Source organism: Muscardinus avellanarius (assembly GCF_963383645.1).
Source record: "Muscardinus avellanarius genome assembly, chromosome: 4".
Lineage (NCBI taxonomy): Eukaryota > Metazoa > Chordata > Mammalia > Rodentia > Gliridae > Muscardinus > Muscardinus avellanarius.
In genome coordinates, this window is record NC_137789.1 from 46,563,419 (window position 1) to 46,635,507 (window position 72,089).

Sequence of the window (72,089 nt, forward strand, 5' to 3'; positions counted from 1 at the left end):
AATTATACTACAGAGCTATAGTAATTAAAATAGCATGGTATTGAAACAAAAACAGGCACACAGGCCAATGGTACAGAAAAGAAGATACAGAAACAAGCCCACACACTTAAGAGTTCATTGATCTTTGACAAAGTGACCAAATTCATACACTGGAGAAAAGATAGCCTTTTCAACATTTGGTCCTGGGAGAACTGGTTATCCATTTGTAGAAAAATGGTACTAAATTCTTACCTCTCATTCTACACAGGAGTCAACTTGAGATGGATCAAAGACCTGAAAATTAGACCAGAAGCTATTAGAGGAAGGCATAGGTTCAACACTACAACATATAGGCACAGGTAGTAATTTCCTGAATAAGACCTCCAAAGTTCAGAAAATTAAAACAAGTTGGATGGCATCAAACTAAAAAGTTTCTTCTCATCAAAGAAAATCATCAAAAATCTGAAGAGAAAGCCAGCAAAATGGGACAAGATCTTTACCAGCTGCCACTCTGATAAAGGGCTAATATCCAGAATATACAAAGAGCTTAAAAGACTTTACACTAGCAAAACAAGAAATGGGCAACTGAATTGAATAGACACTTCACAAAAGAAGAGATCAAATGGCTAATAGATTCATTAAAAAAGTTCAACATTATTAGCCAACAGGGAGATGCAAATCAAAACTACACTGAGATTCCATCCAACCCCAATCAAAGAGGCAAGCATAAAGAAGTCAAATAACAATAAATACTGGTGAGGATGTGGGGAAATAGGAACTCTTTTCCACTGTTGGTGGGAGTGCAAACTAGTTCAGCTGCTATGGAGATCAGTGTGGAGATTCCTTGGAAAATTGGGAATGGATCCATCATATGATCGGTTATACCACTCCTCAATTTCTTTCCAAAGGAGTTGAAATAAGAGAACTACAGTAACATATGCATACCTATGTTCATAGGAGTACAATTCACAATAGCCAAAATATGGAACCAACCTAGGTCTCCATCAACAGATGAATGGATTGCCAAATTATGGGAAATACACACAATGGAATTCTACTCAGCAATAAAGAAGAACAAAATCATGTCATTCACAAGAAGATGGAAAGACTTGAAGAACATATGTTAAGTGAGATCAGCCAAGCACAGAAAGAGAAGGGACATATGTTTTCTATAAGATACGAGCTAGGGAGTATTTGGGATACTAGGGGAACTCCAGATAATGGAAGAGAACCTCAATGGAGCCAGGGAAGAAGGTAGGGGAGGAAGAAGGCTGAAGTTCATTAATGGAAAAGCTACATGCGACCATGTGTATACATGTGAAAATAACACTGTCAATCTGGACACTCGGTATTGGGAGGGAGGGAAATGCTAAGGGGGAGGGTACTGTGTGAATATATGCCATTGTCAATATGATCTACATCGTGATATGAGACTACAGTGCACCAATAATACATATTTATATATCAAAATGTACAATTTTATGTTTTTCTATATCTGTTAAAAATAAATTTTAAATAAAAAATAGAATGGGAAATAAATGGACTTTTTTCCACATTATCTCTAAAGAATATCTGACTTCAGCAGAATAAACTGCATAGTATATAAATTGTCTATTTATTAGAAAATCAATAAAATATACCTATTTATAGTTTTACAATATATTTAACATTTCAAATACAACAGTGTTAGTTATTTTTACTAATAAATAACTAAAAATGTACATTTTATAATTAGTTATTCTAAAAAAATATTCTATGCATTGGAATTAAATTAGACTAGAACATTGAACTCTGAAGAAAGAATGTTCAGTTTTAAGAGTTCCTCTGCCAGTCATTATTCCCTTCAAATTACTAGAGTTAGATAAAGCCTAGATAGTTGCTGCTCTGAAAACTTACTTTTTTCTCTAACAGCTTGCACACATAATATTAGATGGTAAATATTTCACTGAGGGCACAGTTTTCTTATCCAAGTCCAAGCAAGTGGCTCTTGCTTTAATAGTTTACCTAAAAGACACATTATGAGAAATCTCTTCCTTATACAGGAATTTTTCTGTATTGTTTACATAGGTATCACAGAGCGATGTGCTTGATACAAATTGTTTCAGTGGAAAGAGCTCTGCCAAAGAAAACAGACAGGCAGCTGTTTGCATAATGCATAAAATTTTTTTGTTAAATATGGCTGCACCTGTGTAAACACAAACTTTATTTCCAAGAAGTACCCCTGCAGCTGCAAATACTTTCAGATGTAGCCAGAGCAGTCATTTTTATTATAACATGTAATGTATGTAATAGCTTTTGGTCAGTTGTCAACCTCAAAAATCATATAAGAAGGTTCATTTATTTTAATATAGGCATTTTATTGTATTTTAAAGCTTTACTATGAGGTTGACTTTATTTCCTATTTATGCTTCATAATAACTTAATTATACAAGTTGGAATTAATCAAGGAATAGTGCTTCAATTATGCAAAGTACATGAAAAAAAACTGCCTTCTCTCTCATTTGAAACCAGGTCTCACTGAGTTGCAAAGGGCCTCCCGAAGTAGCTGAGGCTGTTCCTGAACCACGGTCCTCCAGTCTCAGCCTCTCAAATGTTGGGATTACAAAAGTGCGCTACCATGCCCGGCTTCATTATTTCAATTTTTAAAAAATTTATATTGCTAGAAGTAACCCTAATTATATGACGAAATTATAATCATGAGATTGTCCAACAAAAGAGAGACTGTTGCCTTTCCCACAGCACTCCTAAAAAATTCTGTCAACTTTATTTATATGCCTATGAGTTGTGCATCAGTAATACAATATTAGAAACTTGAAACTGTAATTTCAAGTTTAACATATTATTTAAGCTAGTTTATATTCTACCTTTACAATGTGTTGCTTGTGCTGTTAGGGTCATAAACAAAATACTCTTGCCCAGACCAGGGTAAAGAAGCTTTCTCCCTATGTTTTCTTTTAGTAGTTTTACAGTTGCGGGTCTTATAAATATAAGTCTTCAAGTAGATTTTTACCTATGGGTTGAGTGAAGAGCCCAATTTCATTGTTCTGCTGTGGATACTCCTATTTACTGAACATCATTTAGTGAAGAAATTTTTTTCCATTATTGACACTGCTGTTGAATTTCACTTGACTGGAAGTGCATGAAAATGTCTTTGGCACTTTATTGCCTTTTATTGGCATGTGTGTTTTGTATTAAAATAGTGCCATATTTCTTTGCTACTAAAGGCCCATTTGTGGTTCCATATAAAGTTTAGAATTGCTTTTCCTGTTTCTATAAAAATAACACTATTAAATTGCATTATCGGGCAGTATGAACACTAATAATATTAATTCTTTTAGTTTGTGGATATGGAATCTGTTTTTGTCTGCTTGTTTAGAAAAATAAAGTGTTTGCTAGTGCTCACTTTGTGGCCCAGGATGTGATCTATTTTGGAGAAGGTTCCATGAGCAGCTGAAAAAAATGTGAACTCTGCTGTAATTGGGTGAAATGTTCTATATGTGTCTAACAGGTCCATTTGATTAATGGTGTTCTTTAGTTCTGAGGCATCTTTACTGACCTTTTGTCTAGAAGACTGATCTAATGGTGTGACTATGGAACCAGACAAGATGTCCATCAGCAGATGAATGGATTACAAAACTGCGATATGTACACAATGGAATTTTACTCAGCCATAAAGAAAAACACAATTACATCATTTACAGGGAAATGGATGGAATTGGGGGGCATTATGCTAAGTGAGATTAGTCAGTCTCAAAAATGAAGAAATTGGATGCTTTCCCTAATATGCAAAAGCTAGGGAGAAATGGGTAACAGGAGGAACTCTAGATGAAGGAGATCCTATAGAGGAGCAAATAAGGCGACCTAACTGAGGGGATGGGGGAGGGAAAGGGAAACTGTAAAGCACATGATGTACTTAAACAAACATATCAAAGTCAATCCCTAAGACAAGCAGGGGAAGGAGGGATGGGGAGGGAATGGGATGGGGATTGGGTAAGAACTAATTGGGTGATGTGTGCATGTATGTCTACACAAACCTTTTATCCCATTAAGATGTATGACTACAATGCACCAATAAAAAATTTTAAAAAAGAAAAATAAAGTGAATTTTATATACCTCTTAAAATAAATTAGTAAGTAAACATTTTAAGAATTTAACAATAATTAGCAATAGGTACATTCACATAGGAAGAATTATTGCCATCCACGATAACTTTTTTTTTTTTCAGTACTGGGGATGGAAGCCAGGGGCATTTTACCTCCGAGCTACACCCCCAGCCCTATTTTCTTATTCTTTATTTTGAAACAGGGTCTCACTGAGTTGCAAAGGACATCACCAAGTAGCTGAGGCTGTGCACGAACCATGACACGATCCTCCTTTCTCAGACTCCCAAATGCTGGGATTACAAGCGTGCGCCACCACAATTGGCTCATCCATGATAACTTTTAAGAGTGAAATGATTCTTGAGACCAAACAGAGAATAGCTGTCCCAGATCATGTCTTTGTGCTCCAAAGAAATATGAAATAAATCTTTGAAAGGATAAAATACTAATTGACTTTTTCTCATGAAAAATAAATACAGAATCCATGGATACATATTAAAAATTTAGTTGGAAAAAATTGAGTTGTACAGTATGGTATCATTTGTATACACACAGCCATGTTCACATTTAAGGTAGGTTTTCTCTTATAAAATCATATAAGAGTATGGTCACGTATCATATTATACTGTTTTCAATAGAGCTTGACTAAGTGACAATAAGAGGTATCTATCCTCATGAAACAAGAATGACTATTTCTAATGTTACCAAAAAATTATCATAGTGAACACCTAATTCAAATTAATTTTTACTTATCTTAAAATTTCAGTACGACATTTGTAGATTCAAGTACTGTGTTATACTCAGGGATCACATTGCGAGATAATAGCCCATGTTTAGAGAGATTATTTCCTTTTTACCACTTAAGTAACAGAAAATCTTTGCCATAAACACTTAGATGATCTTTAGCTACACATACCAACACAAAGTGCTTTGATATATCTAGAAGTTATTATGGAAACTTTAACATGTCTTACATATTTCCTATATATTTCTTGGTAAGCACAATTAACAAGCTTATTCTCAGGCACATAGCATGACAAGCAAACTCCTGAGAGGACAATCCATGGTCATTCATAAATGATTACTGGTGGAAATGTGCTTTTGGCTCTCATGGATGGGAAGATCATTTCTGGCTCTGGCGTATGAATTCTCTGTAAATCGTTGGCTTCGCTAGTACACTCTAAAATCAGATTTCCCAATAGGGAAGCCGCCTCAGCCTGTGTGGGGGTCAAGCACAGCCTCCCTATGATGAGAGCATGCTCCATATGCTCAAGTGTTACACTCAACATCTTGCCTTGTGATGCTCACACGATTCCTCTGTTAGCCTTTTCCACACTGGTTACAGTTTCCCAGTTATTCATACCCAGTAGTTTTTCATGTTTTCATTATTCCCTCTGTGATCAGCCTTCCTCTTTATTTCCAGATGTTCTTCTGTTTCCTCGGTGTCTTCTGTTCTCATTTTTGTGCACTTTGATTTCATTCTGGCAGAATATTTTAGGGACATCTAAAATGGAGTGATTGTGTTCCAGGAGAGTGTGCACGATAACTCATTAAGACACAGAAAGACAATATCACTGCTATTATTTTTCAGATTTATTTTTGCTTTATTCTTAAAAATTTATTTTCATATGTATTAGAGTGGTCACAGCACCTTAGGTCAGAGGTAAATATGTATAGTTGTAAACAAGTGCTTACATACTGTGAATTCTTTTCTATGGTGTATACAGTCAAAATGTATTTATATCACTGATATTTCATGTGCCTTTCTCAAAACCCCATAGTTTCTTGAAATCTTCACATAAACTTTTGATTTTAATCTTTCCACAAGCTTAAAATCTTTGATTGATTTAAAATACTCTAAGTACTTATTATTTCTAAGTATTTTAATCTTTTTAAACACATTGATGCATTTTTCACATTCAAAATAAGTGGCAGTATTTAGCAGTAATGTTAGTTGGAATTTTAAGGTGAATTTCAAAAATATTAAGTCTGAAAATGATCACAAACCCCAAAATTCTGAAATGTGAGTAGTCACCTTTTGTTTGCCACCTGTATTATCACTGGTAATTTTTTTATGTGTTTTTTTGGTTGGTGTGTGTGTGTGTGTGTGTGTGTGTGTGTGTGTGTGTAGCTTCCAATGACTTTCCATACTTTGCCTCAGCAATTACATAGAAATCATTTACTACTAATCCTCACCTCAAATATAACTAATTACCTATCTAATACTATATTTTCTTCGTTCTGAGGATCAACAAATGCTTTGAAATCTATGCCTTTCTGGAGGGGATAGAAATCTTCAGGATCTTTGTGTGGATTTTATTATATATAGTACCAAAGCATTCACAACTCAGTCCTGATTTTTTATAAATAAAATGCTAGAGTAAAATACCATCTCAAAAGTGAACTAATTCCAACTCCTCAACTCCTGTGTGTTAGTAATGGAGAAAATATTCTTCAAAACATTAAAAAATTTATTGGAGATTAAATAGCTATTAGTAGCAGTGATAGAACTTAAACCTACACCCCCCCCCAATTCCTAATATAGTACACTAAACCAGGGCAGGAACCCACAACATTTGAGGATAATCTTTGAATATTGCTTAGATAATATAATTGTGTTTATAGTTTATTGATTTATTCTCTCAATTTCTCTGAAAAAAAAATATATATATATATATTGTGTGTGGGGGGGCTTACTGGGGATTGAACTCAGGAGCATTCTATATTGAGCTACAACCCTAACCCTGTTTTATTTTTTTATTTGAAAACAGGGTCATGCTTGGTTCCCGAGAGCCTTGCTAAGTTGTAGAGCCTGGCTTTGAACCTGTGTTCCTCTTGTCTCAGCCTCTCAAATACTGGTGTGCCACCATGCCCGGCTCCTAGATGAGGTTTATCTATTTATTTATCTTTAATCATCCCTTTATTGCTAGAGGTAGAAAGCCTCTATTTATCTTCCATTATAACAGACACTTAAAGTTCCATAATCAAATTGGACCTCATATTTTTGAAGAGATGAGATATAATCATGATTTTTTCAAATCTAAAATATACTCACATGTTTACTATATTTTTGTGCAAGTGACTACTTCTGATCATTGCAACAAATGTGATAAATCTAGATCCCTTCAATACCAAGGTCATTAGTCTCTCCAGTCTAACATACCATGTTCTCTTCTAAAAGAAAAGAACACCAGAGTGGGACAGAGATGTATGTGTTCTTCTCCCCAAAGAGTATTTACAAACATCCCCAATCCTGAAAGAAGGATATGGATTATTATTTATTGGATATCACATTTTCTATAATACCAAGCTCTATAATCATATTAGGTATAATAATAGTCTCATTGCTTATGTAATAAAATTGCTTTTAATGGATTCTCAGTGTGCTTCTTTTTTTAAAACATAAATTTACCAGAAATTCAACTTATAGTAAATACAGTTTCATTTCTTTTTATAGTTTTAAAGAAATACAAAGGTAGGTCCCTGAGCTCACATTTTAGAAGTTTGAAATGAGTTTGTGTCTGATTTTTATTGCAATGTGAACGTTACAGCAATTTTGGTTCCAATATATAAACTGAAGCCTGTTTTATGCATAAAATCATGTAGCTCAATCTCCAAATACATTGCCCACTCATGCATGATAATTAATTTTTTATTGAACAAAGTCCTAAAATATAAAGCATTAGTTGATTATGTGTAACCAAATGATGTTAGATGTCCAAGGGCAATTATGATAAAATATTAAAGCAATTTTATATCAAGAAAAAGATAAAAATATACAGCCACATATTTTTAATTCAGTTACTTCAATTTTATTCACATTAAAAATGTATATAAGAGCTGCCAACTCAATTGTTTCAACTATGAAGTTACTTTATTCTTGAGAAACACCAAGTTTTCTGAAGTGCATTTGAGACACTGGGAGTCACAAAAAGTTGCTACCATTAAGCCTCCTCTAAGCCAAGGCAAGCTCATGATCCTTTCTTTAATAATAAATTTAGAATCTTTATTAGAAAATGTGCCACAGTGTAGCACTCAGAGATAAACTATGTTGCAGTAGTCTCTTGAAAAAAGATAGAAATAAGTCGCTTAATAAAGTCTAAATCATTCCTTAGGTTAGCTAATAGAAGCACCCGTGGTTATAAAATTAATCAGTCCCTGCTATTACAGCAAATTGGTGAAGATTGTATTGACACATCTTCATCTGCATGTCTCATCAGAGGTGTCCGTGCCATTTAGCTACGAAACCCTGGAGGCTTCTTCTGCACAGAATCTTATAACACTTCAATTAAGGGACACCAAGCTGCCAACCAGACAGCGGCGCATTTATTTCTTGATGACTCCTTAAGTTGTGCCACAGGCCTATCATTAAGAGAATATTTTTCACAGCAGGTTGCAAAGATCCTCATGCCATTAAAAGGAATTGAAAAAGCATCAATTTGTTGTTTCCACCTAACACAGATATTTTTCATTGCTGGAACAGCCATTAAAAACAATCTGTTTTATTGCATTCTGAAAAGATCACATGAAGTACACATAATGATTTATTTTAAGGGTGACATTAGGATTAAAACCACTGTGAAAATGTAGTATTTGAAATAAATATTTAGGAAAACAAAGTCTCAAATATGCTTTTCCTTCTTACACCAAATTACCCGTAGACATTTATTGATACCTTGAATCAGAGTTTGAAAATGCTCCAAAAGAATGGCTTTTAGCAGGGGATGGAGAAGAGCTTCTCTGGAGAGGCACATATCAGAAGGATGGCATTCCTTGAAATTTTAGGTTGGAAAATCAGTAGAACAGAAACAGAATTCTTTGAAAATACAAGGATCAAAATGTTTCTTCAGGAAGAAGTTTGGAGAGGGAAGTTTAATGCTTTTTCTACAGCTTGTATTTAAACTTGTATTTGACTTAAAATACTAGTTTTTACTGGAGTGGCAGACAACACCCAATTCTAGTGATTTATTTTTAAGGCAGTTTTTAATTACAGGTGCCTATATGACATGGACATATACAGTGATTAATTTTGAAACTTGTTTTTATAATACCAGAGTCAATCAGTAGCTGATAGTCTCCATTAACATTAAGTTAAAACAAGGGGATTTTCTTTCTTTCTTTCTTTCTTTTTTTGTCAAAGATCCTTCTTAATGTTCCTACTTAGAAATTATGGAAGGTTATCAAGCCGGGCGTGGTGGTGCATGCTTGTAATCCCTGCTCTTGGGAGGCGGAGACAGGAGGATCGTGCAGGTTCGAAGCCAGCCTTGCTGGCTTAACAGACCCTGTTTCCAAATAAAAAAAAATTATAAAAGTAGGTGTGGGAGTGTAGCCCGGAGGTGGAAGGGTTTCTGGGAGCCCGGAGGTATAAGGGTTTCCGGGAATGCCAGTACCACCCCCCAAAAAAAAAAAGAAATTATGGAAGGTTATTATGTTATGTTTTGCCAAAATCTTTAAAGAAAAAAATAATATAATTCATATATCCTAGTAACGGTTAGAACAGCAACAAAACAACTTCATGAGGATGACTTTATTTTTTCTTTTTACTTTACAATGTTGATAACATTTTGTGGTACCCAACGTGGGATTTCCTATAGTGAACCCGGTATGTGGAAATCTATCAGGACCCCTCAACATTATAAAAGGAAAGGGTGCATATACGAGTTGCAGTGAACTCTACAACTCTACAGTTGTTCACTACAACTGATCCCCACTCAGGACTCAGACACTCACTCCTACGTATGGTAAGGTTATCAGTGTTGGTGGCTGAAGTGCTCAGCTGGGTTTCTTTTTGAATATTGCCTTCAGCAGGCAATATCCCATGACCAAGGTAATTTCTCCCCCTAGAGACAGCCCACATCCAGTGACTGATCTATGGAGAAGGGATGTTCCTTTATTGCAGAGAAGAAAAATTCTGAAAGACTATCTCAGCTCTGGAGCCTCAACCATGAAGTTGGCTGAGGCTTTGTAGTGAGTGCATGCAATTCAAATAACTCAAATCTTCTCTCTGCCCAGTCTGCCCTCCCTCACTATACCATGGGCATTGATCTCAGTGGCACGCCCCAGTAGATGCCTACATGCAGACCTCCATCTCAAATCTGGTTCCAAAGATTTGGCCTAAGACAATCATGCAACCTGTTTGATGTATAGGCTTTGACTAGTTAGTCTGAGTATGAGAGAAAGAGGGAAACAAACAAACAAAGAAACAAAAAATCCATTGTAGGTGACATGTCCATGTCATGAACACAACTTTTCCTTCCTTTCTCTGGGACTGGGTGAGACCCTGAGCTTTGGAAGAAACCCTTGAAGGGAAACTTAAGAGAGGAGACCGACAGTCTACATAGAACCATTTACCATCACTGCAGCTGAAGTCACAGGTAGGCCTTTGCAGGTGTGATCCAAAGCACAGAAGCATTGCAATAGATTACTGAACTGGGCCTGGGGTTTTTGTTTTGAGAAAGTAGTGTTTGATCTAATCAGGGGCTCTGATTTAAAATAAAAAAATGTAACTAAATGCATTTTCTGTGCAAATTTTTTCCTTTTTTTCCCCCAAAGCCTATTTTATATTTCATTTTGAAAAAGGATTTCACTAAGTTGCTGAGGGCTTGATTACATTGTTGAGGCTGGCCTCTAACTTATAATTCTTCTGTCTCAGCCTCTCAAGTACTGGGATTACAAGCATGTGCCACCATGCCCAGCTGGATTTATTTTTTAAATAGGAGTTTTCTTTTGCCCCCCCCCTTTGTTGTCTTCTGTGGTATTGCTTCCATAAATAATGGACAAGGTAGTAATTTGGCAATTTAAATTCTCTGGGCCTCAATTTTCTCATGGGTAATGTGGGGATAAGAATCTATTTCAAAGGATAATTTTTCACCTATCCATTAATCCATTCACTCACAAAACAAATATCTTTTTAACACCTACTATGTATCAGCCACCACTATACTAAGGGCTCTGCATAGAATAAAAAATAAAAAGAAATAAAATGCAAACTAAAGATAAAAATTAACAAAAACTAATTACCAGTACTTGACACAACAGATCTGGTAAAAGTGAGACACTGCTCAAATAATTATACAAGTAAATATAAATTATTTGGTCAATGCAAGAAAGGAGAACTACAATTTACAGTTTTCACAGGGATATATAAGAGGAGTGTATAATTCAGACTGGTGCTTCTGGCTTCTGAAAATTCCTCATGGAACTGCTGGTCATCAAACTAAGAACTGAGAAATGGACTGTAGTTGGCAAAATGAGGATTTGGAGCGATAATATTGGTTTATTAAAGTAGAAAATCTTCATATACATATCATATTAATATAATTATTATGAAGAATTATACTGAAGATGAATTAAAAATATTTTGAAAATTTTTGTTTGAAATATTTCAACCAAAACCAATACTAATAAATTTATTTTTTGGGAGAAATAGCATAGAATAAAAGAAATTCTTAGACACATTTTATGTAGCAGTCAGTTTGTTTCTTTATGGAAAAAATTTGGATATTAGATATTATGTATTAATAACATCACTTAATGTATGTTTTATTTACTTCAACTTTATTGGGGTACATTTACTAGCACATAGGTGCCCCTGTGAAATATTCACTATAATCAAGATAATAATATATACTTCCATCATTCTCAAAGGTTGCTTCTGTCCACTTTGTAATTGTTTCTTTTTTCCACTCCCATTCCCAGGCAAGCACTAAAGTGCTTTATTTCACTATACATGAGTTCACACTTCCTAGAATTTTATATAAATGGAATCATACAATATGATTCTGGCTTCTTCCACTCAGCATAATTGTCTTGAAACTCATCGTGCTGTTGTTGCATGTATCATTAGTTAATTTCCTTTTATTCTTGAATAGTATTTCTCTGTATACCTCAAGTTCATCAATTTACCTAGTAAACTAGTAACAGACATTTGGATTGTTCCATGACCTATCTACCCCTAATAGAGCTGCCATGAACACAGATGTACTGATCTTAGTATGGGCATACATATGCTTTTATTTCTCTTGGGTAAATATTTAGGAAGGGAATAAACAGGTGACATAGTAGGCCTATATTCACCTTTAAATATATTTCTGAAATGGTTCCTAAAGTGATTTTGCCACTTTACATTTCCATGTTTTAAGTGGATTTTCATAGACTCACTTTGTACGCATGGACTTAAAACACCAATAAGCTAAGTATTCTTTTCTCTGTTTAGAAAAGTATACTAAATTTCAGGAATGTCAAGTAAACTCTTTGTAGTGGTCTCGGAGTAAGTGATGAAGAAATTCAAACCTGCGGTGTCTCAACACCAGAATCCTTTTCCATAATGCCTAAGAAAAGCTTTTACAGTGGAGAGACTAACTTCTGCTTTGAAGAGCTGTGATTCTCATTCACTGGCTTACTGCCCCCTGTTTGAATTGGATAAATGGACAGAACAGGAAATTATTTTAGTCCAAGTGACGGCTCATTGGCCATACAAGGTCAAGGTATAGTTTCATACTGTAAACAGAAATTCAAACTTGTGACTTGCTATCAGTTAAAGAAGAGATATATCTGACTCTCCAATAAGCCCACAATTTCCTTAATTTAAGAGAGTAGTTCCAATTCAGATGAAGTGCTACTTAAATCAGCAACCATAGCCATGCCTTCATTGGTTTAATGTCTTTTGCTTTTTATTGTTGATTTTGTTTCAAGGAACAGATAAAGACCCAAGGACTGGAAAGAAAAAAAAAAGAAATATAAAACTAGCTGGAGGAAGGAAAGAAGAGGCTAAAGCACCTGGAGAAGATTAATGGACAGAAGTGCTTTCTCTTTGTTTCCATTTTTAATAAGACAAACACATTATGTAAAATTTAAAATGTGAGAATTGCACATGGATGTATGAAAAGCAACCTACAAGAGGCTCTTGTGGTTTTTGATGCTGCTGTTGGCACCGTTTCTTCTAACTACTGACCGGCACTTTGATTTCTATAATGATTACTCCCATCACAAGCCTCTCCAGTAACCTAAGATAGAGGAGAGACCATGATGAAATAAATGCTTTTGCTGTGGGAACATGGCATTTTAGCATTGAAATTGAAACATGAAGAAGACTTTCTCTTCCCTTTAGAGAAGAATCAGGTAAAAGACATTCAGGTGTTCATGACTAATGGGCCAAAAAAGTCAGCCCCATAGACACGGTACATTTCTCAAAGCCTTTCATCTCTACTACCATCAACTGTAATAGCCTCTTAGGCAGATTTAACAAATAAAAATATGTGATCCAGTTAAATTTGATTTTCTGATGCAAATAAAAATTTGTAGTATAAGAATAGACTATGTACTGTTTGAGATGAACTTAAACTAAAAGTATTGTTTATATCACAGATTTAATTGTGTTTACTGTATTTTCATCTGGCAATCCTATTGCCAACAGATTTCTCCTCATCCACTTGGAACTCTCTCTATATATTCTAGAAATCAGTCCTCTATCAAAGGGGTAGGTGGCAAAAATCTTCTCCCATTCTGTCGGCTCTCTGTTGAGGTTCTTGATAGTTTCCTTTGCTTTATAGAAGCTTTTCATTTTAATGTAATCCCACATAGTGATTCTCCTCTTAATTTCTTGTGCCTTTGGGGTGTTGTTGAGAAAGTTTTTACCTTTGCCTGTGTGTGGCAGTGTTGAACCTATGCCCTCTTCAAAGAGCTGCAAAATCCCTGGTTTGATTTTCAAGTCTTTGATTCAACTTGATGGACTCTTGTGCAGAGTGAGAAAGTGGGGTTCATTTCCATTTTTCTGAAGATGGCTAGCCAGTTCTGCCAACACCATTTGTTGAAGAGGCTTTTTTTCCCCCAGTGTATGTTTTTGGCTCCTTTGTCAAAAATCAATGGGCTGTTAAGTTTGTGGATTTGTTTCTGAGTCTTCTATTTTTGCCCTTTGGTCTAGTGTCAATTTTTGTGCTGGTACCATGCTGTTTTTATTATTATGAGTTTGTACTGTAGTTTGAAGACAGGTATTATGATGCCTCCTGCATGGTTCTTATTGCTGAGAACTACTTTGACTATTCTGGGTTTTTTGTTGTTCCAAATGAATCTAAGAACTGATTTTTCTATTTATGTGAGAAAGGATCTTGGTAATTTAATGGGTATTGCTCTCATTATGGTGTTAGCAAAATGAAATGTTAATATTTATAGAAGTAGAAAAAAATTTATTTAAATAATAAATTTAAGAAATGTGTTTAAATATTAAACTTAAAAGTAGTCTTTGACAATAGAAAAACTTCAGTGAATTCTTTCATTCAAACATAGCCAGTTACAATGTCATCTACTCATACAAACAGAGCATTAGTAGAGTGGCAATTATAATAAATGTTGAAAAGTTATTTTGTAAAATGCAACTGTCTCTTTCTTAATAAATGCACTTATATAATACAAAAGAGGGACACTACTTAATATAATAAATTATCTAATAGTTCATAACTAATATTCTTGACCCCTTTCTATGCATCAGCTACATTAAGGGATTACTTTATTTTTTATTTTTATATTTATTTATTTGTTTTTATGTATTTACTTTTTTTTGCAGTACTGGGGATTGAACCCAGGGACCTTCTACTTCCAAGCTACACCCTAAGCCCTATTCTTTTAATTCTTTAGTGTGAAACAGGGTCTCACTAAGTCGTGGAGGTCCTCACTAAGAAGCTGAGGCTGGCTGTAGTCCTGTGATCCTCCTGTCTCAATCTCCGAAATATTGGAATTACAGGCCTGCGCCACCATGCCTGGCTCTAAGGGATTACCTTAGTCCTAAAGAAAATGAAATACAAAACCCATGAGGTGAGAATAATTATTTTTATCCTATTCCTGTTCTGCAGGTGAAGAAACTGAAGAGTAGAGAAGTGAAGTTCTTTTCATGAAGCACACACGAATAATATATGAAACCAGAAAGTTCAAGTTAGAAGGAATATTCTGAACCAGTGTGCAATACTGACATACAACTGTAATAGATGTTACGGTTCTGGACTGTTATGGTTTGGGAAACTGTCCCCAGGGACCTTTGTTAGACCCCTGGGAATAATTCCCCCCAAAACACAAAAACCGCTGGTTCTTGTCCTGAGCTAATAATAGATATGCAATAGCCCGGACTCTTGCTGAAGATTTAAAAGAATTTATTAAAACGATAGAAATACAGAAGATAGTTACATGAGGGGTTCTTTGAAGGAAATCACCAAAGCACAAAACATGGAACAGACTTTTTATACACATGACATCCTCCATCTTGTTTCACGTAATTCTGACGTAGTAAAAGTTCCTGTAAAATTCCTCCCCCTACTTTTCCACCAGGGTGTCTCCTTTCACAAAGGTTGACCCCCCTCCTCCCATCCTAGCTAGATTATCCAATTATGTAAACCTGTCTTTAGAATGAGGATGAGGAAGTCCTAGTTCCCCTCTCCTACTGACTTGCTAATTACCTTTAGCTAGGTCAATTTACATTGGAATAGTTGCCTGCTTCTTGGCAGAAACCAAGTCCTTTCACAGGTCTGCCCCTCACCCAATTTTTGAAATATATTTATTAATAATCAGAGCTTTCTCAAATCTTCCTAGGCCATTTCAAATACTGGTACAATAAATATCCATGCTTAGGAATAATGCAGATAAAGGTCTTGAAGGGCTAGACATAAATTTCAGGTTTTAGTTACTTTTTATTTATTTTGGAAAATTTAAAATGTGTTTTTAATTGACATGCAATTGTACTTTTTACAGGGTACAGTGTGCTAATTCAATATACATATACAATGTATAATGAGCAAATCAAGGCAGTTAGCATTTACTTCTCTGTAAACATGTATTGTTTCTTTATTTGGGGAAGTTTCAAAAGACCTGTTTACAACTTCCAACTCTTCTAAAATCAATATATAGCTAGAATTAAATTTTAATCCTCTAATCAAATAAGATTGATGTATCATAATTGGTGGAAAGTCTATACATTATATAAAATGTTTTTCTTTCTTGTAATTTATTTATTTTTTAAGGGTTGTTTTCTAATACAACTTTTTACAGTTTGGACTTTGCTAATTGCATCCTATGATATGGTTTAACATATTCCTCTGCTATCCAAATTTCCTGTTTATTCCTAGTTTATAAGATAATTTTTATTATAGTTAATAAGATATTTTTTCTTTTTGTACTTTTGGCAAGACTACTTCCCATTGTTGTTACTCTAGTTGAAAGTGCATAATATCTCACTCCTAACTGAGAATCAATAAATAGAATGCCATAAAGTTAAAAAGCTTCTGTGTAGGCCAGGCATGGTGGTGCAGCTTGTAATCCCAGCATTTGCTGTACCAGTATTGGGAAATATTGAATGTGCCAGTATTGGGAAATATGTGAAAAATCTTTGGTATTAGGAAGCTAGAAGCTTCAAGGAAAGGGCTGAACATTTCCAGGCACCCAGGGTGATAAGCAGAATAAAATAAGTCCAAAAGCCAAGGATCTTTTACATTTCTAAGAGAAGCTAACTTCTTCAAGGATGTGGGGGAATGCCATGAGCCTCCAAGAGATCCCAGACTCCTGATAAGCAACTAACACATTTTGGAGTGTAACAAAAGGCATAGGGTCTGTGCCAGAGACAGCGCAGGTCTACAGGAAGGAATCTCCACATCAAAAGACCTGCCCCAGAGAAAGGGTGGATCTAGTCAGGTCAGAAGACTGGTTATAAAATACTCTGTATCTAAAAGACTTTGGGGACTTCTTTCCAAGTTATCCCTCTCTCTCTGTGATATAGTGTCACTCTCTCTCTGTGATATAGTGCTTTATTCTAAGCTATATTCTCTCTTTCCATCTTTGTAATAATAAAAATTGCTTAAGCTTATAGCAAAAAAGTTTAGACTAGTGTTTTTTATACCTAGTTCAGAACAAGAACCCGTGATTACATCTCTCTCTCACTGGAACAGTTTTGGGACCCTAACAGGAACCCCGGAACAGTTCCCCAACACACACTTGTAAATCCCAGCATTTGGGAGGCTGAGACAGGAGGATCCATATTTGTGGACAGCCTCAGCTACTTAGTGAGGACCTTTGAAACTCAGTGAGATCCTTCTTCAAAATAAATTATAAAAAAAGTAGGGCTGGGGGTACCACTTGTAGGTAGAATGCAGTACTTGGGTTTTGCAGTACTGGGGTTTTGCAGTACTGGGGTTCCATCCCCAGTACTGCAAAAAAAAATGAGAAGTGAAATTAATTCAGATCTTTCAAAAACAATACTTAGTGGTGTTGATGTAAACATGAGCTATTCTGTGCATTGTTTTTTTACTGTACATATTATATAATAGTGGTACTCATTTTTACATATTATATATACACATAATAAAATTTAATTCCCCAGTACAGCCCTTTTCCTTCTCTTCTTCCTTCTGCTAGTCTTCTTCCTCTACTGATATCCCTTTTATCCTTAATTAAAACCTAATGATTATACTTCCATTTCAAACTCAGTATTCCAAAATTAATAAATTACTTTTTCTTCTTTTAAAATAGAATATACTTTTATAACTGTTACTTCTACTTTATTCTTATTTATCTACACACATATACAAAAACAAAATTATATATATATATATATATATATATATATATATATATATATATATGTATGTATATGTACCGGGCACCTTATAGGTAGTTGTTTAGGTCAGCTTTTTTTGTTGCTGTGACAAAAATACCTGACAAGTGCAACCTGGAGGAAAAAAGATGTATTCATGGCTTATGATTTCAAAGATCAGTCCATGAGTAGCTGCCTCCCAGGTGAGAATGGCTGGTCAGTAGACTGAGGGCACTGGCAGAGGAGAAAAAGCCACCCTGCGCTCTGGGGACAAAGAAAAAGTTCCCAAGGGTATGCCCTCAGGGACACACTTCCTCTAGCCATTCCCTGCCTCTAAACCTAGCTTCACTGCTTAACACATGAGCTTTGGGGGACATTTTTAATTCAAATCATAATATTACTATAGTTAATACAGTTGTGAAAATTGCCTATTTTCATAGAGTTTATGCTAGAATAACAGAAAGCAGACAATAACATAAAAAATATATTTAGTGTCCTGAGAGCATATTTTTGAAACAGTCTGGGAATAATTTTATGTAGATTGGTAAAGAAAGGCTTTGGGGTAATAACAAGAATCAGGTAAAGACTTGAGGGAAGTGAGGAAGAATGCCATGCAAATATCAAAAAAATAGATGCTCCGTCAGCATTATAATTAAAACAAGTTAGCAGTCTATCAAGTTAAAATCTAAAATCCTGAGGGGCAAAATGCCGGCATCAAAAAATAAATAAATAAAATAAAGTGAGATAGCCTTTTTAAAATTTTGAACAGAAGCTCCTGCTAGTTGCATTATTGATTTTATAAGCATGAGATGACAGAAATATTTAACTTTTAAGATTCAATGCAGATATATTTAATTCTTATACATTTTTTCCTAGAAAAAATAAAAAGATATGATATTTGAATTAAGGCATAAATGTAACTCACCTATTTTTATTTATGATAATTCTTTCTATTCTCTCTGAGTATGGAAATTAGGGCCATCTCTCTCCTACTATCCCTTTCTCCAGCCAATATACTGAGATCTCAAATGAGGTCACCAGGAAGTTAGTGGACATTCTTACAAAACTATTTAAGTAGGGAGAAGGAGTGCAGGAATATCTGAAATGTATGTAGTAATTTGAAGATTGTTTTCTCTATTTCCAGGTGGTCCAAATATTCTTTCCAATAACCCTGTTGTCTCAGGGACTCATCACAGGGCCAAGGTTTCCTACAAGTATACCTCTAAGCTCTGACAGCTGTCTCTGTGCCTCCTATTCAGCTGCCTAAGCACATAGTTCACTCTGAAACCACTCTGTCCTTCTGAGTTCCCAAAGTATACTGGATATACTAAAGCCCAGCAATATTCATCCAACCATGTCTTTGCTGGTGGAGCTAGTGGGCAATGAAAAAAAAGGTATCAAAGTAATCATTTATGGAAACAAAAATTATTAAAGATATGCTATATAAAATCTTTTAAAGATATACTGGCCACAAATCACAGATCTAAAATAGACATGAAAATCTAGCTTATTTACCATTTAAATTATCCTTTAAAGTTAATTATTTATTAATTTCATAAGCATTTCTCAGCTGGGCCTCGTGGTGCATGCCTGTAATTCCAGTACTTGGAAGGCTTTCCTTCCTTTAACTGTGTCATTAGTTATATCAAAACAGTTGGGGTCACCACCTTTCCAGGCCATTCTCAGAAATGCTCACCTCCTCCTTTCCTCTCCCAGCCAGTGGCCTTTCCAGGAATAAGTGACAATCTAGATCTGAAGCTGTTAGGCCATTCCTGGAAATAGTACTTTCAGGGGTTGAACGATCAAATGCCAGAACTGACCAAAGATTTAACTTGGTCTTCCTGGACCCCAGAAAGCATCTTTCAAAGCAAAGACTTAAGTCTCTGGGAGGAACTTGACCAGACTTTCACACAAAGAAATATTTCAATGAGTTTTTATGGTACAGTTGATTTCGGCAGTGATTTCTTTCTAAAAAGTGGATGAGCATCAATAAAGGCTCATTCACGCTGAACTTTCAGTAATCGACTCATAAGGAACTTTAATGTAATTTGTTTTTATATAATGCAGGCTCATAAAACGCATCATTTTTTTTTCTTGGCCAATTCATAGTTGGAAGATTTATCATTAAGAGGTTTTATTCAAGGCCAGACCCTTTAAAAAATCTGAGCATTTTCCCCCTCTTTCTAGCAAAAGCCTCCTGTTAAAGAACTGAAGTGCTTCAGACACCCTAGTAATGGTACAGTAAATTACATTTTCTCATTTGGAACATTGTAATAGATTTCTCTACAGAGTGATTTATCATGCAACAATTAGGAGCCCAAGGGAATTAGATGACCATTTTAAATTTTATCAGCTTGTTTCAATAAACTGTTAATGTGACCCTAATGTTTGGGAAGCACTTTAATATAATCAGATTTTGGTTGTTCAATCTACTGACATTAATGGCTACCTCATTAATCATAGCATTCTCGCTGAGACCTTGGAGGCTGAGCTAAGTTCAGTGGACCAATTCTTACAATAATAAAAACAGGCGATTTTCAACAAGGAAATATTCTCACTTTAACTACAAAATGTGTTTTGTTATTTCGTAGGAATTGACAGGAGTAACTAGAAACTCTGAAAGCTTACAAAATAACAATTAAAAACTCTTTAGACTTAATTCCCAGATTGGTCAATTAAAGCAAGACCTCTTATAATCATTACCTGTAAAGATTTTCTATTATTTGAAAGTATAGAGCTATACAGAATGAGCTAAAACAGGCCAGATGATGAATACATACTAAACATCTGTCTCTCAAGCCCAAGTAGCATCTGATAGTTTGCACAAATCCTGAAGAGCTGAAACACGCCTTCAACTCTTAAAACCCTATTGTTAATTCCTCAGTGGTCTTTTAGAAAGTGTATGGGGAGTAAATAAAGGTACGACAAGGTGATTTATAAGATTTTGGGAAATTGTGTGTAAATGTAGAGGTTGATTTTAGTACTTCAGATTTTTTTTTCCATTTTGATAACAGATTCTTCCAGTCTCTTAAATGTCTACAGGACTGAAAGAAGTGAGTTATATTGTTTTCACCCCAATATCACTATAGTTTCCTGCTTGGGTTACTGCTATAAAATGCCTTTGTATTATATGTCATGGCTGGAAAAAAAAAGACACAGTACCATCTGTTTCTAAAGTTATGGTTTTATTTTATTAATTTTTCTTGTTAAATTTAATAGAATATGATACTATTGGAAACAGAGTTTAAAAAGCCATGTAGTTAGCCAGAGAAGGTAAAAATCAGATGTTTTCAAGTAAGGCTGAAATGCTCTGTGCTTTAAAAAAAAATTCATTTTTGGTTTCAAGGAAATCTCATCATTAAATGTGTGGTTTGATTTCTGGGTTTTATATTATCCTCAAAGATTAAACTATTGAACACATGGCCACAAAAATGAAATATAAAAATTTATAAAATGGATCCAACTGTATCTTCCCAAAGTACATTTTTTGAAAAGGTAACCTGACTGAACTATCATTCGTAATATTTTAATTAAATTTTTATTACTTAAAATATATTTGAATAAAGAGATAGAGATCTTTAAGAGGAATATGAGAACTTGGAAAATGTTTTAGTGTAAAAATCTTCTCAAGGTGACTGAATCCTATTCATTCACGAGCTATTTGAGCACATTCTATTTATAAGATAAGTATCCTAGTCTGTGGATTCTAAAAATCATGTTCTTACATGACCATTACTTACATGTTCTGTACATAGTAATACTTTAAGAATTAAAAATCATATCTACTATCTCTCACATTCAGTAGAAACATAATTCTTTACTTCAGTTTTTTAACAAATAAATGTATCTATTGACTATCAAATTCTGTGGACCATGAAAATATAGCCAGGTGAAAATTCTGTTTTAGTACAAATTATTTTCAGGGAGAGAATTTTTTTTTTCTGAAGAAACAAACATAAAGGTTAATTGTTTTACAGATTGATTAAAAGGCACAGGTGGATTTGTCTGCCATTCTAAAATTTTTAGCAGGTTGTTTTTAAAAAAAAGTCTCTCTCTTTGGAAAACATGGGGATCATAAACATGCACTGCTGAGGACCCACACTGGGGAAGCATCCTTGGCTGATAGGCCCAGCTGACATCTGTCAATCCGTAAGCACTGCTGCCCAAGGCCACGTTTTTCCCAAGCTGCTCCCAGTCGGATTACTGTGCTCTTACTACAGGAACACTACTGGGAAGGACATGTGGTTTGGGGACTCCATTGGCTTCAACAAAACATTCTTAGGACTGTGCTGCTATTTAAGACTCATTCTACCCAGTGCTCCTTCCTTCTGCCTCTCCTTTCAAAGACATCAGACATACACAGAGGGTATGAGGGCTCTCCTTACCTGTTTCCTTCTCCCTTTTATCCTTTTTTTTTGTTTCCCCTTAGTAAAATCTTAATATTTCCTCTTCTTCTTGGAGGACTCACACACAGAATTTTTTTTTCAGATATCCTTGCAAGGTCTTTTAATGTATATAGTAGAAAAATATTATCGTGTTTGAAAGGGTATTAACTGCTATGAGAAGTTTATGGTCAATCTCTCTCCAAACATGTGGAATAAATATCTACCATTGTTCTTAATACTTTTTCATCCCATTTATATCAGTGCGATATTTTTTCACTAATAGCAATTTGTAACGGTTAGAGATCACTATTGATATCTACTACACAAGAGTAATATTATTTTATGTCACACCACAAGTTTTGACCATTGTTTGTTTGCAAGTTATGGATGAATGAGATCCATAGATAAGTTGCAAAACCATGTACATGTGCCCAGTTGATGCCCCTTAGTATCCCTGAAAATACTTTAAATAGATGGTTTATTACCACTAAACACTACTTTTTCCTTATATGTTGCTAATGCTTTCTGTCATAGAATTTTTATTGAGTGATGCTTTCATGATAATTCCTCCATCTTATTTAGTCATGATTTTCAAGTCTTCTTTCATCTGCTAAAGACAGAATTCCCCCCAAATACTATCTATTAAACAAATAAAAGTATTAGCATTTAAGCACCCAGAGATTCAACCATTCACCTTCACTTCCCCTCAAAGACTTCTAGAATTCTACCATGAAGTTTGAAAACGACCATTTAGATTATTGCAATCTTTTGGATCACAAACTAAATTTATACCCCCACATGGTGTAGGAAGGTATTTACGGACCTTGTTCCATATGGTGTCTTTTTTCAACTGTGACAGAACTTTCTATGAATGACAGTAGAAATTACATATCTGAAGCGGGTGAAAAATTAATCTCAGCTGGCATTAAAATTTTTTCTTGGGAGACAATTGTCTTTGTTTAGGAACATACTTTGATAAGTCTTTTAGAGAGTGGCATCTGAGACACTTAAGTCATGAGCTTTGAAGATGAATTTAAAAGTGATAAGTAACCTGCTCTGCCAAAGAAATGTATAAGAAATAGAGAATTGGAAATGAATGAAGGAGGATTGAGGGAGAGAAGAGGCAGGCAAGAGTCAAGCTAAACAGTGAGGGACAGAAGCCCAAGTTATATTTGTAAAAGCCAAAATGTATGATATACCTCATTATAATTTCAAATCTCTATTATCATTATATATTACTCCCATAATGGGACATCACCTATATGCCACAGACAACTTATCTAATTCATTTCTAATTGACATAAGAATCCTCTAATGTGTGAAATAGTCCCACTTTACAGATGAAGGAAATACTAGGGCTCTTAATTTAGATTCTCATATTGCAAAATATATTTATTGATATACTACTAATTGTCACATATTATTCAATGCTCCAGGTATATAGGTGAAAAAAAGGTGATGTTCCTGGCCTCAGGGACTTTACATTTATCTGTATTATGCTGGTGGTGAAAGATTCAGTGCTAAGTATATACATATTTTTTAAAGAAAAGACATTCTAATAAGTCAAACTCTTTAAACAAGGCCACTCTTTTAGGAGTTAGAAATCTTGGCTTTTCTACCTCTTCGTGTCTTATAATAGACCCAAAGTGGGTGGATAACCTACTAGTACTGCACACCTTACCATGTGTTATTGATTACTTCAGGCACCTTTCAGAGCTACTCACAGGACTTGGAACAGTGCTCTGAATTTAAAATGTCTTCTTCTGTGCTTGATGTGCCTAATTATGTCAGCACCAGCTGGAAAGAGATATTGACAAGACAGTACAACACGGCTATGTTCCCTACATAATTCAAATTCAGTGGCAGGCTTCCACCTCCGTCTCCCCCTTCCACCTCCATCAGCATGAAGTGGAGGGAGTGTAGTGCTCCGTATTAAATGCACAAAAAAAGAAAGGGCACACAAAGAGAAGCCTTGCTTTGCTTTCAATCCTTCAGTACCAAAGGTCTCTAATATCAAAATTATCAACAATTTATTAACTTAATAATAGCCACAGGAAGTGCAAACCATGTTAGGTTTCAAATGAGGTTTTAGAGCCTTATTAATTTGTACTTCTGTTGACAAATTTTGTTCACTTTCTTTCTCCTTCCTGGGGTAAAGCAGTGAAATATCCCATCTGCTTTCACCAGAATGGTCTCATAAGTCTAACAGCGGCTTAAAAAGAAGTATATATTCAATATAAGCATTTAGTTGTTGCCATAAGCATATAAGTAAATGTACCACTTCACAGTCCTTTAAAAAGTGGTTTTGTTAGTTTTTCACTTGTGTGATTTAACAAGTATTTATCTACTGCCCACTATGCTACAGATGCTGGGGATCAAAAAATACAGGAGAGGTGGCTTTATTTCTCTAGAATTTCCAAGTTAATGAAAGCCACTAGCAAGCAGGCAAATAAGGTAACAGAATAAATAAATAAAAAGACATTCACAGACTGCTATGGGAGCCCTTAAAAGAACAAACTAGTCTTACATTGGGCTTTTTTGTTTTCCTATTTAAAATTTGTGACTTAAAAATAAAATGTTTACAAATATACTATATACAGCAAACAAAAACATCAGCTTCTCAAATAGGAAACTATCTAGAGAAAATTTTAATGTGAATGAATAAAGACTCCAGCTGAAAAGGGCTTATACAATTTGGCAAATATATACATTTTTATATATATGATATATATATATCATATATATATATATACATTTTACATATATATAGTTGAGGATATGAGTCTCTTTTCTTTTATCTAAGTTATATTTAAGTTAAAACAGTATTATTTTTCGAATTTCTATATCCTTAAACTTTTATAATGTAAAAATGCAAATAAGAAAATAATTTGAAAATGAATCTATTATAATAATTATAATACAAATATGAGATTAGGATAAAATGACTGAGTTGTATCCCATATAAGCGCTTAAAATGTGAACCATATATGTACGCTCAACACTTTCCCATAGATTAGGCTTAGAAAGCAAACAACAACAATAACAAAAAAACTCACTGTAGAGTGCAAATGTTTTTCAAGTGGGATAATACTATAAATAGCTGGACATAGTAGCACATGACTGTAATCCCAGTACTTAGGAGAGTAAGACAGGAGCAGATTCCACACCAGCCTTAGCAATATAGCTAGATACTTAGCAACTAAGGGAGACCTTGTTTCAAAATAAAAAACAAATTAATGCTGGGGGTGTGGTTTAGAAGTAGAATACCCCTGGGTTTAATCCCATACAAATATGGTAAATATAATTTTTAATTATAGAGCATAGGCATACTAATAAATTACATCAACGTGGTGTGTATTTTAAGCCCAAAAGTTAGACAATTTTTGTGTTATTTTGGTTTCTACATAGGCTCTTTTGTTTGCAAGGAACAGGCTCATTTAGTTCACCTCATATATGTAATCCTGTAAAATGAGGAAAACAGGAATCTTAATCAATCTTCAAGGAAAGTCAGAAAATAAACTGTTTTCAGCAAGAATAAAAACTAATGAACAGTCAGGCATTGTAAGGACAAGAGATCTACTGAAAGCCATGCAATGATCAAGCTACCTCATTACTCCCTCAGCTGCCTGTGGCCCATCCCTCCTCCACTGGCTTCCAATTTCTACTTGCTTTCTTTCAGCATGTTTTCACTTCTGCTCCCACCACCACTGAGCTCTCTCTCTCTATTCAGTCCCACTCAGGAGGGAGATGGGATTATTTCAGATGGCAGCATCAGTGGGAAAGCTCATGCCATCTCCGAAGTCTCTGGCTGCCCTGAAGTTGGGTGTCCATCCCAACAAACTGCCATGGTCAAGTTGACAGGGTCAGGTAGTAGAGAACAGGCCTACTCAGGACTCCCTGTCGTTTGTCTTTACAGGACATGTACTGAATCACTAATACTTCTAACACTTCTTCCAGTGCATGATATGACATCTTTGTCATATGCTGAATGAACACTTTCTGGGTAATAAAATGGTGGATTCCCACTAATATGCTTCAATTTCCTCAGGAAATATGAGCATTATGTAGACAAAATTAAAACCAAAAGCAAGTACATTATCTTTTTCACACGAACTCTAAATTTTTGAAAAACAGTAGTAAATATCTGGTGCTAAGGAAAGTAGATAAGATCAAAATAGGACTTGGAGCTCTTGGAATTTATCAGGCAAAGTTTTAACAACACAGAATAAAATAATAATCAATTGCCTCTTTGAATTAACTGAAAGAGGAGGTCAATAACCATGCGCCCAAATCAATTTGTTACTTATCAGTGTTTTCATTAATAAATATGTGTTTTGGCATTATACAATAATCAGAATTCTTGCTACAAATATGCAAAGTCACATGAACTATTATTACTAAATGGCAATAAGCCATTGGCTAACATTTATTGACTCTTTACAATATGTTGCATTCCCTGCTAAGTTATTTTGATACATTAACTTATTGGATGTCCCAAACCATTGAGTTACTGGCTATTAATTAGTCCCATATAAAGATGGAGAAACTGAGTCTTAGGTTAAAGTATTTGCTCCAGGCCCTCTCATAGCTGGTGAGTTCTGGGGTCAGGCTTTTGTTGCAGGCACCCTATGTCCAGAGCCCATTCCTTTCATCACGGTGCCATACTAGCACCCAGGAAGAAATGTTTAAAGAATGAGATCATCTTGACTTTGGAGGAAAGTTTTGTTTAATCTGTGTGATCCTGCTGAGAAAAGAAGAAAAAAAAATTCTTCTCAATGCCAATGTCTACATGACCAAAAGTTCAGAAAGAAGAAAAATCGAATCAAAATCTGTAAACACTCAGGGAAGTTGACTCCCTAAAGACAGCTTTGTAGAAAGATTTGTTAGTCTGTCAATATGCCTCCTTTGGTTTTCATTCTCTAGACACATGTGGAACACACCTTACAGCATCCAAAGTATTCTCCTTTCTTCTTTGTTACTGCTCAAATATCCACTAACTTGGTTTTTGAAAACATCTTTTATAAATGTCAAAGCCTCTGTTCCATCTGGTCTTGGTGCTATGAAATTCCATGTTCCCCAATTTTCTGAAGGAGAGCTGACTCTTGCTGAAGTCATGCTAGGCCCATTTTGAGGTGCAGGGACCAGGGAAGGCAGGAGTCAGCAAGGCTGTGTGTGTGTGTGTGTGTGTGTGTGTGTGTGTGTGTGTGTGTGTGTGTGTAGTGTTACAAAGTGGTATTTCAAACCACAATGCCAGTGGGGCTTGATTCAAGCAATCTTAAACTTGCTTGGAAGGAAAAAAAAAAAAAAGTAAATGGCTGAATTGAATGAGAATTGGAATCCTGGGTACCTTGACAGTATTTTTGTCTCAGCACCCATATGAAATCAGATGCTCTGAGAGGGGACATCTCTCCTCCACTCATGGTTTCCATGACGAGAGATTTTTCCATAAGCACATGCCAAGAAACAGAGTTGGAATGGTGCAAAAATAGCACCATAGTTGATGCCAAAGTTTTTCCTTTACCAAATCTCTTTTTCTTTTGCCTCATTTCTGTTCCTAATGATCTTTAACCTCTAAACTGAACCTCAGACTCAGTCAGCAGTGGTGTGGCTTTAATAAACTTTTGTCAGCTGTTATTGCAACCTATTTCATTCGTAAAGCATTCAAGTGCCTTTAAAATCTGTTGCTATCTACCTCTACTGCTATCTCCAGACTTATATTTTTGTATGGACATATTCCAAATTTAGAGAAATATGCAATAAGTGTTACAATACCCTGTGTCCTTCATAAAAAAAGGACTAATATACTATCATGTTTTCTTTAGGTCTTTTTTTTTTTACTTTTTACTTAATTGACAAATGATAACTGCTTATCTTTATGGGTTATAATTGATATATTGATATGTCAAAATAAATATGTGGAATATTAAATCAACCTAATATATCCATTGACTCACACATACTTATCTTTTATTGTGGTGAGAACATTAAAGTACACTTTTAGCAGTTTTGAAATATACATGATTAACGATAGATGATGTGCAACAGATTATAAAAACGTATACTTCCTAACTGAAACTTGGAAACTTTTGATTATCATCTCCCCATTTCTCACCTTTCCTCAGCCTCTGACAACCACCATTTTGCTCTCAATGTGTTCAACTATTTTTAGATTCCACATGTAAGTGCAATCATGGAGCGTTTGTCTTTCCATGCTGGACATACTTCACTTAGCATACTGTCCTTTAGATTCATTCATGTTGTTGCAAATGATAGAATTCTTTTCTTTTTAAAGGTGGAGTAGTATTCTGCTCTGTATGTAAATCATATTTTCTTTTTTTTAAGAAATAAGATGTTTTTTAAAATCAAAAGACAGTTTTTGAACATCTAACACCAGTCACTCTATCTGTGAGCAAGACAGATTCCCAATCACTATTCTTGGAAAGTATGTATTCTTTATAAGCTATTTTCAAATCTTCTAGAGGAGAAATGGTTACTGCCCAGTCCTCCTGATAGAGGACTCCCATCAGCACGACATTACTGTGTCCTCTAGCTTCTTGCCTCTCTGCTCAGGGAAAGCTGTTCTATTGTTGGTGAGTTTGGGAGTAGGAACTGGATCTGAATTTTCAGGTCCTGCTTATCTTCACACAGGTGTACCTATGGGAATCACAGTGCCACTCCCCAGCAACACACTGACTCTTCAGGGAAAAGCCCTGCCCCTGCGGGAGCAGGTCTGGGTAAGTTCAGAAGTGTGCATGACAGTGTAGGTGACTGTGTCTATTTTCAAAGTGAAAAAGCCCATTCTAGTACACTCCCCTCACATTCCTCAATCCAGATTTGGCCAGAATAATGGTGGAAATTTGATCCCTAGCCACTGTATTTTTTCTTGTTAGAATGAAGGAGAGAGGCATTAATGGAGACTTATCTAACACCTGGAAACCTATTCCTTGTCGGCTTTCTCCATAACAATAGCTTCCTGCATTTTTTTTTGTTCTATGTTTGTATTTTATTATTCATTTGTGTTTTCCATAAAAATAGTACTATGCATGTATTTAAATGTCCTACATGATATATATTATACTGTGGCCTGTCCCCCACCCCCTGCTGAGTTGGAAGTTATTGAATTTTTTCCATAGTCATCTGTATACAGTTTGTTTCTAATTGCTGTGCAATAGTAAATATTTGGGATATAAAGTCAATGTTTTGTCCATTCCTTCTATGGAAGAACTTTGTTGATCTTATATCTTTGGTCTATCTATATTTTCTCCAGCATCTATCTCTAGGCCTTTGTACTTGCTGTTTCTTCTACTGGAAATAAACCCCTTCACTCTCCTCATCCTTCATTCCAACCCCCAACGTCCGCTACCTAGTTAGCTACAATATCTGAGGCCTGGCCTAGAAAGTTCTTCACTCACAATGACTTTCCTGACCCGTATCATTCCTTTCCCAGATTGCTGCAAACATTCACATTTAAAGAGACCTGAATTTGAAGGTGTTTTATAAGCTTGATTTTTACACCAAAGTAAAATATTTGTAAGGTATTACCTTATAAAGTTTCTGCCTTAGAACTTAGTGAAATTAAAAGTGAACTTTTTTCGGTAGTTGGTAGATATGTTTCTCCAAGACTAGATTAGAAAACTAGTTGTTAATGAATCCAAATGTGCATCTCACATTCCTTTTTTTATACATTGCACTGAATAATTTCTGATTAGAATAGAAAATGCCCACTGATTTAAAAACTCTTGATGCTGGCAATGCTGAAGGACACACATAAATAGTTGAAAATGTTTTCTGTTTCAGATTAGCAAGTAGGCAACTATTAAAAAAAATCAGGGATATTGCTTTGCAAAATGTACTTTGTTCATTTATTGTGATGACTGTATTCTAGTATAAATTATTTATGATGAAGCTTTATACTATATTTTATAGTGTGAGTAATATGAGTCCTTACTGAACTCTTTGCTAGTAAATCTTTGCTGAGAAGTAGTCATGATCATCACTTTTCAGTGAGGTTTTCCAAAATTAGTAGAAGAATTAGTTTGTTTTCAGCGTGCATCATACATATTAAGTTTAGTTAGGAGGAATATAAATCTTTTTGCATAGTCCTGGGAAGTTTTGCTTTATTTTATTATTTTATTTTTATTTGGGAAAAAGTTGTTTTTGTTTCTGATGCACAAGGTGTTTTGTGGATAACACTTATCAGGGTTAATGGGAGTAAGATGCAAAAATCTCTCTTGCTTCGTGAAAAGTACAGGCTGCATAATGTTTCCATGAGGAATACTCTGAAACCTTCATAAAACATTTATGTCAGTTGGATAGAAAAAAAAAAAGGAAAAGAAAATCTCCTTTAATAAAACATTTGCCCCTATTATACTATGCTGCTTTAGAATTTTATTTATTCAAGCACTATATGCAATAAATTTGCATTATATGTACATTTTTCACAGATTTAGAGCATGCCAATGCCTTTGTGTTATAAAGGGAGCTAGTTTCCCACATATCAAAGGTGAGGATTTTGGTGGAAACCTGCCTGTCTCCTCTGCCCTGGCTTATATGCGTTCCTAGTTTGGTTAAGCTATTGATTTTAATATGATAAAGAAGCAGAGAAAACTTATGCTTGTTTAACTGAATGAATGATAAGTAAAACTATAAAGCTTAAAATGTATGCTGGTGTAAATACTGAATTCATTTTTAAAAAAACACTTTCAGAATAGTCATTCAATAAGTTTATTTTTGTATTATCTTACTTTGGTTGTATATTAAACCTCGTAACTTATTTAGAATTTCAGAGATATATAATTGCATAAAGGAATTTTAAAATAATATAAAGTTCTTTTTCAAAAGGCTGTAAGTAAAATATAATTTCTGAAACATCACAAAAGAAAAAACACACATATTCATATACATATATATGCATATGTTTATAACTTTTAAAATTACTATATCTGCTCAGCTTTTAAATATATTACTGATATTTTGTCAGTCTTAAAATGTAAGTACTATACAGTCAATGTTTATATATCTTGATAAAAATATGTCACTCTTCTTAAGGAAATGTTAAAATGTTGAACATCTATGTTCTCCACAAGTAAATAACACATTATATAGCTACATTATGACCAGATTATATCTATTAGTTACTGCTGTGCACCATGTAAATCTACAGATTCCCCTGGGAAATGAGAAAAATCATTTCAGACTTCAATAACTAACAATCAGTTATTGCTCTGGGCAATAATAAAGCTGAATGCAATTACCTAAAGTGAAGTTAGCAGTGTAACAAATGAAATACAGATTTTTTTCCCCCTCTCTTAAAATAAATGTAGCATCTCCTCATCCCACACTATTGTGTATTATAATAGGGGACTTCCAAACAGTGCACTGTAGGAACAGAATTTTTGAGATTCATAATATTTGTGATTAAAACTTATAAAGTTATTTTTATTATATCATTTACTTGGTGCTCGAAAAATGTCAATAACAATAACAAAGCAAAACCAAAAAATATCGAACAACAACCCACAAAACTGCAAAATATAAAACCCCTATTCAAAATATTTACTAGATAGGGTTATATCTTTAAAAAGACTAAATGTTCCTAATTTAAATGTTAGAACTTTTTGTTCTAGTCTTTGTTCATGTAACAAAATGACCATTGTTAAAAATGATGAAATCTTTTTTTGTAATTAGCTATAATAGGCTTACATATATACCATTACTCTATACTGCTAAAGTGTTTATTAAAATAAATATTAAGGCCAAGGATGTGGCTCATAATAAAAGCTAATTTACAAATTTTACTCTTAGAATTTTTTTCCTGTAACATTATTTATTTATCCAAAATTGATTTCTAATTCATTATTTGCATATATTTCCTATTTGTCACAACAGAATGCAATTATACTGAAACAGATTTCCCAGTAGAAAGTTAATCCTGCTGTTTCACATTTTGTTTAACCATTTTTTATGTATAATTGTAGTCTGTGTTTTGGCATAGACCTCTCCTGAAACAGTAGATTTTCTGGCAATTTGGCTGTTAGCATACATTTGATGGTGAATATAGCCTTTCATTAGCTCTGTATTCAAATAGCACTGCCAAAGTATTTTTCATGTTCTTTACTCATTTCTGTTTATAATAAGTCCTTGGAAGCTTGAAGCTGACATCTGTTTTCTGAAGTAATCCTTTTTCTTTCCTCTGTATGGGCACATACTGACTTATTATTGTAGGGTTGTTTATTAGAGTTGGGCTGCTAGCAATTATTATTATTTAAGAAAAATGGATTGTTTTGTGGGGAAAAACACATAGGAGAATGGCATGAATAATGTTACCAAAGGATATATAAAAATTGGCACCTACAATCATTGACTGCATCTGTTTAACCACATATTTATATTCTGTAGTTTTATTATATGTTGAGTTATTTAAAGGATGCTTTTAGTTCATGGACCACATTAATTGAAAATAAAAATTTATATACCAGAGTAAAATCATTATTAAATTTGTTCATCTAAAAATCCTATTTTAATTCCATTATTTTATTCAACTTGGTCCTTTCCCTCTCTTCTTCCCAATTTTTCTTCATTCCCTTCCTCTTACTTTCCATTAGCAATTATTGACAAATACTGTTTCTCAGGGCTGTAAGTTATTATCCTGAACTATCAGAGGCTCACCAGCTAACAAGCAAGAGAGATACCTAAACAATAACAATTGTTTTTTTAAATTGGATGAGAGTCAAGTCAAATAGGTAAAGTGTTACTAATAAAGTCTTATTGAATGAGCATATCTGTATTAATTAGCAATTTTTTGAAGCTAGAATATTGAGAAGAGTGTATATTGCTCTCTTCTATAGTGATCATGGAGTGAGCAGAAATTAATAGAACGTTAAATTCTTAGAAATCTTCTCTTGGCATACCATGGACAATTCTGAAAAATAAATACAGCAAAAAGACTTTGGTCGATTGCTCTTATGTAAGATGTCCTATTTCTTGGACACTCCCTATGTAACACATGCACACACACACACACACACACACACACACACACACACACACACACAGAGAGAAAGATTAAGTACATCAGTGGTTTTCAAATTTAATAGGCATCAGAATCACTTAGGATGTCGGAAAAACATAGTCTCTTGCATTTTTCTAATTCAATAGATCCAGGGTAAGGTCTACAAATTTCACTTCTGAAGTTCTGCTGTTGGTGCTGTTGAATTGAGGACTAAACTTTAGAAGAGCTGTTATATCATTTAGAAAAATTTTCTATCCATTAGTTGTAAGGATTTAATACAAAAACCAAATCTGCTGACAAATGTTATTGGTGATCAAGAAATAAGCAGATAAATCCAGGTGTGGTAAGTACCTGAAGCTGAGACAAGAGGGTCAAAAGTTCAAGGTCAGTCTCAGCAACTTACAGAGACCCTGTTTCAAAATAAAAAATAAAATAGGGCTGGAGGTGTGGCTCAGACGTAGAAAGTCCTTGGCTTCAATTTCCAGTACCAATATATATGCATAGATATGGAAGTGAATTAATTACCTTGTCAGGAGATGGCAAATCACAGCTGTTTTATTGTCTATTTTTGTGGTGTTTTGTTTTACAAAACCTGAACATTTTTCATCTGTTGGCCAACAATGTGACAACTGACTGTTGGATTTGAAACTATGGCAGAAGTTAACAGATATTTGTCGCTGAAAACACATATGTAATATATACATATATGATATATGCTTATATATATATATATATATATTTCTCCATTTTAGAGATATTTGGTAAATTTTATCAAATGGAATATTGTAATCACTAGGTTCAAATGTACCATATCATATCTTGCTAGAAACAGTCCGTATGGTCAGAAGGTCTTTATGAGAGCCTCCTAGGATCCTCACCCAGTAAAAACAGTGAAGCTCCAGTGGTATCTGTTTCCTAAACCATTTTGTTCACTTTATTCACTTAACATTTTTTCATCTTCTAATTTAACAGCCAGAACTAGAATTTTGTTGCTTATGAATTTTATATAACAAACTAACAACTTTTTTTCTTTCTTTTTTTTTTTTTTTTTTGGTGGTACTGGGGTTGGAACCTTTCTACCTCCGGGCTACACTCCCAGACCTATTTTATATTTTATTTGGAAACAGGGTCTCTTAAGTCAGTGAGACTGGCTTTGAACCTGCGTGATCCTTCTGTCTCTGCCTCCCAAGCGCAGGGATTACAAGTGTATGCCACCAAGCCCAGCACAAGACTTTCATTAAATAGGGGACCTGGCCTAAATGGCCTTGATAGTCTAATGGAACCAGAGGAACCACGAAAGGAGAAGAGGGCCTGGCTGAACTGGATTAGAAGTCGGAGGTGCCATCACCAGTTTCAGGACACACTAGAATAATAAGAACACATCCCAGTTGCAAAGTATCCACAAATTCCCTCTGGATTTGCCTGATAGGTTTGAACTACTCCAAGGTTCCCTGTTAAAACCAATTAGCTCTCTGTTTCTCCTTATCCCGGGCCACTTAAATTCTTGTGTTGGTGCCTATAATGTAAACAAATGTTAGTGTGCCTCCTCTCACCCTGCAGGTACACCTTCAATAAAACTCTTTTTGCTAAAACTGGTGTATAAGCATGTGTGTGCATCAGGCAGGAAGCCCTTGATCAGTATCCATACCATTTTTGTGTTGGTAAAATATTACACACAATCTCAATTGTACCCCAGAACAGAAGCCACTACTAGAACTGTAAGAAAAGTTTAGTAAACAACAATGGTGAGTATTCAGTGAAGATGATAAATAACACTGTAGAACACTGGCACGATGATCTCAAAAGAACAATAAAAATGTACTTGCCTAAATGCAGCTATGTAAAACGATGCTTCCTGGCACTAAGAGCACAGTATTTATAAAAAACAATGAAACACTTTTACATTTAGTAAGAGCAACTTTCACAAACTGTGATGTTGAAAAAGCCAAACAAGTATGATGGATAAAAAAAAATAAGTAAAAAAGTAAATGATCATGCCAGGCGTGGTGGCGCACACTTGTAATCCCAGCGCTTGGGAGGCGGAGACAGGAGGAAAGCGCTGGTTCGAAGCCAGCCTCCCTGGCTTAAGAGACCCTGTTTCCAAATGAAAAGGTTAAAAAATAGGTCTGGGAGTGTAACCCATGGGAGTGTATCCTGGAGGTAGAAGGGCTTCCAGGAACCCCAGTACCACCAAAAAAAAAAAAAGTAAATGATCACTATCTCAAATGAAAATTTAATATGAGATCATTAAATATGCACTAACATGTAAAATAAAAGAAATAAATCATATATAAAAATTAAAAATGATTGTTCAAGTCAATCACAGTGTACCAGGGACAAAAGTCAATTTTAACAAGTAATATTTATGATGGTATATACTAATGACTATTTTGATAGTTTATTTATTACAAAGCACATTTGTTTATGACTTACATGAAAAACTGAAGGAAAAATAATTTTTAACTTTAGATAAATATATATGATAGTAACTCTGACATGGTTGATTTTTTTTTAAAGTAGTAATTTGGCTACATATATCACATAGATTGAATTTGAAGATGTAGCCTCCACTATGTTTATAGTGATAATATTCTTTTGAAAAATCATAAAACAGTTGATATATCAGACTTTACCACATCTTAAGAATAGTTCAGTGTTTGAACTTTACAGTATAACTATTATATACTAGATAGAAACAGGTACTAAATGCTGTTACCAAACATATATATTTTAATTCCACATTTTAGGTGGCCTAGGAAAATGTGATGGGGCTCATCCCCCCCCCACACACACACACTCTCTCTCTCTCTCTCTCTCTCTCACACACACACACACACACCCCACATACTTAGATACTCAGAACCCCTTATTTTCTTAAATGTCATCAAACTCTTTGTGAATATTATCTTGAAGCTAGAGACAATGTTTGGCTAATTCTTTATATCAACATCATTTGACAAACAGATACTAAACACATATTTATTTGTGCTTGAACAAAATATTCCTCAATGACTTTGAATCTACTTGTTCTACAAGTCCATATCCCTTTATTACAAAATTATTCCCTTTCCCACCTGAGAGGTTTTCTAATGGCTATATATTTTTTAATATTCCCCTTCAACTATGAGGTGTTTCTCCTTCACTGTTTTCAGCATTTCTTGGTGTTTGCCTATTAAACCATGTTAGGCTCTCTGAAAAATATTAACTTACTTGTCTGACTTTACCACAGCTGTAAGAGCAACTGAAAGTTGTCATTTCACTTCTTTGGATTGCTATGCCAAAAAGAGAAACAAGAGTAGACCCTTAATAACTATCTTTTGAAATAAATAAGAATTAACATTTTCTTTGTTTGAGATATGAATAAAATTGGTTTGACAAAGTGCTACTGTAATTACATGCTTCTTGTCGGTTACAGAGCCAAGGTCTGGAAGTTTATCCCATTGAAAAAAAACAATGTTTGAGAGAGGAATACTGGAGAGAAAAAAAGGCTTTATTCAGTAGCCCAACAACAGAAAAGTGGGAGCTCTGCTTGTAAATCAATTTCTCAACCTAGGTACAGGACAGGAATAATGAGGGAGACAGTCTAATAAAGAGAAGGACTCTTATTTCCTGGGATTAGGCAAAAATCTCCCAGAAACCTGGGTCCACCTCCTTTGGGTCCTTTCATGGTCTGGTGTTCCAGTCATGACTGCAGGTAGGTGCCATTGGCCTTGAAGTGGGAGGAGAAAGGCTGGATTAGGCAAGTCTACACCAACCTGACCTTATATTATAGTTCTGGACAAAATATTTTTTACATTTTCAACATGTCAACATGCAAAGATGAGTAGAAATCTGATCCAAAGTTAGACATCGAAAGGGACAGACTCAACATGAAGGCACAGAACCAAGGCTTTTATCAAGTCCTACTTATCCATTAGACATCTGTAGGCAGCAGGAGTCAGTGTTATCAGCAAATGTGGCCTTCAAATCCCTGAGAAGTAATGTAGGCAACATTATCATCTCAGCCCACAGGTTAGAGGTATTAGCTACAGCAAAGCTGGGGAAGACTTAGGATAGGTTGCTCAGCAGTGTGACCTCCAAAACTGGTAATTTTGAAGTCAACTAAGAGGAGTGAAGTATTTAGGAAATGGAAGTATAATTACAAACTAAAAGAAGGAGTAAAAAGAACAGCATTTCATATGCAATCTTAAATCAAAAGTTCCATTTAGATAAAATATAGTTTTAAATACCCATCAATATGTATAACAGAAAATTAAAAATAAACAAAACGAACACTCATCTTAATAAATGTAAAAGTAAGAAACTGAATAAAAATTTAGGCCAAGATTAAAAAATTTAAAAAATACAAGGAAACTTATCTGGAAAGAGTAATAAATAGCTAAGTGTTCAATGAGGGGGGAAAAAAACCCCAAATGATTGGAATAAGAATGTGGAAATAATCACAAATACAAAAACACTATAAGTTTATAAAACAAAAAAATGCAACTCTTGGTAAAAATTTTAAAAATTGGAGAAAGTGGGATGCTTTTCTAGCAAATTTTGTGTTAATAAAATAAATACAAATAGCAGAAGACATAAGTAGATGATGAAAAGAGAAGCATATTTACTATCAACCTTGAAAAAAAGGCACAAAAATGAAATAAACTGAGATGCTATGTAATCATTCTATGTTTCAGTTTTCTTAACTGTAAAAAGAACATAAAAATGCCCAGCTGACAGGGTTTCTATGATTACTGTCTGCTTATGTACATAAATTTCTTAAAACACTTTATTAAGCATCATAGAAATTTTGAATACTCTCCTTATTGAAGATATAATCCTAATGCTATTTAAAGGATTCCATGTTATAGAAAAAGCTTCTTCATTAAAATTACCACAATTGATTATATTAGGACAACAAAAATAAAATACTAGACAACATAAAACAATCTTACTTAAACATAATATTAAAAATTCTAAATATAATATTAACAAATTGATTCCAGGATATTAAAATAATCATGTTATTGAAATAATTTATTCTAGGAAGGCAAGGATTTTCTCATATCTATAAATATAATAAATCAAGTGGATTAAAAGAGTATCGTGATGAATAAGTGATGGTTAAAGGAATTTGATGAAATTTAGCTGTTATTCATCATTGTAAAATCTGTAATTTAAACTACTAAGATATAAACTGAGTTTATTTAATAGAAACAACAATCATCCTAAACAGTGAGATTCTATTTTCTCAGCTTAGACACAAGATAGGGAATCTCCTGTTCACTATTTTCAGCTCACCTACATCGCCCATGTCTTCCATAATTTACTTTTATTCTTATTACTAGAAGGTATGTAACACCCTACATATCTTATTTTTCTGGTTTCATATTTGTGTCCTATCCTCCAGGATGAGAGCTATATGAAGGCAAAGATTTTTGTATCTTTTGCTTTTTTCTATATCCTCTGAGTAACCAGTTCCATATTACTTCTGAGGCAATAACTTATGCAATAAGATAAGAAAGTTGGGTTAGGGAAGACAAATGACTTCTTTGTCTGATGAATGCATATCTTGCCAAAACCTAAGGGCTTGAACTAAAAATAAATAAAAACTACTAGAACTGATGAACAATTTGACAAAGAGATGTCAAAAATCCCTCAGGAATTTGAATCTTAAGAGAAATTTAAATCTCTACAATGGTAGATGCAACAGGACTTGAGTTTCTGCTCTCAGTGTCATCCTAAAATGTCGTTCATGAAATTTTACTTCTGAGACCTCTGAAGCACCCCTCATTCATATTTCTCAATTGTATGACTTCAGCAATGAATTTCCTTTTATTGTCTACTTTGAGTCAGTTTTTGTCACTTGGTTTCAACTCAACACATCCTACCTGGTAGAATAAGTAAAAAGTATTTTTATTTAATATGTTTAAATACCAATAATATAAATTAATCTGTCAAGTATAACCCCAAAAGACAGAGAAAAATGAAAGTAAAATATTTGAAATAAAAAAGAGCATCACTGCAAAAATAGCATTCATATTAGTAATATAAGTGACTGGAATTCATACAGAAACAGATGTTCAGGTTAATTTAATTTTCTTATAAATTAAAAAATAAAAAAGAAGCTCATAACACTTGAGAAATTTTATGCAATGTCTTTCTCTGTTTTTTTTTTAAATAAGTAATGGCAGCTGCATAATATACTGTTTGGTGAGTCCAGTTTTATGTTTCCATCTTACCAAATTCTATTATGGAATAGTTATAACAGTACTTTATGTTTTTTTGTTGTTGTTGTTGTTGTGTGTGTGTGTGTGTGTGTGTGTGTGTGTGTGTGTGTGTGTGGTAGTACTGGGGATGGAATCCTTCTACCTCTGGGCAACACTCCCAGACCTATTTTATATTTTTATTTGGAAACAGGGTCTCTTAAGCCAGAAAGGCTGGCTACCAACCTACATGATCCTCCTGTCTCTGCCTCCCAAGCACGGGGATTACAAGCGTGTGCCACTATGCCTGGCTAACACTACTCTATTTTTAATCTACATTTTAGTTGTCTTCTTATGATCTTAACTTTTGAAGGACTTAAATTTTTTAAATCACTTATTTCATATTTTTATTAAAATCATTAATCTTTGTGGAAATCTTTTCACTATTTGTTGTATTTATTTATTTATTTATTTATTGGCAATATTAAGGATTGAACCCAGGGCTTTGGGACTGCTCTGTAAAAGCTCTAACATTAAGCAAGGTCCCAGGTCAATTTGCCTTTAAAATTTTTGAATATTTTAAAGCACAAGAGTTTTAAAAAATACTTTTACATAGTTAAATGTGTCAATATATTCTGTGATTATTTCTTCACTTATTTTTATGCTTAAATGTTTCTGATTAATCAGATATTCTCCGATATTTTATTCTAGACATAATTTCTTTCATGTTTTGGCTTTAACTTTTGATATATCTGGAATCTATTTTAAGTTTTCAGTTGTGATTCTAAATTAATTTTTAAGATAGAAACATATTTTATAAATAATCCTTGCATTCTTGATATATAGTATTATTTTGATTGTATATTAAATTAAGTTCATAGCTAAAGAGTTTTTTATTGCTATTCTTTTCCATTGATTTGTCCACATATTCCTTTATCTGTAAAACATTAATTTTTCATTTACCTTTTTTTTTTTTTGCGGGTCTGGGGATGGAACCCAGGGGCATTCGACCTCCGAGCTACACACTCTGTCCTATTTTTTATTCTTTATTTTGAGACAGGGTCTCACTAAGTTGCAGAGGGCCTTACTAAGTAGTAGCTGAGGCTGTCCACGAACCGCGATCCTCCAGTCTCAGCATCCCAAATGCTGGGATTACAAGCGTGCGCCACCACGTCTGGCTTTCATTTACCTTTAAAATAAGATTTGGAATTGTTTTTTGTATGACTCCTGTCAAAAGTATATAAATCACTGCCATGCTTTGGTTGGAATGGGACTAAAACAACAAATTGGAAGAAGAGGTAGAGATTTTAATAATATTCACTTTGACATGTATTCCTCATATGACATTTCAAGGTTTAAGGAGTTTGATAAGATTTAATCCCTGATATTAAGAAACTTATTTCAGTAGGTTTGCTAATTGTAAAAAGTACCACTTAGTGCATTGAGTATACAGAGAATTCACATACTGACCAAACTGGGGATCTTGGAAATCTGGGGATAGATGGTGTGTCACTGACCAATTCCTTGAATATGAACGTTACCCATGAAAATGTTGGGGATTCAGGATGATGAAGACAATCTGAAGTAGAAGAATTTTAGAAAATGTGTTGAATTTCTAATTAGATAAAATAAAACTAACTTTGGCTTTTAGTATACAGAAAAAATAAACTTACCAAATCTAAAAAATGCCCTTAATCATTTAAATGCCAGAAAAGGTAACAGGAAATTTACAGGCATGCATACATACATGCATACACAAATGTACATACTTTTATTCCCTTAATTTTGTTACAATAAAAATATGAATTTATCTTTTTAGATATAACTTTATGAAATATAAATAATTATGAGCTAAACATAAAAATCACAACTGTGACATCCAAATATCATACTGATAGCTGTATCCTCTATCTACAATTTGTGTTTGTGTCTTTTGTATCACTAATATTCTACATTGATATTTAAAATAATCCTGTTTCTTATTAGCTTGATTTTTACTCATGAAGTTACCTCTGTTTTTAAATATTCCTCAAAAGTAAGGTTTTTTTTTTTTTTTTTTTTTTTTTTTTGATGGTACTGAGGTTCCTGGAAGCCCTTCTACCTCCGGGCTATACTCTCAGACCTATCTTTACATTTTTATTTGGAAATAGGGTCTCCTAAGCCAGTGCGTGCGGCTGGCTTCAAATCTGTGCGATCCTCCTGTCTCTGCCTCCCAAGCACGGGGATCACAAGCGTGCGCCACCGGCCTGGCAAAAGTAAGGTTTTAATGCATGCAAAAGTTCCTAGAATATAAATGTATTGTGAAAAGCTTTGTATTAAATTAATAAATATACTTCTAATCATTGCTTTCAGAATTTTAAAATTTATTTTGATGAATGGTACATTTACCTGTTATAATTTTTATTTTTGATAACTATACTAAGCAATTGCTTCCAGTATTAGCTCACCAGTAAAGTAAGCCACTTCTTAAGACTGCTGGTATCCAAACACAATAATAGCACTCATTCATTTTATGTTTGTGCTAAGTAGGTAGGAAGAATCCAAATACACATCATATAAAACCAATTGACATATACGCCACAAAAGCCTAGGTATTAGATAACTTTTTATAAATAGTTTCCATTCTCTGGAAGAAAATTATTTCTCCTTTTAGCTAGTTTTGTGTGTGGGGGGCACGCTACTGGGGTTCCTGGTAATCCTTCTACCTCCGGGGTACACTCCCAGACCTATTTTATATATTTTTTATTTGGAAACAGAGTCTCTTAAGCCAGTGAGGCTGGCTTCGAACCAGCGCGATCCTCCTGTCTCCACCTCCCAAGCGGGGGGATTACAAACGTACGTCACCACGCCTGGCCCTTTTAGCTAGTTTTTAAGGAGCTAAATAATTTCTTTGGAGAAGTTCCTAGCATCTGTTTGTAATGTTAGATTTGCAGAGTCCTCCTTGAAAAGATTTGCCATTGTACTAGGAGGTAAGAGATAGTGCACTACTAAAGTGGACTAACAGAAGTAAGCCAGTTGTTGGTGTTTCAAGAGGCCTATGTGATGACATTACATTCTTTGATTTTGATATTTCATACACTGTATCCCATAAAACATACACAAAAAATTACTCTAGTTAGGCCATACTTGATTAGACTCAGGTAGGTGTACTCAAAATGTGTTGAATTACAAAAAAAAAAAAAGAAAAGTTCTGAAAGACATTCACACTTCAAAATTACAGTGAGAAATGTAACTTTTTAGTTGACCATTCTATTTTTCCATTGTTGTCCCATAACCAGGTACTTGTTATGTGTTATATCCTAATTTATATTTTGACTTTAAAGGAACAACTTCATTTCCATTATTTCCAGATATACAAAGGTCAATTATTTTAACTAATATCCTTAGGTGCCACTTAGTTATTTCTACTCATGGTTGTGTAACTCTCTCTCTTTATATATGTTCACATCTAATCTCCACTTTCTGCATTATATATAAAGCATTATATAGCAAGAAAGAACCATTATTGAAAAAAATGTTTGCCTTTTTTTAGCATGAATACTCAGACAAATATTATTATCTGATTGATGACAAAGTAAACACTAATTAAGTGGGGGAAAGAATGGCCAACATATAGGACAATATGGAAAAGAAGGGAAGAAGAGGTGGTATGGTACTATTTTATTCTACTTTTCTTCTGAAAACAAATAATTAATTATTTAGAAAACTACCAAAGTAAAATTGGGGTTAGGGGCTGTGTTGTGGTTTGAACCTAGAGCCTCACACATGCTGGCCAGCACTCAGCCACACCCCAACCCCCACAGTAATTTTTTTTTTTTTTTTTTTTTGTGGTCCTGTGGATGGAACCCAGGGCATTCTACCTTCAAGCAACACTCCCAGGCCTATTTTTTTTTAATTCCTTATTTTGAAACAGGGTCTCAATGAATTGCAAAGGGCTTCAGTAAGTAGTAGCTGAGGCTGTCTGTGAACTGCGATCCTCCTGTTTCAGCCTTCCAAATGCTGGGATTACAAGAGTGTGCCACGCCACCATGCCCAGCTTATACAAAGTGAATTTTATTCCCACTCTTTCCTTATACCATTATAAAATAGGAAAGTAGAGCTAAATGGAGATGAAGCTCTTAGAAATTATAGCAACTTTGAGTAACTGGAGAGACTCTAGTCTTCACATGTTCTGTATTATAGAATTACACAAGTTGTGGGATTCATAGTGAATTATAAGGGTATATTCTAATTGAGTAAAATTCTTCCTATAAATTAAATTGTGGTTATCAACAGCCAAAGATTTGTTAAGAAAGATATTATTTATTTCTTTGAACACAGTTGTTAATCTTACTAGTTTCTGGCTTCAACTATTTCCCAAAGTAGTTGTATTTTGTCTATAGAAGAAATATCTTTAAGGGAAAATCCTTTGATGCAAATTTTACATAATTCATGTATCTGGTAGTTAGAGTCACAAGACCATATGGAATAAAATAATTATGGCAGTTGATACTTGAGAAAATGTTGTGGTTCCTTTTAAGAACATGTAAAAAAAAAGGCTTTCCCTAGTAAGTTGTCTAATATAACATATAGTAGTATACATGAAAGTATATTTGGATCGTGCAGAGATATGCAAAATCGAACCAAGAGATCTGAAAGGATCTTAGCCAAATGCTATTGTACATTCAAATCACCCAAGTAGTGTGAGCCTCGAATTTAAAGACTACAAACACCATTCTGGTCATTTTACTTCCTATAAAACTTACATGGGGATGGGGGAAGCCTGCTAGTCAAATAGAAAAAAGTATCTGTACAACTAAAAATTTAAATTAGTCATTGTATATTATTAAATGTATGCCTTTGTTTTACATATCAATATTTTATGAGCTCTAGTAGTAGTATGTGACAGAGTATTAGATGCTTGTATATTGGGTATACTGACACATCATGTTTCTTAGACCATGAATAAGCAGAGTTAGAATCTGGATTATGCTAATGGATCCCTTACAGGACTTCTTATTGGCCAGATCCTGGACACAGAATAGGTAATAAGCTCCTTAGCAACAGTAATACTTCCACCACCACCACTTCCACCAAAAGACTCAATGTATAAATGTTTTCTTGAGCGGCAAACATGTTTCTTCTCAAGTTTGGGAGAGTTTTATGACAATTTGGTTTGGTGAAACCCTAAGGGGTTTAAGCAATGTCAAATATGTGCAAAAGGTAAGTGTATAAGATTAAATTTTGACATTTGACTTTCCACTCTAGAGGGCAACTGAAAATGTGTGAAGATAAATCCCCTCTAATGGCTATAAATTAAGGTAGTCCCCAGTTTTTTGTATGAAGAATATATATGTTCATTAATTTCAATCAGCATGTAATGTGTGAGGGGAGTTACTTGGAAATAAAAAAAATGTGGAAGAAGAAATAAGAGGTAGAACCTGGAAGCTAACACACATTGAGGCCGCTATCACACATGGAGGCCTTAGAGAAATGGTGATTTCACAGCCATTAGTTAAATTTTTAACAAGCATTTATTGTATATATATATGTTTCAATTAGTTCAATTACATCTATAAGCTTCCTCTCTCCAAGTAGATGAGAGCAGATTACTGAATTCCAGCCACTGCAATATGAGAAATTTAAAAATGACAGCCAGGCATGGTGGCACATGCCTGTAATCGCAATACTTGGGAGGCTGAGACAAGAAGATCACAGGCTCAAGGAAAATCTCAGCAATGAAGCAAGACTCTTAGCAACCCAGTGAGACCCTCTTTCAATACAAAAAATAAAAAAGGTCCAGGGGTATATCTTGGAGGTAGAATGCCCTTGGGTTTAATCTCTGGTACAACAAAAAGAGAAAAAACAAAGCTAAATATTGCATGCATGGTCCCTAGAAACACAACCATATGATTCTTTAATTTTACTATTTTACTTCTCTTGCTTTCTAGATTAAATAGATTGTTGTTTCTCTAGGTAATAACTGCATTACTGAATTCCAGAACAAATCTCAAGAATATTTGTAGGAATACAAAAATACCTAGAACCCAACAAGATAAAGTAAAAATTGCTTAGCATTCAGTAAAAATTCCAGGCATTAAAAGAAATAGGTAAAAATACCTTTGTACTATAAAATGCCAGTTTTGCATAAAATCATATCAGCAGTTACTGATATGAAGAATCACTGTAATTACACAATTCATATTTCATAACTAATATATATTATTCTTACCGAAACAGTAGAAAAACTGCAAATTCTAATGCAACTATTCTTATATCACTTCGTGTGTGTGTGTGTGTGTGTGTGTGTGTGTGTGTGTGTGTGTGTGTTTTGATACTGGGGATTGAACCCAGGGGCATTCTACCTCTTAGCCACACACCGCCAATCCATTTTACTTTATTTTTGAAACAAACTAAGTTGCTTAGGGCTCATTAAGTTGCTAAGGCTGGCCTCAAACCTGTGATCTTTCTGTCTCAGTCTCCCAAGTACTGGGAATATAGGCTGTGTGCCACCATGCCTGACTCTTATTATGTGCAGTCTTCTGATTTCTTTCTATGCACACATTCTACCAATACTATATAGAAACAAGTGAGGTCCGACATACTTACCTCACATTTGGTTTGAGTCTGGCTGAATCATCACATATAATGGATCCACTGGAATTCCCTGCTCATGTGGCACCACAAACTTTATATGCAAGTAGTATAATATGGAATGGTACTCCACATGCTTCTTGGAAATATCTCCTCTGCTCATGCACATACTCCATTATCCCACTAAATTTGACTTGCAAAACAAACTGAAAGATAAAATTATTAAAAACTTAGATGGTTACAATAGGGCATTAATTAATTATTAATTATTAATTATTAATTATTAATTAAATATGAGGGCCTACTCAGTATGATGTCCTTTGTGCCTGTATCTTTCTCTTATCATTAAAACAGCTCTAAATATGACTGGGTACAAGTCTGAGCTTTTGTTAAGGGTTCAGCAATTTGGGGCATTTTATCTGGTAGGATCAGCTTTATCTAGTCCCTCATTTTACTTCCCTTTCCCTTGGCTCAGATGTATCAATGGTGGTTTTACCCTCCTACCTGGGTCATGCATATGACATAATGCCAGATAATATAATTAAATTAAGCATTTGTTTCTCAGTAACTCAGTGCAGCTCTGTGTACTGGTGGCTGTTCACCTGGACCACCAGCTAGGGCTCCAAGTGCATCTGGTGCAATAGTGGAAGAGCACTTTGGTATACTTTAACACTGGAAAATGTGGGAGCAGTCATCAATTTATACCATATGCTGTGTTATAAAATAAATCTCAATAATTTTCCAAAAACTTTAAAAGCTTATAGTGTTTTCTGAGCAAAATGAAATTAAATGAAAAGTTAATAACAATAAGATAATAGAATAACCTCAAGTACTTGGAAACTAACACAATTCTAAATACATGATCCAGTGATAAAAGAAAAATTTAGAGAAAGGGAAACTAAAACATTATGTATAAGGAATATAAATTAAAATATTACATTTCAAAGTTCATGAGATATGACCAAAGCAATTTTTAAGAGGCATTTTTTTAGTTTTAAATGCACTTATTAGAAAAAGTAAAAGTTTGAGTTAATTATCTTAGCTTTTACTTTACAGACATAGCAAAATAAAATTAAATAAGATGAAAATAAAATAATAAATAAAAGAACAGAAATCAATGAAATAAAAACAATAAAGCTATCAAGATAAGTTGGTTTTTGAAAGGATTAATACATTTAAGTCTTGTAAACTTCTTGTTAGGAGGACAAAATGGTACCATACCTTGGGAGAACAATTAAAAAAAATTTTTTTTTTGTAGTACTAGGGATAAAATCCAGGGGTATTCTACCTTCAGCTACAACCCCAGCCCCATTTTTTATTCTTTATTATGAAGTAGGGTTTCACTCAGTTGTAAAGGGCCTAAGTAGCTGCCCACAAACCAAAATCTTCCTGTCTCAGCCTCCCAGGTACTGAGATTACAAGTGTGTGCCACCATGCGTAGTTAGCAATTTGGTATTTTACAAATATGAAATCACAAATTTTGTGCGTATAAACATACAGTTTGTTATAGAATAAACATAGTAATGTCCAAAAGCTAAGATAATTAACTTAAACTTTTATTTTTTCTAATACAGGCATTTAAAACTAAAAAATTGCCTCTTAAGAATTGCTTTGGCCATATCTCATGAACTTTGAAATGTAATATTTTAATTTACTTTCCTTTGAAAATGTTTTAATTTCCCTTTCTCTAAATTTTTCTTTTATTACTGGATCAAAGCTGTGATATATTTAAACACTAGACTATTTGAAAATAAATAAATTATAGCTATGCACAGCAACTTAATTCAATATCGAACACATTTCTTCAGTGTCTATTAGGTGATAGGTTCTCTTTGTGGTGCTTGGGATAAATCAGTTATTAAAAGTCACAACAATTAATACCCTCAGGTAACATATTCTTAAGGTAGAGACAAATAATAAGCATTGAACATAATAAGTAAATATGTATAAAGAATACTACAGAGTGATGAAATACAATTAACACAAGAATACCTAAAGCATATTAAGGTGGCTCTGGAATATTGGAACTGAGAAGAAAATTGGGTATAATATAATGAGGAGCATAGTAATATTGCTTTTAGTTATATTTTCCTAGTAAGTAGGTAAAATATTAATGACTCAGGAATCACACTGAGTGACAGAAATACATCTCAGATTATATGCCTTAATTCTTCCTTGAGGGTTCATCAATTCCTATGAGATTCTACATATGATCCTTTCCTTGGATGTGAGAGATACGCAGGCCTAATTTTGAGATGGAAGAAGCACAAAAACAAAGCAGCTTGGATTACTGATTCAATACCTACACAGGAGGAGGGTGCCAATTGTAAAACCCATCATTACAATGGACACATTATTATTAATATGGGAGAAAATGCTATCTGTGGATAACTTTTAAGATACATCATGATTTTAGAACGTTTTTTAGGGTCATTGATATATATTAAATGTTCAATAAACTGAAAAAAGAGTAAATGTTTACATTTTCAACTGACTATATGTCTTTTATATCTACATGCCATTTTTTTTAAAGAAGTAGCTGTCAGGTGCACATTTAAAATTATCAAGAGATCTATACTTTGTGACTCCATCTCTTCTTTTTCACTTTATTTGAAATAATTGTATGTTTACTTATAATCTGGATATATTATCTATAATATATATTATACATATAATAGACTTTTTCTAGATTTCAGAGACAATCCTGTTTCAATTATTCAAAATCAAGCCAGCATTGAAATATGCACTTAATATTTTAGGTCTGTGTTACCCATGAAATTAGTTCTGTATACTTGCTATGCAAGTATATGGAAAATATTTTCTATGGTTTATTAATTTTTCTGACTCCTAAAAAAGAAGTTAAGAAAAACATACCCATTTCCCAGTTTCTATTACATGGTTTAAGTATAGTACTAAAAGCCAAAAACATGACTTTCACACATTAACTTTGGAGATCACAGAGATTTCTTATATGAACTCATGTGAAAAATATATAGTGTTGGTAAAACTGGTTAAGCATATACAGAAAAATGGGTACAAAGCACATTTTCTCACCCTGCACAGGAGTCAAGTCGAGATAGATCAAAGACTTGGAAATCAGACCAGAGACTTTGCAGCTCCTTGAAGTGGGCATAGGTCCAACAGTTGAACACATAGGCACAGGTAAAAACTTTCTCAACAAGACCCTAAAGGCACAAGAAACTAAAAAGTGGATCAATATGTGGGATTACATTAAACTGAAGAGCTTCTGTACAGCAAAGGAAACTGTCAAGAACCTCAATTGAGAGACAACAGAATGGGAGAAAATCTTTGCTAACTATTCTTTTAATAGAGAACTAATATCTAGAATATACAGAGAACTCAAGAAACTCAGCACTAAGAAAACAAATAATCCAATCAAACTATGGGCAAGTGAACTAAATAGACACTTCACAAAAGAAGAAATTCAAATGGTTAATTCATATATAAAAATGCTCAACATCATTAGCAATCAAAATTGCTAATGATCAAATCAAAACTATCCTGAGATTTTACCTAACTTCAAGTAGAATGGCAATCATTCAAAACACAAACAACAACAAATGCTGACAAGGGTATGGAAAAATGAGAACTCTAATACATTGTTGGTGGGATCACAAATTAGTGCATCCACTTGGGAAAACAGTATGGAGAATCCTCAGAAGAATGGGAATGAACCTACCACATGACTCAGCAATACCACTTCTAAGTATCTACCCAAAAGAATGGAAACCAAACTAGCAAAGGAGTGCATGTGTATCTATGTATATAGTTGCACAATTCACAATTGCCAAACTATGGAAGCAGTCAAGATGTCCACTTACAGATAAATGGATTACAAAAATATGGAATATAGATACAATGAAATTTTACTCAGCCATGAAGAAGAACAAAATCACGTTATTTGCAGGGAAATGGATGGAACTGGAGAACATTATGCTAAGTGAGATTAGTCACAAAAAGTAAGAAATTGGATTGCCAGAGCTAGGGAGTAAAAGGGCCATTGGAGGAACTCTAAACAAAAAAGTAGAAACCATAAATGAGCAAAAAAGGAGGCCTAACTAGGGGTGATGGGAGGGGCTAAGAGGAAAATTCCCTAATGCATATGATATACATTCACAAACATATCAAAGTCAATCACTAAGCCAAACAACACAAGAATGAGGGAGGGGGAGAGTATGGGGTAGGAAATGGGAAAGGGCTAAATGAGTGATATATGCATGTATGCTTCTACTATCTTGTACCCCATTAAGATGTATGACTACAGTGCACCAATAACAAAATTAAAGAAGAAAAATATATGCTTTTAATAATTTTTATAAACTTTACCACAAATGCCTACATAATTTTGTCCTAAGATGATTGCAAAGAAATAGCAAATGTGTTTGACCTGGTAAGAAATAAATTCCAACTACTTAGAGACGTCAGTTGGATAATTCAACTATTACAATTTAAGGAAGCCATGCCAGGCATAGTAAAACGTGCCTGTAATCTCAGTACTTTGAGGCTGAGACAGGAGTCTCAGCTCCTGGTTTGTAGCTCCAAGGTAGAATGACTTTGAGTTCAATTCTCAGAACCATTAAAAAAATCTCTTAAAAGACTTCAGAATAAGATTAAGAATCTTGTATCATAATTTTAATGTTCATTACACTTCAAAATATTTTATACAATCATCATGTTAAGATATTTGAGCTTCACAATTATAAAAACAAGTTGTTACAAGTGAGTTCAATTGAATCCCCCAATTTTAATCTGTATTTGTATTAACCTAGGTCAAAGGTGCTAAGCTAGCATATATAATTATATTCTAGTATATATTTCAACTTGCCACACATAGAACCGAAATAACGTGCCATTACTTGGTAAAGAAGTAAGCATATTCATAACATACATCTGGGTGTTTTATTTTTACATTAAGCTATTTTGTATTGTTCAATATCTCTAAATATACTTATTTATTATCTGGTTTGCTTCATTTGTTCTTCATAACTTCTTTCAGTGTACATTTGAACCTATGGAAGAATTTCAAAATAAACATGTTCCAAATTTTGGAGCAGAAGAATGAAGTGCAAAGTAAATAACTGAAGTATGGACAGCATGAAATTATCTTATTTCAAGTATAGGGAGTATTAAAAGTTATTTGAAAACTATTTTTGGTGCTTTGAAAAACACTTGCAAAATGCTTTCTGATAGTCATATACGTTGAGTTGGCTAGTGTTCATTTTATAGATCAGCAAAATATCATAGGATAACTCGGTCTGACAAGCTCATCTCATAAAGATGTGTCCACAAAGAGAAATTCAGTGGTAGAGATTCATTATTTTCTATTTTGACATTATAGCCTCACAGGGACCTAGTATTAAATTTTATTCCTGTGCATATATAAAACAATATTTTCTACTGAATGTGTAACTTGATACCGAGGTGTAGAACCCCCCAAATTTGAATATAAGTTTCAAACATCTGGAGCTATATTCATATGGGAAATATACAGCTATGTTTGGTTAAATGGTTATACATTTACATGCATACAATGCATTTACTTTATATGAGAATATTAAAAATTGCATTTACTATATTTATTTGAATATACATTGAAAAAGGATTCAAATAAATGTATTTAATGTTTTTATTTAAATCTTGCAGTATTTCACAATGCTTTTTATTAATATATAATCATAACTCTTTCTTTTTAGACTAAAACCAAATATTTTTTAAAGATTAAAAAGAAACTTATTGGAGACCATGAGTTATACAAACTCAAAAGCTTCATATATAGTTATTCATAGTTACCAAGCTTTCAGAAAATGTGGAAATTCAGCAGCAAGAAAATGAAATCATTTGCAATTGGAATTTATTTTTTTATTTCAACAATTTTATCACAAAATGGTTGGCACTGGCATGGGGTGTGTGTGTGTGTGTGTGTGTGTGTGTGTGTGTGTGTGTGTATGAGTGGTACTGAGGATCTAACATAGGGCTATTCTACCACCAAGCTATACTCATCTTCCTTTCTTAATTTTTGTTTTGAAATAGGGTCTAACTAGTCTAGCTGGGTTGTTGGAAGCCTTGCTAAGTTGCTGAGGCTGTCCTTGAACCTTTGATCCTCCCGTCTCAGACTCCCAAATATTGGTATTACAGGCATAGGCTCCTATGCGCAGCTATCATGGATGTTTTAATCGACTCTCAAGGTATGTACCCAGAAGCATTTTTTTTTTCTTGTTTTTCTGCTTAATATTCTAAAACAAGGAGTGGGCACAGAGGGATTCACTGTTTTAAAGTCACACACATCAAAAACCTGGTTAAGGGTATTAAGATAATCTCATTTAACTTTACCTTCATTTCTGAGAGAGGAACTAGAGACCAGAAAACGACTTAGAAGAACAGAAAATAAAATTTCACTTTGAATTCAATTCTCGGCCATGATGATATCCGGTGAAATTTCAAAGAATCTTCTGGCTAGTCTATATTTGTCTGTTTTCTTGTATGCTACTTTCTAGCTCATGAGCTTTTTAGAAAAGATATTATGGGCTAGCCAGAGAAAAGTGACTTATACTTTGGCAACAGAAAAATTAAACTGGAAGTTGCATAATTTTTAAAGTAATTTTATATTCAGTGTACTATAAAATAGTATAAAATAAATAGTATAAAAATGACTGCAGATACTTAGATTTGTTGAATGATTAAATAAATGTAATCTCTTCCAGCCTGTGTTTCATTGCTCATAAGCTATGGGTAATAACATTTCTCAGCAGATTTATAAAGACTACATAAGCACAATGTAAAAAGCATTCGATTTTCAAGTGCATTTCAAATACTACTAACATCTTTGATTTCATTCTTATTTCATATCTTTGAAAACGAGGTACCTGAAATAAGACACTCAAACCTTAGTTGGTCATGTTTCAGCGATCAGCTTTCCTAAATTTTTTAATCTTCTGTTAAATGTTAAAATCAAGATAGTTTTCCCTTTTCTTTTTCCTTGTTTTGTTGTTGTTGTTGTTGTTGGTTGAGTTTACAATCAATACAGTTTTCAAAGACAGTTCAGACTCCTACCTATGGATACTCACCTGCGAGTGTGCATTTGAGAATATGTGTGTGTTAGGTGGTAAGGGTTCGACAACCAAAATACAGCTTTTGCGTTTTATATGTTTTAAACAAGTCACAATCACGTTTAGAGACTGGCATTAAGACTTAGAGTTGCTTCAAAAGGAAGAAAAGGCCTCAGGGCGCGCGCATTCGCGTCTAGAGCCCGCGCAGAGGCGGGAGAGAAATCAACCAATCGGAGAGAGAATTGGGGCGTGGTCCCGCCCCTGCTAGCTAGGCCCCGCCCCTGCCGAGCCGCCCTTGGGGAGCGGGGGTGCGTGGCTGTCTCGTCCCGCCCCTGCCTTTGAGTGACAGGACTGTGGACAGCAACATTCTCCACCGGACTGGAAGTTTGTCGGCCCTTGCCTTGGCTGAGCTGAGGTGTGTGCGTGTTGTGTGTCTGGCGAGGGCGAGGGACTGGGGAGACCCTGACCAGAGAGCTCGGAGTCCGGGACTGAAAGGGAGCGCACCTCCTTCACTGAGTCCTTAGAAGGTTTAGGGGACGATCCTTCCGCCCCTGGGAGCAGTCCTTGGGCGGGCTGGGTGGAGGGAGGCTCTGCTAGAGGAACCCGGAGATCAGGAAACTCAGTAGGTGCGCTCATCACTTGAGGACCCCTCCCTCGGAGCTGGGCGCTCGCGGTGGGAGGGGGCGGATGGCGGCGCGCGGTTCTGGAACGGGGTGGGCGTGGCCGCCGCGGTTGCCTAGGAACGCGCGGTTCCCGCCTCGCCAGCGTGTCTGGTCCGCACCCAGGCCCTGGAAACCTTCGTCCCGCCCCCTTCCTGAGGCTTTCCACTCGCCTGAGGATTGGCTCCCTTCTGCTGTCAGTTAACTCGCGACCCTTTAGTTCTGTTTGCAGCTCTGTAGGTCCTGCGGTTCCCACTCAGGTACTCAGGTCAGGCCTCCCTTCGTGTGTCATTCCTCTTCACCCTTTACCTTGTCAGTGAACAAGTATCTGCAGTTCAAAATATTTACAGAGAAGCGTGGTTTTATTGGTGATGGTGGTGGTGGTGAGTGGTGGAGTGAGTGTTTCTTTTCCTGATTTTTGGTGAATCCCTGAACTCACAAGATACTGGTTCTCCTATGGATGACTAGGAGAAGGGACTTCTGAGATTTGGTCTCTTCACTCGGAGTACTTTTTCTTTTACCTGCTTGTCTGAGCTCAGTGAGCTTCCTCAAAGGCAGTTCACATACTGGAGGTCCCCCAATATATGATTTGCTTTCATCCTCTACTGTGGTGAACTATGCTAACTTAAGCCTGTAAAGCTCCATTTTTATTTTTCTTCATCGGGTCCATATTTAATGATCTACAAGATGGATACACAGCCAACCGTATGACACCTCTCCTTTGCTTATGACATTTGGCCTCAAATGATTGAGCAGAACAAACATTCCAGAGAGAAAATACAAAGGAGCTTAAAGTCTTTTATTTCCCTGTGCCAGGTTTATACAGTGTAAATCCTCAGGAAGCCAGCTTGTACTGCTTGTTAATACTAGGAAGAGAGTTCACCTACAAGTCAGGAAACTGGCAGAGTTAGTTGTCTTTAGGCAATAACTGTTTCTCATCTTAAAATGGAGATACCAGTTTGTGTCCTTCTTAAAAAAGGAGGAATAATTGATTTCAAACAATTAAAATAGTGATCTGTACAAAGTGTTATTGATTACACTTTTAATCTATGTTATCTAGATTTGTAAAAAAATGTAAGGTTCATTCATTTAAAAGTAGTTTTAAATTTTTTCTGTGATTATTTTTTCTTTTATCTTTGGCTTAAAGTGGGGAAGAAACTCACTCATTTGTTAATTATTGATTTAGTGTTGGTTCTGAATAGCTAGCACCCCAAATGTCTTGTGTGCCATTTCCCCCCTTTAGTATTACCACCTGTTTTTTTTTTTTTTTTTTAATCAAGGACATATAGCCTGAAAGGATTGGAAAACATGCTTCTAATCCAGTGATGATTAACTTCTTTGGTGTCACCTACCATTTAAGGGAAGAAGTTGACTATCCCCTTAAAGAAAAGCCACACTTTGAAGTTTAAGTGAATGCTGAATTAAGACCTCTGTTTCCTCCAACTTCATTAGGGATAAGGAAATTTACTGTCTCCACTGTGCCTCACCCCAAAGAGAGATTGAATAACATGGCTTGGGATAGAGTTGGTTTTATCCCCTGCTCCCCCCCCTTTTTTTACATGAGGCCTCTTCTAGCTTAAAATTTAGGCTCATGAATTTTAACAATTAACAATGTTTAAGAGTTAACAAATAGGAACTACTATTGCTCAATAACTTGTTGATGTTTTACAAAACTGTGTAAGCTATATTTCATTACAAATATCCTTTTATCTTGTCTCTTAAAGCATATTCTGATATTTTAATGAAACATAATTTAATATTTTAAGAAAATGTTAGGTTTTCTTTCTTTCTTTCTTTCTTTCTTTCTTTCTTTCTTTCATTCATTCATTTGTACTGGAGATTGAACTCAGTGGCATTCTACCTCAGAGCTTCACCCCTTGCCCTATTTTATTCTTTATTTTGAAACAGGGTCTCACTTAGTTGTGGAGGTTTTCTTTCTTTCTTTCTTTCTTTCTTTCTTTCTTTCTTTCTTTCGTTCGTTCGTACTGGGGATTGAACTCAGTGGCATTCTACCTCAGAGCTTCACCCCTTGCCCTATTTTATTCTTTATTTTGAAACAGGGTCTCACTTAGTTGTGGAGGGCCTCACTGAGTAGCTGAAGCTGGCTACAAATATTTGACCCTCCTGTCTCAGCCTCCCAAGTACTGGGATATTACTTTTGTAATAATCATAAAAGTATATATGTGTGCCTGTTATTTTCTTAGCACTTATAATTTAAATTCGTACTATTTGACTCTTCCTTTCCTTATGCAGTGCTCATTTCTGATAGAGAAACTGGAATCAAGAAAAATGGATGAGAGAGAGCATTAAAATGGATTTAGAGATGTTAGAGCCTCAATAATAGCTTTTTCCTTCCTGTCTTGAGATTGTAAACAGTGTTTTCAAAATCAGATTTGTTAGTAACAAGCTGACTGGAGATAGGAGACCAAAACTGAGCACTAGTACTTTAGATGGGAAACCAAAAACGAGTACTAGTACTTTCTACCCCCTTTTCCATAACTCAGCTTTAATTCAGCTGAAAGAAAAATTGCAGTTTGCAAAACAGACACACTTATTCAGAATTACTGCTTTGCATGGTCCACAGCATCTCTGCTTATTAGACCAGTGGATCAGTGGACTTCAGCCACTGGCCAGACAACTCTCCTTTTGAGAAATTGCTCAAAGAGTGGGATCTTAGGCCAGGAAGGACTCTTAACCTAGTATTCTCATTATTCATTATGAGTGATACCTCTAGGTCATTAGAAATATGTGGAAGTATTTTTAAATTAGTATAATGTTTTAATGTAGGTAATTTTGGCTTCTGGTGCTCTATAGTTCTGAGATGCTAAATATTAGATAATGTAGAAGCCCACCAACTTAATGAAGAATTTCTTCTTTTACTCCAATGCCACAAGGCATCTCCATTGAGAAGCACTGCTTCAGTGAAGTTACTCCATGTAGACATATTTACTGGATCATATTTTCCCTAATCTTTGTTCACATGTATCCATATCTGTGAAGGTCTTAAAACTACTGCTTAAAATATGGGCTTGTGATATTTTTCAGAGTAACTAGAATTTTACTAATGAAAAATAATAATAATTTATCATATTTGTTATTCTCAATATATTTCTTTTTATGCTTTTATTGGTACATTATAGTCTCATAATATAAATCATGTTGACAATGACATACACAGCACCCACAGATAGGAATCATATGGTCATAATACTAAATATTTTTCATAGCCACTGCATGTATTTAATCTTTTTACATGGGAAGAATGTTAAATATCTTTGCAGCAGTAGTGTAGGATAAGTAATTTATTTTCATGAAAAAAGGAACGGTCACTTACCTCATAATTTTGACGTGTTCAACAATTTTTCTGTAGTCAGATCTCCTGACTACAACAGGGAAAGGTTATTATTCTTAAAGGCATATCCAGATAATCTAGGTAAATCTTCTCATTTCAAGGTTCTTTATGTAATTTAAGTCCCTTCAGCCACATTAGGTAACTTATTCACAGGTTCTGGGAATTAGGACTTGAGCATCTTTGGGTTGGAGAGAATTATTCTGTCTACCACTATAGCATATTTAAGGCAGGAAAAAGTAGAAGTGGTATTATTTTAGAAAGCTTACTATGTGTAGAGAATAGTCTTGGAAACTTTTCCTAGTCAAAAAGTTATAAAACATAAAAAGAAGATACTATATAGAAAATAAAAAAATAGCCGGACGTGATGGGCTATTGTAATCCCAGTGTTTGGGAGGCTGCGACAGGAGGATTGCTGTTCGAGGGCAGCCTCAGCTACTTAATGAGGCCCTTTGCAACTCAGTGAGACTCTGTTTCAAAATAAAGAATAAAAAACTAGGACTGATGGTGTAGCTCGGAGGTAGAATGCTCCTGGGTTCCATCTCTAGGACCAAAAAAAAAAAAAAAAAAAAAAAAAGAAAAGAAAAAATGAAGTCCACTATGTGGATATTTAGTAATTATAAAATTATAAAGATGAGACAAGAATATAGGTAACTTTTTCTAAAGAATAGAACAGAGCATTTGGAAGAAAATAAAAAGATAATAGGGAATGAAATTTTCTCCAAATTCAGAAAGACTCAGGAATACAGCCTTTTTAATGAAAGACATGGCAGTTTAAAGAGAAAATATAACACAATTTTCAAATTATAATGGTAAAGAAAAATGATTTCACAGAGAGAAGTATGTTACTATTATGAAATAAAAATTAGTCTGTTTTTAGTTTTTTGTTTTTTTGGCAGTATCAAGTACTGGAAGATAACAGCAACACTTTCAGAATTAAAAAAAATTCAAATGCATTTTGTATTTTTGGTGTTATAGCCACATGTAACCACATGTATATAAGAGGGAAAAGCTACTATACCAACTATCAAATGATGTAATAAGAACACAGTAGCCATTGTTGTATTGTGTGTGTGTAAAAAAGTCATTGTTCTTTGTGTGTGTGTGTATGTATGTAAAATGATGATATAACCTAGACTGCAAGCATATAGAAATGGTTTCAAATAAATTTATTAAACCTAGTTAAAAATTGCCTACAAAAATTTAGAAAATTCTTCATGATAAGTTATATTTTGCAATGATTTCATATAACATATAGATTTAAATTAAATTTTATGATCTTATTTATTTTGCTTAGATAAAGCCTGATAATCCAAGAATATGAATAGATTTTAAAATATTCCGAAACTATTGATTTTCAAACTATACCTAACGGGATGAATCCAGCTCACTGTATTTATTATATGACCATGAGTTTAGAATGGTTTTATTGCTGTTCAGTGTTTTACTTATCTCAGCATCTTTTTGGTCTTTATGAATTTGGGTCAATATTAAGAAACTATTAGTTTTTACATTTAATGATTCAGATATTCTCTTTTCTATCCTTAGAGATGGAGCACAATTCATGCAATGTTTTTAGACTTTTTTATTTACAAAGACAAAAGGCAGTTAGTACAATATTAATAATGAACACTATTAAATGCAGAAATTATGAATGATTACAGAGAGAAAAGCATGTGCAGTATTTATTAATTTAAATTTAAACCAAAAATTTGTCTGGCATATGCAAGTGAATCAAACAGTTTCACGTACATAATTGAAACAGGGTCTTGAATGCCTATGAATTCAAGGTAGATAAGGCTAAGGATAAGGGAACATTGATGTAAAGGGAAAAAGGTTTATGAAACCATTGAGTTGTAGTGAGATTATGTGCCTGGGAAATGAAAGTTCACTTGCTGGAACATATTATGGATAAAAGTGCTTGGAGTTGAGGCAACATAATGGCCCAAGTTGAAAAGGCTGTTAGGCGATGAGGATTCATTTTAGGTTTTAAAATGGTAAGGCAACATAAGCAGTTTAGTGTTTTAGAATATTGGTTCTAGAACTTTTAAAAATACAACATACTCTAAAATTTTTTAATTCTATGACTACACAAATAAAAGCTGCCTGGGGGAATATTTACCCATGTCTTATTTATAACAAACATTCCCTCGAAGAAGGGCGTATAAACAGTCTCCTCAGTTACCCTTGAACATATGTGTTATATAAACTTATGTGGTATATAAATTTATCTGTTACATGGAAATCATTTAAAATTTCACAACATTAAGTTACAGGTAGAGTAAAAAAAGTAAACTGTTCTGCCATCTTCTTGGCAAATAGAACTTATTTAAAATAAAAAAAATGTATATGTTTGTATACTATATATATATATATAATGTATGGCTTATGAGAACTTAAAATTATAGTTTAGTTATGGACCACTTGAACCTATTTGAATTTTATATTTTTAGATATTAAAATAATATTTACATTAATGCTTATTACTTCTAATCAAAATAGCATATTTCATTTAAATGCCTGCAGAGAATTTGATTAAGACTATATCCTACTTTGAATCTGATTTAGTCATATAATGAAACAGTTTTCTAGATAAATTGTCTCTTATTTCTGTAGACATTCATGTTCAGCACATTTTTATAAAAATATCTCATTATTACAATAAGCTCTGTGATTTATATACATAAAGGGCTCTTTTATTCATTGCAGAAGTGTGAAGTCAGTCCATACCTCAAGTGGATGGTCTAAGCATGCTCTTCCTTGTAAAGAGAGAGAATTCTGTGATTAGATATTTTAGTTCAAATCTTTGTCCCTTCTCAGCTTTGCATGATTGAGCAGATTACTTTCTAAATCTTAAGGAAACTCAGTTTCCTCAGTTGGGATTAATTACACCTATATTAGAGAAAATTTGGGAACATTTCTGATCATATATGTTGTATGCTTATCTGAGTATCTGCAATGTCGGTTACCATTTGGTAATTGGTAACTGTACCGTATAATTACTATTACTTATCATACTTAATAAGGGGCCAGTATCCATAATTTACATTTTAAAACTCTAAAAATTCTACAAAATTAAATTTCATTTAAAGAAAAAAAGCCTTGAAGTGACATAGTATTATTTATAAACCAACAGCTATACGATTTTTTTTTATGAGGTATTGATGTTCATCCTCCATATCTCTTCAGTAGAATTATCTAATAATAATAGATGGGACATGTTACTTTTCTGTAATCTAAAAACTTCAGATAAATGTCTGGCCCAAACATTTTAGATAAGGACTATAGATTTGTATTACTGTGACACTTTTATTTAATATCTTTATTGAGATATAATTCAAAATCCTAAAATTGACCACTTTTATATTTTTTCAATAACATAAATTGAACTCACTTCACTGTGCTTGGCAAATGCTCTCCCGCTGAACTAAATCCTCAATGGGCTATTTTAAAAATGTACAATTAATGGGATTTGGGTATATCCATGAAACTGTGCAACTATTTACCACAGTTTTGGAATATTTTTATTATCTAAAAAACACATATGCCCATTATATGTCACTCTGTCTCAAATGCCTATACCTCTACTAATTTATTTTTGACTTTATTGATTTTCCCTTTCTGGGTATTTCATATAAAGAGAACAATAGGAATAAAGTATTCGATGATTATTATTTTTTTTTTTTTTGGTGTTTGTGTATGGTACTGGGCATTGAACTCACAAACATTCTACCTTCAAGCTATGCCCTCAGCTTGATTTTCTTTCTTTCTGCTTTCTTTCTTTTCTTCTTTCTTTCTTTCTTTCCTTCTTTTCTTTTCTTTTCTTTTCTTTTCTTTCTTTTTTTTTTTGCGGTACTGGGGATAGAACCCAGGGGCATTCTAGCCTTGAGCTACACCCCCAGCCCTAGTTTTTATTATTTATTCAGAAACAGGGTCTCACTGAGTTGCAAACGGTTTCACTAAGTAGTTGAGGATGGCCGCAAACCGCAGTCCTCCTGTCTCATTACAAACCTGCGCCACCATGCCCAGCTTCTGATTTCACTTCATATTTGGAAATAGGGTCTCGCTAGGTTGATGAGATTTTCACTACTTGCTGAGGCTATCCTCGAACCTGTGATCCTCCTTTATCAGCCTCCCAAGTACTGGGATTATAGGTGTGTGCTCCTACTCCTGGCTCAGTGGGCATTTTTGATTGGCCATTTTGCTTAAGATAACATTTTTAGGGATCATTACTGTTATAATATGTATCGATATTTCATAACTTTTTTATGGCTGAATAACGTGCCATTATGTGGATATCCATTGTATTTTATCTATCATGGATTTTTTTAAACTTTTTGGCTGTTAGGATAATGGTACCATGAATACTCTTGTGTAAGTTTTTGTGTAGAGATATTTTCACTTCTTAGTTATATACTTATTCTTCCTAGAAGTGGAATTGATGTTTTCACTTTTTAGAAGTGGAATTTTTGGTTAATGTTTTGGCTTTTTTTCTTTTTTTGAGGAACTGCTAAACAGTTTTCCAAAATGTGATTATATTGTTTCACTTTATCATTAGCAATGTATGAAAGCTCCAGGTTTTTTTTTTTTCCTACATCTTCATCTCTGCTTGTTATTTTTTGTCCTTTGGTGTAGAAATCCTAGTGGGAGTGAAACTGAAATCCCAACTGGGCATAGAAGTGTGAGTTTGTAATCCCAATAACTGAGAGGCTGAGACAGGAAGATCGCAGGTTCATAGCCAGCCTCAGAAACTTCTCAAGGTTGCCAGCAACGTAGTGATACCTCGTTTCCAAATAAGAAATAAAATCGAGCTGGGGATATAGCTTATTTTTAATGATCTTATTAGAATTAGTAAAAATTTGTATTTTCAAATAAATTTTTGAAGCAACTTTTGATTATTATTAGGCAGCTATTTGGGATCATCTAAATTTGATACTATTATCTATATTGAAAGCAATTGCAGTGTAATAGAGAAAAGTTTAGTGTTGGACACAAGAATAGGTATTGAGTAAATATTTATGGTACAAAATGAATAAATCATGCATTAATATTATTCTTCATTACTTTTTAAAGGATGGTTAGAGAATAATAAGTACTTAAAAGTTTATATTTGAATCTCAAATACAATGGAAACATCCCCACTACTTTTAGGTAATTAGCTTTTTTATTTTATTTTTTTGGTACTGAAGATTGAGCCCAGTAGCATTCTACGTCCAAGCTACCCCTCCAACCTTTAATTTTTTATTTTGAACATAATCTCCCTAAATTGCTGAGGATCTTGCCAAGTTGCCAAATGTGGCCTCAGACTTGTGGTCCTCTTGTATTACCCCTCCAAGTATTGAGGTTAGAAGTATCCACCACCATGCCCAGCTTATATGCTCTTAAGAGACATGTTGGATAAAGTAATTTTTATTTTATATTATTATTATTTTATTATCATTAATTTTTTTGGTGGTACTGGGGTTCCTGGAAGCCCTTCTACCTCCGGGCTACACTCCCAGACCCATTTTATATTTTTGTTTGGTAAAAGGGTCTCCTAAGCCAGCGAGGCTGCCTTCAAGCCAGTGCGATCCTCCTGTCTCCGCCTCCCAAGCACGGGGATGACAAGCCTGCACCACCACGCCCGGCTTATTTTATTTTATTTTAATTTTTGTTTTATTTTTTCCTGTTTTCATACAGTAAATTTCATCTGGATTTTCTCTTGTTAAATTAACCAGAGCCCTTATTATGGAATTGTATCTTGTGCAATCGGGGCATTAAATGCAACGTTTTCCAAGTATGCTCTCACTATAAAAACTTACTTGGTTGTATAGGTAGCAGAGTTGGCAAAGCAAGAACCTTCTAGAAATGCTTTCACCATGATTCGATTTTGTAGACAATGAGAGAAATGGAGATTACCCACTTAATATTTATATATACTCTATTTTGAGTTCCAGTAAGAAAAAGCAACTGAAGATACTATTTTTGGTAATCGGGAATTGAATTTGTCAGAATACAAGTACAACTTCCTCAAAAAAGACCTTGGGTTTGGCAACATCTTGCCTCTTGGCGGTTCTCCAGAGTGCAGACTTGGCAGCATGAAGGACACAACGCAAGGTGTTTATTTAACGTTTGGCAAAAGGTGTTTGGATTTGTGGTTTTTCTTCTTTCACTTTCTCTTGTTTCGGGTTGTTTGGTTCTGCAGTGAACCTGGGTTCTGAACATAGTTCTTTTCTATGGAGGGCAGTATTACAATGAGGAAATGCTTTTACTCGTATTTATTTTGTAGTATTTGACAAATCCAAATACACGAAGCAAAATTCATAAAGCTATATAGTTATCTAATTTATTTACTAAATCGTTTTGTATTATTGTCTACTAATATCTGTTGCTACATTAAGCATTCAATCTTTCTTGATATTTGGTACATTATACTTTCATACATTATAATATTTAGGTAATTAGATATTGGCTTCAATCAGTTTTGCTGCATAATAACTAAGGAACGTAAAATAGCAGTTATTCATCATTTAATACTTCTTCATACTCCGTGTCTATGGTGGAGAGAGGAAATATGGCATAAAATGGAAGATTATGGGCTCCCATTATTTCTCTTGACCTCGTCATCTACTCTCTTTTCCCATTCATTCCTATTCATCACCCTTCACTAGCTCTCTATTTCATTCAGGATAAAAGCTAAAGCTCTTAAGTTGGCCCATCTGTATCTACAGACCCGGTCCCTTGTTTTCCCTGTAATTTCATCTCTAACTACTCTCATCCTCATTTGCTTGCTCCAGGCATACTGACTCCCTTGTTGTTCTTTGAACATGCCAGGCGTTTTCCCATCTCAGAGTTTTTGCACTTGCTGTTTTCCTTGAATTGTTCTTCTCCCAGGTATCTGTGTGGCTAATTTCCTTACGTTCCTTTATACTGTATTAAAAGGTCACCTTCAAAATTGGATCTTATTTGATCACCATGCAGCAGCTGATAATACTTCCTTGCTCTATAGCATTTATCACTACTTAGTAAACTATATATTTTGTATGTATTTCTCTTACTTATTGTCATTATTTCTCACAAGAAATAAAAGGCCTATGAGGACAGGACTTCTGATTGCTTTGTATTTACTTTCTCTCAACCAGTTAAATTAGTTTTTTGCTCTTAATGAGTGACTGAATGAATGAATAGGTAATTCAATGAATATTTTTAAGTACTTACTATGAGCTATACTGTTAGATTGTGAGGATATAGATTTGAAGTACACAGTTCCTCCCTTCAGGAGTACAGTTTAACAAGTGAAACAGATAATTACAGCTGTTCTACTGTGTTACACAATAATAAAAGTATGAATAGAATCCTATCACCAGCTGGAGAAGCAGCATTTAAATTAGACTATGTTTCATTCGTGAGAGGCTTCCTTAAAAAAATAACCCTATGTATCAGTTAGAATAGCTCCGTTATACTGACACAACAAATGCTTATTTCTCACACAGGCTGTTTGTCCTTAATGATTTGGTGGGAATGTTCAGGGACCTAGGACACTGAAGGATTCACCTGAAAGTATTTTTCATGACTACTGCAGCAGCAGAAAGACTGACTTATTATGTATTGGCATTTCACTGGTCAAAGCAGATTGTTTAATTCCAAGTGGAGAACTGTGAAAGCCCATATTTCCTTCTCCCAGAGAGGAAGGAGAATTGGAAGATTTTAAGTCTAATTAATGGCTCTCTTTCTATTATTCTGTGCTAAAGGAGGAGTATAAAATATCTACATAAAGAAGCATTTTCAGAGAAAGGAAGAGCATGAGCAAAGACAGTAAACTGTTGTGTAGTATGATAGTTTCAGGGAACTGTGTTTAATTCAAAATAGTTGAAGCACAGTATTGTGTATGGTGAAGATAGGCTACAAAGGTTAAAATGAAAATTAATCAGATTATGTAAGCTTGTGGAGTAAGAACTGCATCTTGATGGATATAGGGAAATATGAATGATGTACTTTAGGGAAATTTGTTGGCTAAATTTAAATTTTGAGAGATTGTTCTACAAGTCGTATGGGGACAGATTTGTGGGAGAGAAGACTGGAGACAGCAAGACCAGTTATGGAACTAATTTAGTAATGTAGGTGAGGCATTGGATGGAGGCCTCAACAGAGGCAAAAGTAAGAAGAGGAATAAAAGGCAGAAACAAAGGAAACCTGCATAGGGTGGTAATGTCTTGAACACAGGAAGCCTTGACAGGAGAAAGGACACTACTCTAAGATCAAAGTAGAGGTGCTGATACAGACAGTGTTCTTGTCTGAGGATGTATTTGTAGTTTTGAGTGTGTTGGTATGTTAGAGTGAGTTAGAGCAGCTTGCAAACTGAGTGACTCCTACCCCATAGGCAAATGAACTAAATAGACACTTCACAAAAGAAGAGATACAAAGGGCCAATAGATACGTGAAAAGATGTTCTACATCATTGACCATCAGGGAGACGCAAATCAAAACTACACTGAGATTCCATCTAACCCCAGTCAGAGTGGCAAGCATAAAGAAATCAAACAACAACAAATGCTGGCGAGGATGTGGGGAAAGAGGAACTCTTTTGCACTGTTGGTGGGAGTGCAAACTAGTTCAGCCACTATGGAGATCTGTGTGGAGATTCCTAAGAAAGCTGGGATTAGATCCACCATATGATCCAGCTCTACCACTCCTGGGTATTTTTCCAAAAGGGTTGAATTCAGAGAACTATAGCAACATATGCATACCTATGTTCATAGCAGCACAATTCGTAATAGCCAAAATATGGAACCAACCTAGGTCTCCATCAACAGAGGAATGGATAGCAAAACTTTGGGAAATACACACAATGGAATTCTATTCAGCCATAAAGAAGAACAAAATCATATCATTTGCATGAAGATGGAAAGTCCTGGAGAGCATTATGTTAAATGAGATCAGCCAAGCACAGAAGGAGAAGGTACATATGTTTCCTCTAATATGCCCAAACTAGGGAACGTAGAAGATACCAGTGGTACTCCAGGTAATGGAGGGGAAATACCAGCAAAGCTTGAATGGAAAGAGAGGAATGCTGATTTTGATTAATTAAGGTTTACATCCAAATATGTGTAAAATTATGAATATGGCATGGTTACCCTGGACAATCATTGACGGGAGGGGGGAAGGGAAAACGGGGGGAGAGAGCACCAAGTATAGTTTAAATGTATACCATTTATGTTCAATTAAAATAAAAAATAAATAAAATGCACTTTTATTGGTGCGTTGTAGTCTCACATCATAATGAAATTCAGAGTGATAGGGACACCTGCTTATAGCACTGGGTGCATCCCACCCTCTACTCCCTCTCCTTTGCCATGCATGGTACTGAGACTGACATTGATAATTTCATGTATGTACATAGCACCAATGGAACTGTTTCCTTCATCAAGTCTCCCTCCCTCTCCCGTCCTAGACTTTCTCTATTACTCAGCTGGGGTTTCTCTTTCTTTATCTGAAGTCTCTCGTACTCCCATTTCTCCCTAGCTTCCACATATGAGAGAAAACATATGACCCTTCACTTTGTGTGACTGGCTAATCCTACTTAGCATTATATTCTCTAGATCTATCAATTTTTATGTTTCAAAATAAAAAATACAATAAAGATGGTGGTATAGCTCAGAGGTAGAATACTCTGGGAGGGAGTGAAGAATTAGCAGTAGTATTTACCTGAGAAGGTTCTTTGCTTCAATAAAAGAATAATTTGGGACACCACACAATTAGAGATTAAGTAGCCAGATCTAAAAACGGGGACATGTATATAAGCTATTTTTTTGTTCTAAAGCATTTTATTTTAGTAAGTAAATATTTTGTGCATCCATTACATATGCAGAGTATAAGACTGTGATACTGTATCAATATAGATCCCCCAAAATTTATAAGCAATAAGGCAATATACATAATTTTCATATTCATGAAAATTTTCCAAAGATACTTTTGTTGAAGGCACTTAGCTGATTGTAAAAAGGTCTAGGAGACCAAGTAGTAGAAACTGTACAAATACATGCCATTAAATTGTTTCAGGCCTAGTAAATTCTGAGGCCATTCTTAAATACTAAGACTTATAATGGAATTCATTGATTTTTAGTGAGCATGAGTTTAAGGTAAGGATTTTGGAGCCTGAGAGGTCTAGAATACTATTTGGAAAGTGTGATTCCTGAATAATAACTTATTAAACTAGCATGGTCTAGTGATATTAACTTTTATTGAATATCTACTATTTTGAAAGCAGCATGTTAAGTACTTTATATGATTTATGCATTTAACCATCACAGTGCAGCCACATGAGTTAGGTATTCTTACCATACCCGTTTTGTTTGTTCTTTTGGTACTGGGGATTGAACTCAAAAGACATTCTTCCTCTTAGCTGTACTCTGTGTTTTTATTTCCTGTTTTATTGAAACAGGATCTCACTAGGTTGCTCAGAAAGTCTCACTATGTTGCTGAAGTTGTCCTTAAATTTAGGATCCTTCTGTTTCATCCTACCAAATACTGGGATTACAGGCATGTGTCACCAATCCCAGCACTGTGCCCATTTGAAAAGTGGAAAATGACATTACCTTGATCTGTAACTAAAAAAGCTACAGAACCAGATGGGAAACAAGTTAAAGTAAGGAAGAGTTAGCCTACTGTTTTTCAGGCTCATATTTTTTTTATAAAAGATAGTGTATAGCATTACTTTAAAACTTAATTCATTTTAAATAAAGCTGATAATAACTGAACATCAAATTGGCATTTCAGTTAAAATAATTGTTTTCTGGAGAATAGTTAGGAAAAATGCATATTGAGTAACTAGTATAAGTGAAACATTGTCCTTAGGATTTGAGATTCTTCAGTATATGAAACAAAAATGTCTATTCTTTTATTACTACATTCTAATCAGGGAAGTAAGAAAATAAATAGGCTAAATTTAATATGAAAAATAATTTAAATATTTGTAAAACTCTAGTTGATAGGTCTATGCTTGAATAACTTATCTATTGCAAACACTAATTGTTCATTTTCCAATGTCTACATCAAATCATGAAAAATGTGAAATATTGAGTGCTGTAAATGGTTATTTACTTTAAATAATTAATTTGAATTAAATAATGTTGACCAATACTATAGAGAAATTCTTCTTCCTTACACACCAAAGACACAGCTTTCTAAGGAAGCAATTAAATGTCATTTGCTATTTGTAAAAGGAACTTTGTTTTCTATAATTAGAGACCTAGGTGGTCCATGGCTAGAAGAGAATGAAAGTGAATTTTAAAAGGGCCTAGGATATATTTTTTCAATGAAGGACACATTTAAGTGCAGTCTTAGCACCTTAAAATAACTGCCAGAAACTCATGATTAAAGATTTAACTTTGTTCTTTTTGTTTGCAATATATTGGGTGTGTGTTTATGTATGCAAAAGGAAAAGAAGAAGGGAAAGAATGAATTATATCAGGCTCCTTAGGTGTCTTCTTTTAGGATCTTTTCAGATTCCTACCACAGTAATTAAGGGAATTGACTAAACATTTATATATATTATTAAAATATATGACTTTTTCCATCTTATATTTCTCCTACTTTCCCTCAAATAATTTCTGTATTACTATGCTGGATCTTCCTTTATCTAAGCATGTCTAGTACATCCCTCTGAACCCTCTCTTTGGTAGATCATCTTGCATTAATTTTTTTCTTGTTGAATGCTTTAAGGAGTTAAAGGATATGGTTTATGGACTTCATCACTGAAATAGTAATGATGTGGTACAGTGAAAAATTAGAATGTTCAATCACAAGGTCATTAACAAAGAATAAAAAATAATTAAGGGCAAAAGAAGAAAGAAGGTTTTAAGATAAAATCCAAACTCAAGTATAAAAAGAGAATGGTGTTGAAAAAGGCATAAGCAGGATTTTTGCAGAGAATAGAATCTATATTCAAAGAAAAGTGTAGTTTTTTGGCAACTAGATTTTTGTCCTGGAAGAGATAACATAAATATGTATGTTTGGAACAAGGGTTTTAAGAGTTTTGGAAAAACAGAGGTAATAAAAGCGACAAATGTATTTTAAAAATAAGCAGAATAGAGTATTAATATTAAGGAGGAATTTGGTCTAATAAGAGTTTATGATGATGGCCAATTATATATTAGAATGAAACATTTTTCTTATTAATTGCTTTAGACCTTTTAAGTAAGAGTTACTTGCTTTCACAAAATTCCATTTTCTGATCTGAGCTAACTAGAGTCATTTTTAAACGCAGGGGCTCAGAATAATTCATAGCCTTTTTACTACATTCATTTTTAAATGCCTTATTTGAAAGAAATGTCCTGGTTTATGATTTTCATATTTTTTCTCTTTTAGAAAGAGGCAGATGGTATGAAAACTGGACTCCCTTATTTAAAGGGAATGTTGATATTTATAACCAAGCTTATCTCCAGCAAGATTTGTTTTTTGCAGCTGTTCCAGGTTGGAAAAAATATTATATTAAAGTCCTGGCTTGTTTTTCTTTCCATATTTAGGGGAGAAATCTTCAAAATGTGAAAAAATGATGTTTGATTTTAAACATGAATGCAATGTAAACTGTGATTTTTTCTGTCTATATGTGAATTTTCTGTTTGTATGCTGTGATGATATTACTCTTTTTGTTTCACTGATCTATTTCCTCGATACATCACACTTGAGAAATAGTTTACTCATCATTTTCTATATATCATCAAAGTATTCTAGGAAATGTAGTAGCTTTCCACTAAGAGTTAGCTTGTGCTATTAAACAAGACATTTTCTAAGTTTATATTTTAATATTTTAGGCATTTTTCTTTCTGCTTTGAGCATCTTTTTCTCTAGAAAATCAACTTTTTTCTTTGCCTTTATATTTAAACCATTTAAGTTAGTTTTACATTTTAATTTTCTACTTTTTGCCTCTGTTTTTAATTGTAAATTCTGTTGTGTTTCTCTGGATCTATTTTTTTTTTTTTTTTTTTTTTTGGTGGTACTGGAGTTCCTGGAAGCCCTTCTACTTCCGGGCTACACTCCCAGTCCTATTTTATACTTTTTTATTTTCAGAAACAGGGTCTCTTAAGCCAGCGCGGCTGGCTTCGAACATGCGCGATCCTCCTGTCTTCGCCACCCAAGCGTGGGGATTACAAGCGTGCGTCACAACGCCCGGCTCTCTGGATCTATTTTAGATCCTGTCTTTTATAATGATCAATTTTAATTGAGAATTAAATATATTTTATATGCAAAACAATACATGGAGCTATCTCTTGGGCACATATTAACAGTGAAGACTACATGCCTACATATGCATATAATCTTTGTACACATGTATATTTGTATACCTACCCATATATGCATAATATTCCTTAAAAAATAGTGTTTTCATAATTAACATATTATGAGTGTGTTATTGTTTAATGTGGAGGTAACAAATACTATGATTGTCTAAACAAACTCCACACTTAATGTTGGGATTATTATGTCACACTTACATATTTTTCCTTTTAAATATTGTGGCCAAAACTTTTAGTTAAAAGTTTTTGTTGCTCCTCTGTCAGCACTCACACTTTTACCATTTACTTTAACATAATGAAGACCAGCATATTGCTTAAATTTATGAAACTAATCATTATAGTAGCAAACAATTTAATTATCTCCAGAGAGATTTCTTGCTGTTTTATGAACAAATCTTTTTTCAATCTTCAGTTCACAAAACAATCATTCTTTCTTTCTTTGGCAACAGAGTGCAGGAGTACTTTTAGTAAATTTTATCAGTCCAATCTATCCCACATCATCTTTTATCCTTTCTTTATCCTATATAATAATATTCACAGAAGTATAAAGTAAAGAATATGGGAACTCTTTGTTGGTGTATCACCTCTTTCCTTCTTTTTATAAATGAATCTTTACCATAATACTTTATTGCATAAATGCCATTCTTTCCTTACATGAGTGTTTTCTTATATAGGTTTAGAAAAATTTAAATATTTTCAAAATGGAGAGAAAAATTGACATGAAACCAAGTTTCTAGTTTTGATTACTACATATATATATGTATATGTATGTGTGTATGTGTGTGTGTGTATACATACATATATATATATATATATATATATATATATATATATATATATATAATGTCATTATGTAACAAAGCAAATGATTCTGCAAACCAGTATAAAACTCTGCCAATAAAAGTATCGCACTTCTTTATTTCTGGTTTTGTTGTTATTGCTGTGTTTTTGTTTCCAGTAGATACCTATATGAGTGAGTGTCTAGAGTCACATGTGATGTAGCATTGTCTATATTCATTGTCTACTTACTTAGCCAGGGGACCCTAATTATATATTTCTCAAATTCTTTGCAAAAAAAAAATTAAAACAGATCAAAGGATGTTACTTCAATCCGTATTTTGTATATCTGAATGACAGAATTTCAGAAAGGAAGAGGTAGAGCAAAATAAGAAAAATCTTTTATCATCTTTCATGGATGAAGGAGATACTGGGTTTAGTCATATAAATATAGGAGTTTCAGTGTATAAAGGGAAGTGAAATAAAATACATTGAACTATATTAAAAGTTAGATTTTTAATCTCAGCATTTATAAATTTTCGTTTTGAAGCTTTTTATTATGAATATGCATTTTTATTATCCTGTTTATTGAGCCAAGTGGCAAACTGCTGATAATCACTATCTTTGGAAATAACCTTCTATAGATCCCAGAATAGAGGTAAAATGTTAGTGTTTCAAAAGGAAGTTTAGATAAATGCTGGCCCCATCCAGCATTATTGAATCTCATACTTCAGTCAAATACTTTTCATTGAGAATCTGTCTTCTCTAACTTTGGCCTCTAGACCCAAGACTTAAAAATATTAATGTCGTTGGCTCAGTCCAGTTCGAGTACTGAACCAATTTTTAAGTCGTCTAATATGGACCCTTAATTCTTTCTGTGCATCCTCCCCTCTTGCCACTCAGTGAGACATGATCACAATCTCATCATGGGCTCAGGCTCTGGTGGTGATTTTGCAAGGATGAGAGTCATTGTGGTCATCCTAGAATCCTTTTTACCACATCTAAGAGCTGATACCCTTCGACATATATGTATGGATGGATAATTTATAATTGAACAATTATTACAAGAGTATTTCATTATTTTGGAAGCTTATTCTAGTTTGTTCTTGCTTTATACACACATTTTTATATTTGTATTTGATATTTCTTTCTCTACATC